This window comes from Nuphar pumila, chromosome 13 (genome assembly GCF_984573655.1).
Source record: "Nuphar pumila chromosome 13, dmNupPumi1.hap1.1, whole genome shotgun sequence".
Taxonomy (NCBI): Eukaryota; Viridiplantae; Streptophyta; class Magnoliopsida; order Nymphaeales; family Nymphaeaceae; genus Nuphar; species Nuphar pumila.
The window spans coordinates 43,430,840-43,502,928 of record NC_143261.1 but is presented as its reverse complement, the minus strand read 5'-3'; positions in this window follow the sequence as shown (position 1 = coordinate 43,502,928).

The following is a 72,089-nucleotide window of genomic DNA, read 5'->3' as shown; positions in this document are numbered from 1 at the left end:
ATGTCCAGACCTCCCTACACCAGAAAAAGTAGAAACCCTCCCCCCTGAGGTGGCGCATTTTGCTTCTTCCCTTCATGTTCTCCTGCCACATGGCATCGTAGGAGCCACTCTGAGGAAATGCCACATGTCAGCCCCTCCTTTCTTGCAGAAAAGCAAAATTTCAAACATTTGAACTCCCCAGAGGTGGCGCCACATGGCATGCCCCTACTGTTCCAACTTTACACCTCAGAACACCTTTTGAGGTGGCACCATTCCAGGACTCCACTTGGCTCCATTTTTGTTTTTATTTTATTTTTAATAAAGGTAGCCCACCATGAGGTGGCGCCACCTGAGGACTCCCTACAAAAGGTGAGTTTGAATTTCAAATTCCAAGAGAGCACCCTCTGAGGTGGCGCCTTCTGGGAGTTCCCTGCAGAGAGAATCAAGCAAACTTTTGAAAAATTCCAAATTCCCCCTGCTGAGGTGTCTGACCCACAAAATTTCCATTTTTTATTTTTCTCAAAAAATCAAAATAGCCTTTTGAGGTGGCGCCACCTGAGGGCTCCCTGCAAAAAGCCAAATTCGAATTTCAAACCCCCAGATGGCACCCCCTGAGATGGCGCCACATGGAGGGCTCAGATTGAACCTGTTTGAATTTCAAAATTTTTCAGAAAAGTTATAAAAACAAGGGTTCACGCCCAGCCTAGGGAGGATTTTTTTTAGCTCTTGTGAATCTGAAAAATCCGACCTAGCCTTCCGAAAATCCGATTTTGAACCTTGGAAATCGTGCCCCCCTTTGGCTCATTGAAGAAAGGTGGAGTAGAGCTCGTGCTGTGGCGAATTCGATTCCAACAGAGGTCGATTTTTGTGAACCATCCGAAGCTTGGAGCGAAGGACGAAGGAAGCTCGTGATAGCTGCCCATTTCAAGAGCTCCTACGCTGCGTAACGAAACAAGGTGCACTTCTTTTCCCCTTGATGTGATTCTATAATCCGAATCGGGAGTCGTTTGAAGAAAAAGCTCATCCGAGGGATGGATTGAGCTATTCTCATAAAACAACATATATAAAAATGTTTCATTATGCTTCCTTGATGATTTTAACATTCATATAGTTAGCTAGGTTTAATTTGCATTTTATTTCATTCATTTAGCATATTTCATGAATTAATTAGGATTAATTTAGCATTTATTTCAATTCTGCTTATTTTCAGTAGGTCTCTGTTTTTTCAGTCAGTCCACACGTCATTTCATGCATTTGTTTTTTATTAAAAATCCCAAAAAAATCACGGAATGCGCCCTTTGGTGTCCCTAAAATTTTGCCAAAAATTCGGAGGCATTTGAATTTGTTTACTGCGGTAAACATTCAAAATGGCAAGTCGGGTTTTTTTACCCGGGATACGTTTTGAAAATCATTTTCCGACTTGTAAAATCTAGATATCCCTCATGGGAGATCCGATTTTCAATCCAAAAAATTCCCTGAACTCGGGAAAGTGTCTAGTTTTGTAATATGATTTTATCAGATTTTTCGGATTTTTTTTAATGTCTGACAAAAATCCAAGATGTCGGTACACGTGTCAGAGCCTAATTTGGGCCTCTGAGATCTTGGATCGACTTAGGGCTATGGTTTCTCTTTGTGTGTTGCTCCAAATCCGAAACTGTAAAAAGTGAAAGTGGTGTCCGAGATGTCCTCTGTTTGAATCTGAAAGCCTGTAATTTTTAGAACAGTGTTGACCCCTGCTTCGGATTTTTTTGTCAGCCCCTTGTTTTGCTACATTTGTCTGTTCTGTTAGTTTAGGCAGAAATAGTTATATTTTTAGTTGTGTTTCCGTTGATCAAATGCCGAAGTCATAAACATGAAAGTTATTCATGTAGGTGTCGTGCATAACTCTGATTAATTTCATAAATTTTCATGGCCGTTTTGTATTTTTTTAGCATTTTACATCAGATTAGGGTGATTTTTACCTCTATCAGCACTAAATCTCTGTTATTGAACTCACCATGGCTCAAATCCCGAGGCTGTAAAAACCAAAAATGTTCCATTTCGGGTCCTTTAGCAGTCTGCAAAATATCAGAAGTTTTCATGGTGTAAATCTTGCATTATCATATTAGGCATTGCATTTGGTTCGGATCCATAGGCAAAATTCATCATTTTAGGACTTTCCTTGAATTTTAGCATTTAAATCATATCATTTCGTGATTTTTAGCATTCTAGGTTGTTTATCAGAGTGTTTATATGATTCATACCGAATTTGGTGCAATTTGGAATCCATTTGAGGTTCGGATCATCCATAATACCAAAACAGGGTCCCGCAGGACCCAGATCCAAGCGAAAAACAAGCGAAATTCGTTATTTTGGCTAAATTTCAAAATGTCAAATTCTGATTTTACAGTCCTAATGTGTTTAGAATCATGTCATATTGCATTTCATCATCATTGAATTCAATTTGAATTTCGAAATCCCAATTTTACTAAGTTTTCCTTCAAAAAACCCTGATTTTAAAGGCGTAACTTTAATTTTAGGGGTATTTTGGTCATTTTGACCCCAATTCCGAATTTCAAACTGTTTTCCACTGAATTTCTTGCATTTACATCATTTCAAATATCAAGGAAGCATGAGAATAGGGTTTATATCCAATTAAATCCAATAATTTCATAATATTATTGGAAAATCTTGGAAAAACCCACATATTTGAGCTAACCCAATTTCAAGCTTGGCAGGGACATTCCAAAGAAGGAGCTGAAGTCTGCAAATTTCTTTTATTTCCTTTATTTAGTGATGTAATAATGCAAATTTTGGAATAAGAGATTTAATTTCCTGCTTAGACTAGGATGCATATCATATAGTTTGAATTTATGCAATATCATGTCTCTATGATTCATACATCTCATTTCAAAAGCACTATGGATGTTCACGAATGGCACGTGCACCAACTCTTAGGGAGTTGATGGACTCGGTGGGATCCATATTTACGGCCCTAGTCGGAATATGGACGAGACCCAGATCCATCATCTTTCTACTAGTCACATTGAGCCTACACTCTTAGGCTATCTTAAAATGCACATCATATTTCCAAAGTTTTCAAAATCATGTGCATCAAATCAACTAAATTCTGAACATATTCATGGCCACAGTCAGGATATGTGAAGGATTTATCTTGACTTAATGCATATTTTTCCAACAAATCCCTTAGAAAATCTTTTCAAAGTGCATTCATTCACTCATGACATTTACATCATGAAATCATTGATTTTCTCAAGATTTTCTCAAGAAAACTTCATTCTCAAGAAATCGATTTCTCAAGAAACTCTAAGGATTTTTTTTAAATCGGTTTTCCAAAGACAAGTTTTTTTCACAGTTTTCCCTGGAAAATGATGTTTTCTTAAGAGATTCAAAAGAGTTTTCCAATCTTTCTCCAAGATCCAAAATCGATTTTCAAGTATTTCAAAAGGTAAAATTCTCAGGATTTCGATTCCCCAAGTTTTGAATTTCCTTCTCCAATGAGTTTTCCTATAAATCTTCCATCATTTTCCTAAGAAAACTCTCAAAGTCCAAGTTTTCATAAGAAGTGTTTCCCTTTTCAAAAGGTTCATCTTTTCTCAAGAATCACTTCCATTTTCCCAGGATTTTCAACCATTCATAATTTTCCCAAGTCTTTATGAACTTTCCTGAGATTTCAAATCTTTTCCATCTGAGTTTCCTGAGAAATGGACTTTCAGCTTTTTCCTGAGAGAATCTTTTCAACTCCAAATATTTTCCAAGCATACATCATGTTTTCCCAAGCTGCATTTTCCAAAATCTCATAGCACATGCCTGAATTCTCTGTGCATTTAGGATAGAACATAACTTTGATAATTTAACTAAGTCAAGCACGATTTTGGTCCTTGGTTCGATTACCCCTGTTAAAGGCGGCAGGAACGGTCGAACCTCGTACCGACAGGTCGAGCCCCATCCCATGGATTTTCCCGCAATTTTCAAAAACGGAGGCGAGTATTTCAAAACAATTTCCAAAATCCGGTCAAAGTTTGAAGCGCGAAAGCGTTTCTCTCTTTTTCTCTTCCGCAAGGAAGGGAAGGCGGGGGAAAAATTTCGCGACGAAAACAGACTTCAGATCCAAAACCATCTTAGGATCCAGAATCCAATCTCACCTTGAATCTCAGACTTCAGATCCAAATCCATCTTAGGATCCAGAGTCCAACTTTACATTGGATCTCAGACTTCAGATCCACAATCTATCTTAGGATCCAGAACCCAACTCTACATTGGATCTCAGACTTCAGATCCAAATCCATCTTAGGATCCAGAGTCCAACTCTACATTGGATCTCAGACTTCAGATCCACAATCTATCTTAGGATCCAGAACCCAACTCTACATTGGATCTCAGACTTCAGATCCATAATCTATCTTAGGATCCAGAACCCAACTCTACATTTGGATCTCAGACTCCAAATCCACTCCACTTCAGGATCCAAAACCCAAAGTCCATCTTGGATTCCAAATCTCGGATCCCATTCTGTTTAGGATCCGGAATCCAATTCCAACTTCAGATTTCAATTTATTTTCAGATCTAATCTGAATCTCTTAAATCCATTTCTATTCTTAAATACCATTTGATTTTCTCAGTCCATTCCAAATTCAAACTTCAAAATCTAGATTCAATTCCATCTCAAGTATTCATTTCCTTTCCTAAATTCAAGTTCAAAATTCAAAGTCCATTTCCGACTTTGAAACTTCATTTTCCTTTCATTTTCAAAAGCTTCAAGTCATTCTTTCTCAAAATCAAGATTTATTCTTCCAAATTTACTTCAAAAAAACTTGGAACTTCTCTAATCTATCCCAAGTTCTAAGTTAGATTCAATCATTCCTTCACTTCCTTCCCAAGTTCATCTAAGAATACTTGGAAATTTCCAAATCAATTTTCAAAAGGAGCATACATTTTTGCATTGCACAAGCATCTTTCTTTGTGCATTTAGAGTTAGAATAAATCCTTAGATCATATTTAGGCAAAGCAAAAGGGCATAGATTTGATCCTTGGTTCGATTACCCCTGGTAAAGGCGCCAGGAACGGTCGAACCTCGTACCGATGAGCGAATCCCGTCTCTCCTTTTTTCCCGCAAATATTTTCAAAACGGAGGTGAGTTATTTTCTAAATATTTTCAAATCAAGGTCAAGTGAAAACCCGCAAAAGAGTTCTTCTTCTCTCTCTCTTTCTTTCTTTTCTCTTCTCTCTTTCTTTTCTGCCTTTTATTCTTCTCCTTTCAAAAAGGAGGAAAATAGAGGTTAGAAAAGGAAAAGAGAAGGAAGAGAGAGAAACAACAAGAGAATAAGAAAAATTTTGCGATGATCACATTTATCAAATTCATCTCAGAATAACTTAGAGATTTTCAAAATATCTTTCAAAAAGAGCATACATTATCGCATTGCACAAGCATGATCCTTTGTGCATTTAGATCTTTTAGGATAAATTCTTAGATTACATTTAGGCAAAGCAAAAGGCATAGATTTGATCCTTGGTTCGATTACCCCTGGTAAAGGCGCCAGGAACGGTCGAACCTTGTACCGACGAGCGAATCCCGTCTCTCCATTTTTCCCGCAATATTTTCAAAACGGAGGCGAGTTAGATTTAAAAAAAAAAAATCAAATCAAGGTCAAGTGAGACCACGCAAAAGTGTTCCTCTTCTCTTTTTCTTTTTATTTCTTTTTTCTTCTCTCTTTCTTTTCTTTCTTTTATTTCTCTCCCTTCAAAAAGGAGGAAAATAGAGGTTAGAAAAGGGAAAGAGAAGGAAGAGAGAGAAACCACAAGTGAGGAAATTTTTTGCGATGATCACAGTTTTGGCGACCGAGATGGGACCCGTCTCCGTCTGGTCGAATTATGCCTTTGCTTTGCTCTAATATTCTCTAAGTCTTTATTCTTCATATGTCAGCTTCATTGCCATGCAAACCTTAGGAGCCTAGACTCTGTCCTAAAGCTGACATCATTGCATATAGGATCTAAGTATGGTTTGGTAGGACCATATTGAGGAGATTATATCCATGTTCACATTAGACTTAGGTCTTAAATACAACTCTCCTCAATTTTAAGGATTGAATGCAAAACAATGTATGCAAGTGTGTGCTTCTCTTTATTTAAATCTATCTCTTTAGGACTTGCATTAGAGCTTTCTGATTTTATTGCATGTTGATCATATTTTTGAAAACATCCCTACCTATATTGTCCCGATCTTCACGTTGCTGGGCTGTCTCACTGAACCATAGTTCGGGAGAGAGCCTCACAACTGGGCCACTTATTTGGGTTCGCGCCCCCCTACCACGTACCTAAGGGCCATAGTTCGAGGTATATCGGTAGGTGCTCAAGGATGTTGGGAAGCCCTTACCTTAGAACCGGAGAGATATCTTATATGCCACGTACTTCGAGCTTCGGCTTGAGTATATTGGCGTACCTTGATTGGAATCAGATGATCTGAACCATAGAGTTAGGATTAAGGTCCTACAAGTTGTTTCAAATATTGCATATAGAGTCAGCCTTTAGGGAGTGCTGTGTGCGCATCCTTGTTTGTGCAGCTATGATTATGCGGGGTTTTTCTTGTGTTCTCCTATGTATATCAACCTCTTTTAAAACCCTGGGTGTACTATTCAAAAAATTTCCTCTATTTTCCAAAAAAACACGAGGTGTATACTTTTCCTTTTACCTACATTCTTTTCTCTTTTGTGTCAGAATTTTCCTTAAAAACCCTGGAAAGTCTTTTTTCTGAGCCCCTTGATCTTTCGAAAATTTCCAGGATTTGTGTCTATCCTTTTTCCATCATCAAAAGTCTATTCGTAAGTCCTGCATTCTATCTGACTCTTTTCCTTTTTGCTCCAGTATCACTCCAATGGCATCCGAATCTCCCGATGCTATCTTTCCTTGGGATCATGTCTTCTATCAAATAAGGGATGGAACCCCAGATCATCGGGTCATCCAGTCTCGTACCTTCTTCCCTCGATGGTACTATTCTTGGTTCACTGCCTTCTCGCGTATGTTCCCAGACCACTTGGATGATTGTGGTGGCATCGGCAGTAGGCAAGCGAACCATTAACGGCAGTCTGATTCAAGCTATGGCAGAGCGATGGAACCCGCGTACCTGCACGTTTTGGTTTCCATGGGGTGAGATGACTTTGCTAATGGACGAGTTCAATGATATCATGGGATTGCCAGAACCAGCTGGTCAGCCAGATGATCCGGTCGAGCAGCAATTCTTGATCAATGTCAAAGGGGTAGATGTTCGAGAAGCATTGGCCAGAGCTACAGGGAGCAGATCCTGGCCTCTCACAGAGATCAGCGGAAGTCAGTTCATCGATCTGTTCGAACTCTACAACAAATATGGGGCCTACGAAGAAATCGATACCTTATCTCGAGCAGCGAAAGAAAGAATCCAGCATGCCATGGTCCTATGCACAGTGGGGCTGGCATTCTTTCAGGATGGTCAGAATTTCATCGATATCAGAGTCGCCCAACTCTTTCGAAGATGGGGAAGCAAGCAGACCCGTCAGCTTTCAGTATCCATGGCAGCTCTAGCTTTTCTCTACAGAGGTTTGGCTCGATTTGCCCTCGGAGAGACCATTTTAGTAGAAGGGTGCACATATGCCTTGCAGTCGTGGTTCCTGCGACATGTGCCGTCAAAAGCCAGTTCTTTTAGATTCAGCAACAAGCAGCCGAAGTCAGCCATTCAGTGTCGAGCTTTGATCGAGAAACTGCATCAGGAGGAAATCATTTGGGACTTCTTCGACAGAAGAGAGACCGTTCCTCGCTACACCTATGCTCGTGACAAGCGCTACAAACTGCTCGGCCCTTTCTTCTGCGTAGACTATCAGCCAAAGAGATGTCTCAAACAGTTTTCGCAGCGGCAGGTTCGTGCCAACACTCGCTTCTCGACAGGCCGCATGCCAGAGTTCGATCTACGGTCGAATCAGTGGTCTGGAGCATACCACGTCGCCAAATACACTTGGGACTCCTTTATTCCTTTGTCTATATTTCCTGGTCCTAATGTATCATCAGAGTATCAAGAATGGTGGCAAACTGTCTGCCCACCTTCTCTTTGTATTTAAATTTTGTCATCAATGAAAATGCAAGCTTTTATTCTGATAAAAAGCTTTTATGGCCAAATCTTATTTTGTTTCATATAGTTACGGATTCATCCCCAGTGATGAGACCCATTTTGTCTATTCTTTTATCCCTCGTCATGACAAACGACCTCGCCTAGGTCATAAGGTGCATTTTGTCACCATAAAAGGATGACGCAATCATTGCGAAAATTTGTCAATTCCTTCCCTCATGTCTTTTCCTAAAAGAAATCACATTTCCAAAAATTTCCTCCGAACCCTAATCATTCTTTTCACCTTCACAGGAAATCACTGGCATTGGCGAAATGGTTGTAACAAGGGCAGGAAAAGAAACAGTTCCTCAACACAGCGACAGCGAGGCCGAAGGGATGGATTCTCCCAAATCGGTCAGAGGACAAAATCAAGCAGATGATATAGATCCAGCCATGTATAATCTATTCAAAAGAATGATGACCAGAATGATGGCTGAGCAGGCCGAGGCCAGTCAGAAAGAAGCTGTCCCAAAAAGCAAGCCAAAGAAGAAGGCTGTAAAGAAACCAGTCCGGATTGTTAGAAAGCAAGTACAGCCTGACACCACTTCTGAAGAAACAGAATCAGCTGAAGAATCGGAAGAGGAAGAGCAATATGTTTATCATCAGAATCCTCCACCGCAGTTGGTAAAAGCCGCTGCAGAGCCCGAATCAATCAATAATCCCGTTCCGACTAATGATCCGATGCAAGAGCAGATGAAAGAAATGAATAGGGCCATCAAGGATATTCAGGCTAAAAGCAAGGGCAAGCAGACCTACTCCGGTGAAGATTTTTACCATGGCCTAGATGGGGATGACAATCTGGAAAACCTCCCTCGCAAGTTCCTTAAATTTGACGGAACAAGCAATCCCAAGGCTCATTTGGCCACCTTTTATGTCGAATGTGGCCGTTTCAGGAAAGATAATCGGGCGTTATTCATCTGCTTTCCTCGCAGCCTAGAAGGGGTAGCGGCCAGGTGGTATGCAGACCACATTAATCCTATCGAACTAAGAGAGTTCGATAAAGTTGTGAATTTGTTCATAGAACGCTTCATGTTCAATGTTGAAGCCTCACCAACCCTCAATCATCTGTACAATTTAAAATAGATGGAGAATGAGAAAGCCAGTGAATTCATCCACAGGTGGAGAAGCACCTGTAACAGAATGAAGGTTCCCATCCCGGAGGAGCACGCCCTGCAGATTATTCTGAATAATTTTGCCCAGCCTCTGAGGAACCTCATTTCTACATCGCCTGCTAAGTCATTCATCAAATTGATTGAGAGAGCCGAGTGGCTCGAGACCGGCCTGGATAATGGCCTGTATGAGGGTTACCCTTTCGTCTGAGGAAATCCTGAGCAGAAGAAAAAGGCTCATGTTGCTTATTCTACGGATTTTCCTGACAACAGCGGTAGCTCTAGCAAAAAGAAAAGCAAGAAGAATCGTAACAAGAACTCAGGGCATCCCAGGGCCGAAAGGACAAACTCAGCAGCCCAAAAGGGAAAATTTATTAAGCCACAGCCTGTTCAGTCAGCGCCCTTGTCAGAAGTAAAGCAGCCGAAAAAGCCGAAGCACGAAGGTTGGAGTTATGATCAGGAATTTTCAGCCTTAGAGCAGTCCCGCGAAGACATCTTAGAATATATGATGTCGAAAGGAATGATCAAGCTCCCCAAAGTGGCGGACCCTCCCGTCGCTATGGGTAAATGGACTGACAAGTTCTGCAAGTTTCACCGAACTGTGGGACACGACACCAAGCACTGTTTTGTCCTAAAAAACATCATTCAAGATTGTATTGACAAAAACATGCTAATTGAGGACGAGGATGAGCAGCAGCCAGAAATCTTGTCCAAACCATTCCCTAAACATTTAGCTTCGGTCATCACAGAGCAGGCATTCTCTCTGCAAGGCAGTATCCAACCATGTTCTAGGCAAGACATTCAGGATCAACATCAGGTCTTAGTCCTTCGCCAAGCACAGTCCTCCGCCAAGAGGGCGGATGTCACCGCATTTTCCAGTAAAACAACAAAGGCAACAACAGAAATTACCAAAGTGGTCCCCAGGATCCCGAAGCGCTTTATCAAGGCAGCTTCGAAGAAAGAAGAGGCTTCAGGGTCAGTTCAAAAGCTGATTACTGCATTATCCAACATCTGTATCTTGGACCTGACTCACGCTTCATCTGAGCACCAGCAAGTGCTAGAAGATCTTCTCAGAAAGATCAAAGTCAAGCCTAGCACGACTTCGCAAGACATGGCTCAGATCGTCAATCAGGCCATGACAAATGCACCGATCACCTTTTCTGACGAGGATTTGCCAAAGCCTCATTCGTTTCATAACAACGCCCTATACATAGTAGTGCGGACCAGGGGCATGACAGTCCCTCATGTGCTCGTCGATGGAGGCAGCAGCCTAAATATCTGTCCAGAAATGACAGCCAAGGCGTTGGATTTAAAAGAAGAGGAATACACCCCAGATCCGATCACGATCTATGGTTTTGATAACCATGGGCAGACAGCCAAGGGGAAGATATTTCTCGAGATCTTTATCAACTATTCGGTGCATACTGTACTCTTCCATGTGGTTAATATACCGCCAACATACAATTTGTTGCTGGGGCGCACCTGGATCCACAATGCCAATGCGGTCCCATCAACCCTGCACCAGTGTATCAAATGGTCGAAGGGGGGCATGATCACTACGGTCCTAGGAGAGGATCCGGAAGAACGACTCCCGCAGCCGATGATTCCCCGTCCCACTTTCACTGCCGACATCCCGAGCATCCGGGAAGTCGAAGAGATTGATCTGAGTAAAAGTCTGGATATGCTAAATTTGAAAGAAATCCAGCCAACAGAAAATGTCACCGCAATTGTTCAGTGGCAGGGACCTCGCTTCTTCAAGCTAGGAGGACGCCTCGATTGCACCTCATTTAAAGATCAACCTTTGTTTCCTCGATTCTCAAAATCAAGGAAAGGATTTGATCTCCTAATAAAGCACGGGTATCAGCCCTTCAGGGGTCTGCGCAAAGATGAAGACGACATCCTGGAGCCGATCATCCCTGCTCAGCATGTCACCGGCACAGGCTTGGGTTTCACAGGTCAGTCATCCGGCAAAAAAATCATCTTCATCAAGGGAGCTCAGTAATGAAGACAATGCCAGTTTTTCTGTTCTCTTTCCTTTCTGTCATTCTGTAAGGGCAAGATCCGCCCTAATTTCTTTCTTTTTCTCAAACAATCGCTTGTAAATATCAAAGTTTACTTAATCAATGAAAAGTTTGTTTGCTCTGTTCATCTCGGTGTACACAAACTCTTTGCTTATATCCTTATCTATGTTGTCATTCTCTGTCTCTGCACAAAAGGCTATTTTTCGAACATTTTACCCTTTTCTCAAAGGCTTTCTTTTTCACAATCAAGATTGCCAGGATCATGGCTTCTAAATCATTCAAAAAGCTCGTCATCAATACCAACCTTTTTCAAAATAAACCAGCCAGAGCATGCAAAGCGAAGGCAGGGGCAGAAGTCAGCAAAATGACAGAGCAGATTGAAGAGTTGGCAGAATTCGACTCGACAATTCAAGGTTTGCCAGCATTCAGAAGCAGGATGAATCATCGCCGTTAGTTCAAGATCCAATGGAGGATATCAATATTGGTTCGGAAGACGATCCAAGAATCCTCAAAATTGGTTCCAGTCTAAGTTCAGATGAGAAGAAAAGGCTCATCTACTTCCTCAAACAGCATCAGGAAGTCTTCGCTTGGACTTATGAAGATATGCCAGGTTTAGACTCCAAGTTAGTCGAGCATCGCCTTGTGTTGAAACCAGACTGCAAGCCAATCAAACAAAAACTCAGAAAAATGGATCCTCGAGTGGCACCGCAAGTTAAAGAAGGGCTTGAAGAATTATTAAAAGCAGGGTTCATTCGGACCATCGAATACCCAGATTGGTTGGCGAACATTGTGGCAGTCCCCAAAAAGAATGGCAAAGTTCGAATTTGCATCGATTTCAGAGATCTGAACAAAGCAACCCCGAAAGATGATTATCCACTCCCCAACATCAATCTTCTGATCGATAGCACGGCAGACCATGCCATGTTCTCCTTCATGGATGGATACTCGGGCTACAATCAAATCAAATTGGCCGCTCGTGACCAATCAAAAACTTCTTTTACCACGCCTTGGGGTACCTTTTGCTATACAGTCATGCCATTTGGACTCAAGAACGCTGGGGCAACCTATCAGAGAGCGATGGCAGTTATCTTCCATGACCAAATGCACAAGAACATGGATGCCTACGTGGATGACATCCTGGTCAAATCTAAAGAAGGCGAGGATCATCTTGATGCTCTCAACCAAGTCTTTGAAAGAATTATCCTCTACAAGTTGAGACTCAATCCGCAGAAATGTGTCTTCGGGGTAGAGTCAGGCAAGCTGCTTGGCTACATGATCAGCAAGAAAGGCATAGAGGTGAATCCTGCCAAGGCAAAGGCGATCATTGGCATGCCGCCTCCCACCAATCTCAAAGAATTAAGGAGCCTTCAGGGGCGCATTCAGTCTATTCGACGTTTCATCTCGAATTTGGCCATGAGATGCGAGCCCTTCAATCACTTATTAAGAAAAGAAGTGAAATTTGAATGGGGATCAGAATGCCAGCTCTCATTTGAGCGCATCAAGCAGTATCTTCTCAATCCACCAGTTCTGAAGCCACCAGAACTCGGAAAGCCGCTGCTCTTGTATATTTCTGTCAACCACAATGCTTGTGGCGGATTTCTTGCGCAGTACGAGGAAGGCAGCCGGATTGAGCATGCCATCTACTACATCAGCAAGACTTTCATCGATTATGAGAAGAAATATTCTCAGATGGAGAAGACATGTCTAGCCTTAGTATGGATGTGTCAGAAGCTGAGACATTATCTCCTGGCATCAGAAATCAAAATTTTGTCAAGGCTCAATCCTCTCAAGTACATCCTTGAGCAGCCTTTTCTTACTGGGCGGATTGCGAAATGGCAAGTCCTCCTGATGCAGTATGACTTGGAATATGTTTCTCAGAAGTCAGTCAAGGGTCAGTCCATCGCAGATCAGTTGGCAGATTTCCCGTTAACAGAAGAAATCAAAGCGGAAGATGATTTTTCTGACGATCGAATTTGCAGTATTTAGGAATCTCCAGTTTGGACTCTATTCTTTGATGGAGCCAGAAATATGTCTGGTATAGGGATTGGGATCTTGTTGATCACTCCCGAAAAGGAGATGCTCCCTTATTCCCTCAAACTCAATTTCCAATGTACTCACAACATGGCTGAGTATGAAGCTCTAATACAAGGCCTCAAGATTTTGCAAGACTTTGATGTCAAGAGAGTACACGCCTTTGGAGATTCCTTGCTTGTTGTTAACCAAGTTAATGTAGAATGGCAAGTAAAAGACTCAAAGTTGATTCCCTATCAAAAGATCGCCTTGGCTCTCATAGGCAACCTTGAAGAATTTCAGCTCAATCATGTCAAGATGGAATACAATCATATAGCCGATGGCTTAGCCTGCTTAGGCTCTATTTTGTCTTTCAAAGACAGTGAATCCTGTCGTTCCTTCGAGATTGGCAGACTTGATCAACCTGCCTACACTCCAATTGAGCAAGTGAACCAGGCCGCTCAGAAGGAAAAGCCTTGGTACCAAGACATCAAAAGCTTTATCGAAACTGGTGAATTCCCACCAAACATGCCAAGAAGGGAGCAACACGTGATTTAACGCATGTCAGTCCGCTATTTTATCCTTGCCAATACTCTCTACCGTCGTGGGTTCAGTTCTGAGTATGCTAGATGCTTAGACAAAGACGAAGCCATGGAAGTTGTCCAAGAGGCGCACGAAGGAATTTGTGGTGGCCACGTCGGCTACCAAACACTCGTCAAGCAGATTATCCGCGCAGGATATTACTGGAAAACCATGCAGCAAGATTGCCATCGATTTGTAAGGAAGTGCGTCAAATGTCAGATGCACGCGCCTTCCATTCATGCGCCAGCAACATACTTGCAATCCGTGGTCTCTCCCTGGCCCTTTTCGATGTGGGCCTTCGACGTGGTGGGTCCAATCACTCCTTCTGCATCTAGTGGCCACAAATACTTCCTCGCGGCTACAGAATACTTCACCAAATGGGTCGAGGTTGTAACTCTGCGAACAGTAGAAGGCCGACACGTGGTTTCGTTTATTCATAAGAATCTTCTTTGCCGCTTCGGCGTCCCACACGATATTGTGTCAGATAATGGCAGCCATTTCAAGAATGAGAAGATGAAGACCTTCTGCTCGAAGTTCGGGATTCATCACCACTTCTCAGCTCCTTACTATCCCCAAGGGAATGGCCAGGCTGAGGCCACCAACAAGATTTTGATCCGCATTCTGGAAAGAACAGTTGAAACAGGCCGTGATTGGCACGAGAAGATGCACGATGCACTTTGGGCGTACCGAACCACCATTCGAACCCCAACCAATGCTATGCCTTCAGAGCCTGTTTATGTGAAGGAGGTGGTGTTACCTCTACACGTTTAGAAGCCCGCACTCAAGTTTGCGTCGCTCATTAAACTTCCGCTTGATCAGTATTAGCAGCAGAGATTGGTACAACTTGATCTATTAGACGAGAAAAGACTCAAGGCAGCAGAGCACGCTCAGGCCTATCGTCAGAGGATAGCTAGGCACTACGCCAAATCAGTTATTGAGAGAAAGTTTCGAGTTAATGATCTTGTGCTCAGATCGGCGGCTCATCTCAAGCATCGGTCGAAGGGCAAGTGGTCACCCAATTGGGAAGGCCCTTATGTGGTTAAAGAAGCATTGCCTCGCAATTCCTATCGTCTGATCAACGCAGATGGGGCGGAACTGCCAGATCCTATTAATGCCTTACATTTGAAGAGATTTTACACTTAAATTCCTAGCCTTTTGTACTCTTCAAAAATCTCTCTCAATAAAGCGACGATTTTTCTATTAAATTCTCACATCTTCTCCCTGATACTGGGGCATTTTTATTTTGATCTATACATGTTTTCCTTCGTCATATGCAGGCAGGATTAGACGAACTCTTTTTCTGAAAAACTTATCAATTTTTCAGTTGATCTATTTTTTTTTAATTGCATTTATTTCATTTTCCGATTTAATTGAATTTTCATCAATTTGTTATCCATTTTTATCATTTTGTCAAGTTTTTATCAAGTTTTATCAAACTTTTAAATTTTATCGATCTTTTATTTTACATCCCTTTCAGGTTAAGGGATAAAACCTGAACTACTTCCCATAAACTCTTCAATTCATATCAACCTTTATTCATTCCTCTTCAGGATAAGGGAAAATCCTGAAGTAATCAAAGTTCGGACCATCTTGGGTCAAGAATCTTAAATAAATCTTTGTAATCGTCGGAATCTATCCATGCATTTTGTCAATCCGACTCTTGGGTAAGAATTATCTCCTTCTCATCTGGGTTCCGACTCGGATTTTCCTTTTTGTATATTCTTATTTTTGAAGTCTCGAGTTCCGACTTGAACTTCCTTTTTGAATCCAATGCTCGTGTTGGACAATTCATTGTTTTGAGAACTCGAGTTTTCAAACCCGATTCTCACCTTCTTTCTTGTATTTAAAACCGGGTTCCGACTCGGATTTTCCTTTTTGTATATTCTTATTTTTGAAGTCTCGAGTTCCGACTTGAACTTCCTTTTGAATCCAATGCTCGTGTTGGACAATTCATTGTTCTGAGAATTCGAGTTTTCAAACCTGATTCTCACCTTCTTTCTTGTATTTAAAAAAACCGGGTTCTGACTTGGATTTTCCTTTTGTATATTCTTATTTTTGAAGTCTCAAGTTCCGACTTGAACTTTCCTTTTGAATCCAATGCTCGTGTTGGACAAATTGTGGTGTTGAGAATGCGAGTTTTCAAACTCAATTCTCATTCATTTTCTCATATTTAAAAACCGGGTTCCGACTCGGATTTTCCTTTTTTGTATATTCTCATTTTTGAAGTTTCAAGTTCCGACTTGAACTTCCTTTTGAATCCAACGCTCATGTTGGACAAATTGTGGTGTTGAGAATGCGAGTTTTCAAACTCAATTCTCATTCATTTTCTCATATTTAAAAACCGAGTTCCGACTCGGATTTTCCTTTTTTGTATATTCTCATTTTTGAAGTTTCAAGTTCCGACTTGAACTTCCTTTTGAATCCAATGCTCGTGTTGGACAAATTGTGGTGTTGAGAATGCGAGTTTCCAAACTCAATTCTCATTCATTTTCTCATATTTAAAAAACCAGGTTCCGACTCGGATTTTCCTTTTTGTATATTCTTATTTTTGAAGTCTCAAGTTCTGACTTGAACTTCCTTTTGAATCCAATGCTCGTGTTGGACAAATCATTGTTATGAGGATTTGAGTTTTCCCAAACTCGATTCTCACTCACTTAAAAACCGGGTTCCGACTCGGATTTTCCTTTTGTATATTCTTATTTCTGAAGTCTCAAGTTCTGACTTGAACTTCCTTCTTACAATGCTCGTATTGGACAAGTTATTGTGAATTCGAGTTTTCACATTCACTCATTTCTTCCCCTTCAGGATAAGGGATAATCCTGAAACACCGGCAATCATTCTCGCTTAATTCTCAAGTATCTTTGAATGTCGGTCTCATTTTCAAATTCTCCTATTGAACCATCCAGTGCTCGTGCTGGTGTACATTTCGAAAACCCGGTGCTCGTACTGGTGTGCATTTCGAAAACCCAGTACTCGTGCTGGTGTGTATTTTGAAAATCTAGTGCTCGTACTGGTGTGCATTTTTCAAAAAAAACAGCGCTCATACTGAGGCATTTTTCGAAATCCAGTGCTCGTGCTAGTATTTGGCTGACTAATCAGTTAGCCCAACAGGTTCAGTCTTTGTGCTAACCAAGCATCATCATTTCAAGTTCTAAATTCTCAATTTCGACCTCCAGGTCATCATTTTATCAAAAAAAAAATCATCAATCTTTTTCTCTTGTGAAGGATCCTCTTCAGGGAGAGTTCGAGGGAGCTCGTTCCTTTCGCATGCAACCATATTCCGTTCGCAAGAACCCTCCTCCAGGGAGAGTTTGAAGGGACTCGTTTTCTTCGCGAACAGTTTGCAAAACAACAACCAACTTTACACAAAAGAACCCTTTTTCTAGGGAGGGCTTCGACGGAAGCTCGTTTCTTTTGTGACCCCTGTTTTATCATCTTTGGCCAACCCCTTCACAGAGGACCCTCTTCTAGGGAGAGTGTGATGGACTCGTTCCTCTGTGATACTTTCTCAACTTTGTTTTTCTCGGCCACCTTTCTATAAGAGAAGCCTAGAGATAGGGAGTTTTGACGAAAACTTAATTTCTCTTCGAAAGTTCCGTTTTGCAAACACCTCCTCTTTTAGGGAAGAGAGGAGTATTTCCAACTTCCCATTCAGGTAAAGGTTTAAGCCTGAGTCTCTCTTTTGGGGAAAAAGAGAGGAGAATTTTGTCACGGACGTGTCGACTCGATATCAAGCGACTTTCGTCAAGGATTTTCTAGAATATGTTGCCAATTTGCTATCAAAAGTCAGTGCTGATCTCGAAAGTTTTCATCATATAAAGAATTATCTCAAACTACCTTCAGTATCATTTTCAAAAGAGCAAGACTCTTGCGAAATAAGAACTAAATTCAAGCTGTTCTGTTGGTCGACCAAGAGGATGAAGAAAAATCCTCGATATGACCGGCAAAGGAAAATTCAATGATGTTGAAAAGCCATAAGTGAACTGATATTAATCATAGCAGTGGCACATTCTTAAAGATTATTCTTTTGGCGGTAAGACAGTGGAAATATCCTGGGCAGTAAAAGAAACCTACCCAATCCATATATCTTCAGTCATCCAAGCTAAGCTGCAATCAAATATCCGCAAAAGGGGTCTCTCAATTGTCGTCAAGATGAAGGCAAATTAAGCGAGTGGACCCCCGGGGCCAAAGAAGATTTGAAACATCTCCAAGATGACGGAGTTTGTGACGGATCCTTCCAAGGAAAGTTCGGATCACCGTCGAGATGAAGGCGGATGCGATGAACCTACCGACAAACCCTAAAAGATATTTGATTTCTGCTATCATTTAGAGATTTCAACCCAAGAACCAATGTCATAATTCTCGAGAAAGAAAAAGAAGGATCGGAGCATCTCCAAGATGAAGGAGTTTGTGACGTACCCTTCCTCGAAAAAGAGAGAAAAGTCAGGACATCTCCAAAATGAAGGAGGAAGTAAAAGAACCCAGAAAAGATCCATGGTTCAAAAGAGTGCAAACAGATCATCATGGGAAATGCCCAGGATATCAAACTGCCCGAAACTGTCAAGAATCATCTTTATCTATGTGAAATTCTTTATCAATGTCTTTTCACTTAATTGCTTTTATGAAGTTAAGAATGTTTTCCTCTCTTTTCATGTCAAGGAAATTGATATCTTCCTTAAAGAAACTCAACAACAACAAATTTGAATTTTAGATCTCAAATTCTATAGAGTTAGCCCAATTAAAGCTAATACTCTAGGTAGAAAGAGGTGATATCTTCACACATGAGCACAATTCAATCATTCTGAATCAACTACAATTTTTGGCATCTTATTGGCAATATTTTCTAATAATCCCAACATGAAGTGTGAACTTGAGGTTGTTTTGACGTATCCTGACGTCATCCCTCCTTAGGACTGAAAAGTTCTTTCCTTCCGTCTGATCTGAGCGCTCTCAGATTCGCACACTTCCTTGTGCTCCCCATTGTCCCGCCATAGACAGTTCCCGCTCAGGATAAGGGATTAAACCTGAACTTTTTGCAAAAGATTTGTTATTGTCAAAAGCTTTTTCCAGTCTCAGCAATGAGGCGCCCAAGAACAACCCCTTTTCAAGCCTTAGGGACCACCATTTTTTCCTTTTGCGAAAACCCCTCTTGGACTTATTGTGCAAAGTCTAGAGGCCCATCACAGTTGTCCCCGCTCCTCGAGGATCCTGTATCCATTCAGGCTAAGGATTAAACATGTTACCTCGCTCCTCGAGGTGTCACCCAAACCTTCTGCGAGAGGTCGTCTGTTTTAGAAAGCTGATTTTAGTCTCAGCAATGAGGCACCCAAGATCATCCTTTTTCCAAGCTTTAGGGAAACCCTTGATTTTCTCTTCTCGCAAATCTCTTCTGGATTTGTTCGTCTAAATTCCGAAGGCCCCATAACGGTTTCTTCATTCGAAGATTCCGCATCATCTCCCACTCAGGTCAAGGGTTAAACCTGAATCTCGCTTCAGCGATGCATCTGTTGTCCCATCACGGCTTCCTCGTTCGAGGATCCCGTATGGTCGTCCCTTTCAGGATAGGGATAAAGCCTGAACCTCGCTCCGCGAGGTACCTTCCTTTCAGGTTTGGGTTAAACCTGAGCCTCGTTTAGACGAGGTAATCCTTGCCATCCCATCATAGTTTTCCCCATAAAGGAATCCGTGCTCTTTGTACATCCATCCAGGAGAGGATCATCCTTGAGTTTCATCTCATGAGGCGTTTCTCTCAAAATGCCCCATTGAGGTCCGTTTATGCTTCCTTTTCCCATCCAAATTATCTCGATCTATTTTCGTCCCATCCAGGTTAAGGGCTAAACCTGAGTCATTCCAAAGGGCTGATCTTGTCTCACCCACGAGACTTGATCAAAATCCTTATCTTTCACCATCCCTGGGATTTTCACCCAAAGTCCCATCACGATTTCCTCACTTCTATCATTCAGTCGTATCATTGTCGAGGATTTCATCCCCCCAGGACCATTCGGGATAAGGTCTTAAGCCTGAAAAGTCATGTTTTAAAAATAAATTCTTCCACACTCAGTTCAGATCTGCTGACTGGGGCATTTTTCAAAATTTGGAGTGTTTCTTTGCCACTAAGCTCGGCTTTCAACCGGCTTAGTAGCAAAGAGGGGCATCAGTGAACACCCCAAATTTTTCAAAATGTTGTAAATATCCCCTTTTTGCTTTTTCCCCCATCTTTTGGGTAATTGAGTCGGTCTTAAATCTAAATTCCATTTTTGTTTCTCAAATTTTGTTGAAATTAAACTCATTTTACATACCTGACTCAATTTCGGATCCAGATCTACATCAAAATCCAAATCTGAGCTTCATTATCCGATTTTAAATCAAACCCATTTCCTCTGAAGAAATTTCCCCAAAATGGTCTGAAATTCTCAGAAAAATACTCTTGTAAATATTTTCAGAAAAATACAAAAAAAATTAGTGTTTAATCCTTGTTTTCGTGTAAAAAACTTAGATTCTGTGCCGAAAATACAAAAAAAATGAAAAAATCATGCAAAAAACCAAAGAAATTAGGAAAAACTACGCGGTTTTTGAAGATTTTTGCTGAAAAACTCACCTTTAACCATCTTTTTAGAAAAAACTGAAAAGGAGGCCTTTTTTTGGAAAAACCTGAAAAGGAGGCCTTTTTTTGGAAAAACTAAGTTTCGAGGTTTAAGGGTCGAGTTAGGGTTTTGAAAACCCTAACTCGCCTTCCTCCCTCAGCCACCGCAGGCTACCCTCCAGAAGCTTCCAGCTTCCACGACCTCCATGAACCCTCCGATCGCCTCCTCCTCCTTCGTCCATCTCCAACGAACTCGCATGCCTCCTCCTCCTTCACGAAGCTTCCACCGAACACCCCCATGTGCGATCTTCCTCCAAAACCCTCGCACGCCTCACCCTTCTGGGGCCTTGGCTAGCTTTCCTATAAGAGCACGCACCGGAGGGGAAGAAGGGGAGGAGATTTTTCTTGAGCTACATCCATCACGCCACGATCCCTCATCCACAAGACCATCCAACAATCTATCTTGGTGTTATTGCTCCCTATCATCTATTAGCACTGATCATGCATATATTTTAGGGATTTTTCATATAAAAATATGCATGATTTCATGAGAATATGAATTAAAAACCCAATTTTATGTTAGTTTCGAGTAAATGTGCTAAAATGATTTAAAAATAGAAAATGCATGAAAAATAGTTTTATTTTACATTTTAATGCCTATTTTAGTGTTTGACATAATTGTAGTAGTTTAGTTTTTGAAAATCATAAAAAAATTAGAGTTAAAATAGACTTAGTTTTGTATTTTCTAAAACATAGTCATTTTGAGTTGTTTTGTAAATAACTTTTTGAATAGAGGTTTTTGAAATGCAATTTTACAAAGAAGAGGGACTTATGGAGAAAAGTTCAAAATTATAAATATCATACGTAGGGGGAAGAGAGGCTTGTCTTCTCTCTTTTGCCTAAGCCCTCTCTTCTTCCCCTTCCTCTCCACCTCTTCTTACCTCTTCTTCTTCTTCTCCCTATTTTCTCCTCTTTTTCTCATCCTCTTTCCGGTGGAGAATTCCGGCAATGGCTGAAGCAAGATAGAGGATTCCAACCTCTCTTCTAATCATTCCAATTCGGTAAGTTCTTCTTCTTTCTCTTCTTCTTCTTCTTCTTCTTCTTCCTATTCTTCTCCTTTTCTTCTTTGAATTGTTGTTTTCATGTTTAGAACTCAAATTCCATTAGAAAAAAAAAAAGAACATGTTGTTTTAGATTTAGAAATTTCTAGTTTGTAAACATTTTCAAAATCTGTGAATCGTTGAAGTGTTTTTACTGTATTTGAATTGTTTTTCTTTTTAGTTTACTGTATTAGGAATCGTGTCTTCTTTGCTATATTAGCATCAAATCATCAGAAAATCAAAAATATGATCAATTAAATTCATGCTTTGCTCTTTGATCTGTTAGAATTTTATTAGATTAAGCATTTAAAATTTAGATCGATCTGCATTTCTTACAGCAATTATGTTTTTTTTAAGATCATTTGAGGAAAATTGCTGGCATCGATCGGATAATCATTGAATCCGATCAATGATTCTGATAAAGGCTTTGATTCTACCAGCAATCTGACTGCTGAACATATTAATTGATTCCATGGATTTCAAATGCTGATCATCAGCTGTTAAAAAATTTTTCTAGCCACCGGAAATTTCTATCGTGAAATTTTGTCAAGTTGCCGGAATTTTCTTATTCAGATCGTGAAATCTTGTCACGATTGGCATCTGAAAGAGGGATAATGCTGCGTATGCTGATAATAGTGAAACATTTACTGGAATCCAGAAATCTGAAGTAATGATGTTACTGTTCTGGTAAAAATTTGAGAATCCGATGATTTCAATTTGAAACTCCGGTGGATTTAAATGTGAGAATCCGGCGATCATTTGATTATCGGATTAGTACTTGTTTGTGTGAAAAATCAGCACGATCATTTGATCTGCTGAGATCTGGTGTTGTTCGATGTGCTGGATTGAGTTTTTTCCATTAACATTCAGAGTTATCACCGTAACTGAGAATCCGGCGGTGATAGTTTCCCAAACCAACTGAATTTGATCATCGGCTAATTCAAACTGCTCTGTTTCTGGTTAGAATCCTTTATTTTAAGCAAAATATCACTTCACATTTATCGTGAAGATGTAAACAAGTGTTTTTCTTCTGGAGTCACCGTGAAATTTATTTCACAACTGAGTTTAAATCCGGTAGGCTGTTGAAGAATTCCAGTATGCTGTTGAAGAATTCCGGTGGAGGCTGTTGAGAGTTCCGGTAGGCTGTTGTGATTTTCGGTGGGCTGTTGTGATTTTTCGGTGGAAGATATTGAGAGTTCTGGTGGAGGATTCGCCGGAAGTTCTGGTAGTTCAGCTCCCTGAAATGGTGGGAACCGAACTCACCTGTGTGAGGTCGTGTATTGGGATTCAATCGTCAATTTTTGATATTGTATTTTTTCTCATTTTCACGGCAAAGAATTATTTTGAAAAAATGTTTTCAGCAAGTGTAGTTGTTCCTAATCTTTGGTGATTATTGTTTGAAGGTTGATTGATGGATTTTTGGCATTAATCAGATGTCTGTTTTAGATCAAACTAGTGATTTCTGAATGTATAAGATCTAAAAATCTTAGTTTGAGTGTATTAAAGAGCATTTGATTGAATGAATAAATTGCTACTTGAACATTGATTTTTGAGCATTGTAGAACTACTGGTTTCTTGATTAATCTGATTATCGGTCATCTTTCCAATTTCTAAGCAATATCTGGCCTACATATTTGATGAATGATCAGTAGTGTTAATTTTTGAACATATGTTACTAGTTGATTAGTAATTACTTTTACTTAGTTGTTTTGAATTTAGGTTTAATTAGTTGATTTGAAATAATTAGCAATGGTAACTGCTTTGTAATTAGAATATTTAGCTAATTAGTAATTAGTTTACTTAGTAAAGAAATATGATGTTAGTTAGTTTTTGATACTATTTTTTTAGTCTTAGAATTAATTAGTTAATTGTCATTAGTTTAATATAGTCTTAATTGTCATTAGCTTCCTTTCATGATATCTTTCAGAATTTTTTTTAGTATACTTTGTTTAGTATAATTTTACTTGTATCTCGTGTACTGCTCGTGTTTTTTTTTTTATTAGTGCAGAATTGCACGGGACTGGAGCGGAAGTGATTGCATGACACGGGGAAGCACAAGAGTAGAAGATGTTTTTCTTTTATTTTAGCATTTAGAATTTTAATTGGGTTTGTAAATATTGCACTTTACGCCCTCTGCGAAGGGTATTCATTTGTTGTAATAGTTAGTTGTCTTTACTTTTCTTGAATATTTTACATTTCAAATAATTTGGCAATAAAGATTAGTTTAGATTTGTGTACTTGAATACGATATATTCCCATTCCCTGAGTTCGACCCGGTCTCATCCACTAGTGAGAACCGGTTTTTATTATTTGATGTCTGGTTTTCACATGTTTTACATCTAAAAAATCTTTTCAAAATTACAACGATTAAAAGAAGACATCAAATTTTTGGCGCCGTTGCCGGGGAACAGCGTAATATTAGTATTCGCTTTATTGCCTAGTGTTTGTGTGTGCATTTAGGTTTAGAACCACGTATGTGCATATCTTAGAGACGAGCTTACTTTTCTGCACAGCCCACCTATTAGGACCCCTTAGAGGTGACTGTGTACGATTGGTACCGTACACATAGATTTCATATTTCTTTGCATAATCTCTATTATGTGTAACTGCGTGGTGTTTGTTTAGTTCTTGTTGTTTTTAGTTTACTCGCTTTGTGGTTTGCGTGGTTTGGCCGCTTAGTGCATTAGTTAGGTAGAAAACCCAAAGTTAGGACGTGTGCTACACCGGTCTACTCCAAGGTGTACGCAATGGTTGACGATCATCAATTGATCCGTCCTTTGAGGGAGTACTTCATGCCAAATACATATACTCCCACCTCCTGCATCACGAGACCTGATGTAGGAGCGATCCATTTTGAGATTAAGGCCAGCGTGATTCAAATGTTACCTTCGTTTTATGGCCTTAGCAATGAAGACCCATATCGTCATCTCGACGAATTCCTTGAGATTTGCTCGACTGTGCGAATCAATAATTTTGGAGAAGATGCTATGAGGTTAACTTTGTTTCCGTTCTCTCTCAAAGATAAAGCCAAGCACTGGTTAAAATCTCTTGAGACGGTTCGTATTACTACTTGGGAAGGAATGCAAAAAGAATTTTTAAAAAAATATTTCCCAATTAGTAAAACGAATCAGTTTCGTAAAGCTATAACCAGTTTTTCTCAAATTGAGGGAGAACAATTTCACGAGTCTTGGGAGAGATTGAAAGATCTTCTCCGTAAGTGTCCCCATCACCAGGTGCCTCGTTGGCAGTTGGTGCAGTATTTTTATGACGGACTTACTGAAAAGCATCGTCAAATGGTTGATTCGTCTTGTGGGGGCACTTTTATGCTCAAGAGTGAGGATGAGGCATGGTCTTTATTCGAGACCTTGAGTGAAAACACGATGCATCATACCTTGTCTTCACGGCTCGATAGGACTACATCTCTGTCTAGTGGTCCTAGGAAAGTTGGGATTTCCGAAGTTGGGTCCGAATTAGAATTGCACGGGACTGGAGCGGAAGTGATTGCATGACACGGGGAAGCACAAGAGTAGAAGATGTTTTTCTTTTATTTTAGCATTTAGAATTTTAATTGGGTTTGTAAATATTGCACTTTACGCCCTCTGCGAAGGGTATTCATTTGTTGTAATAGTTAGTTGTCTTTACTTTTCTTGAATATTTTACATTTCAAATAATTTGGCAATAAAGATTAGTTTAGATTTGTGTACTTGAATATGATATATTCCCGTTCCCTGAGTTCGACCCGGTCTCATCCACTAGTGAGAACCGGTTTTTATTATTTGATGTCTGGTTTTCACATGTTTTACATCTAAAAAATCTTTTCAAAATTACAACGATTAAAAGAAGACATCAAGCACCCACCCTTTGGCTCGTGATCTCCATCGCTCCCTCTTCCAAGATTCCAGCCAACGAGAGGAAATTGAGAGGCCTCTCTTCTGTTTCGTTAAGGCAGGCAACCCCTCCCTCCTTCAGGACTCTAGTAGCCGGGAAGAGTTAGTAGTTTCTAGCATTCAGCCCCCAGAAGTTCCAGGTAATTTTCTTTTTCTTACTTTGGATATTCCATGACTTCATTCATATGCTAGTTAGCTTCACCTATTCATGTCCCAGTTTCTGTTTAAAGATGTGTGCCTTTTTCCGAGCATGATATTTTCATACATTAACGATTTGCAAGTGAGGTACTGTATTAGAGACTTCAGATGTTTGAGGTCTCGTACTGATAGACATGGTAGCTATTACATGTTCCTATTTATCTCATGTATTGTAAAGTAGATTTTTTTTTTTTTTTTTAGGGTCTTCCTATGATTTCATCTTCTCATATCACCCTACCATCTGCTGCCCTGCATAGTGGCTCATGGATCATTATACTTCTCATTTTGTACCCATCTATTTCCTGTTATATACCCCACATACAATTCTGATGGTGTTCTTACTCAATAATTCACTATCCGTCCATTGAATTGGTTTTGTTTCGGTGGCTATTTGCTGAAACCTGGGAGGATTCTGATCTGTCAGAATGCTGTTGATCTTGCTAAATAGATGAATATCCGAATGTCTGAACACAAGTGTCAAAGTGTCCAAATGACACTCGGGTTCTAGTTGATTGCCATCATTTTGGCTAACGGTCGGCCTTGTTGATAATTATGTTATCAGATCAGTTTAGTGCCCAATCATTGAGTTCAGTTTGAATAGTTGGATATCAAGTTCAGAATCGATGCTATCCTTTAATACCCAAATAATTATAGTCAATGGCTTTGTTAGGTATTAAATTAGATAGTTTACATTATTTGTTTAGATAGTTGGTGAATTAGTATCATAGGTTTCAGCAGGTTAGCGGTGAACCTGAAGATGTTAATAGTGGGAAGTCCATCATAGAGGTTGGTAGTTAACCTGAAATCAGTAGGTGTTAGCCTATAATAAACAATATGTATTAATGTGTTAGCAATCCCCGTTAGCCTTACATGTTTATAGTAAAGGTCATGAATGTTAGCATGTTCGCAGAATAAGTGAATAAAAATAATATCAGCAGGGTGTGGGGTAAGATTGGCATAAATTGGGTAGGTCAAAACCGTGAGTAGTTGCTTGGCTGAAGTTTGGTCAGATCTTCCTATTCGTGGAGGTTTGAATCAATTACCTCTCCAAATGCACCTATCCATTACATATACTTTTCTCCCAAGCATGCATTCTTAATCATACATATCACTTGAAAATTCTCATTTAGCTTAGATGCAGTACTTAGATACTACATACACATCTGTCATCTAGCTTAGCTATCACCTCTCAGCTGAAAGCTCATGTACTCTCGTGTAGGCCTTTTTGACATAATATCTTTCACTCACCTTGTACTAGCTTATATTTTTGCAGGAAATACATGAAAAGTGTTATTTTTCTTCTTAGATTAGGATTTTAATTTCCAATCTACAATATAATAGCTAGATATTAATGAGAAATTTAAATTTCAAACATTAGATTAGAATGTATGAACATGTACATACCTTAGAAATTACTTATTTCATCTCATTTTACCTTTTATCTTCTAAAATCTCACAAATGGTGAAACACGAATGGCACGTGCACCATTTCGTAAGAGGTAATTAATCCTAAGTTGATGATTTACATCAATGGCCATAGTCAGGATGTAAACAAGACTTAGGATTTTTATCTTTTATGAAATAACACCGGATCCACACTGGGTCCATTTTCAAAAATTCATCATATTTTCCTTAAAATCAACTAAAAAATACATACCAATGGCCATAGTCAGGGTATGTTGAGAGTTAATTTCATTTTAAATTTTATAAAAGCACCAAATGTGTTTTATTCTTCACCTGAATTTAAATATAGATTATTATATAATACATTCAATGACCATAGTCAGGGATGTATTATATCTTCAATCTTATTTTAATTCAGTTCAAGAATAAGATAGCTTTTCAAAATCTAAATTCAAAATTCTTTAAATTCATTCATCATATAGAACAGAATTGCATCATATTTTCAAAATTCCTTTTTCAAAAACTCCAAGTAATATTAATATCTTCTTCAATCAATCTTCAAATCTCTGTAAAATCCAATTCATCCTTTCAATTTTTCAAATCCTATTTCATTTTTCAATCTCAAAGTTCAATTTAAACTTTGAGATTTCAAATTCATTTTATATTCAAAATCAAATCAAATTTTAAGGTTCAATTTGACTTTGAAACTCCAACTCCCTCGAATCCAACTCAAAGTTCAATTTAACTTTGAGGTCCTTGATTCACCTTCTAAAATTCGAATTCAAGTCCCAAATCCAAAGAACAAATTGACTTGGAAATTCATTTGTATATTCAAATTCTAAACTTCATTTTTCAAGGTCAATTCAAAATTTGGAAATTCTTCATTCATCTTCTGAGTTAACTCCAAATCCACTTTTAGGATCCAGGATTCAACACTCATATGGGATCTCAGACTTCAGATCCAACTCCTCTTTAGGATCCAAGATTCAAACTCTCATATTGGATCTCGGACTTCAGATCCAATTCCTCTTTAGGATCCAGAGTCCAATTCTACTTTTGGATCTCAGACTTCAGATCCAATTCTCCTTTAGGATCCAGACTTCAATTTCACTTTGGATCTTAGACTTCAGATCCAAATCTATTTTAGGATCCAAAACTCAACTTCCATCTTGGATCTCAGATTTCCGATCCAAATCCGTTTTAGGATCCGGAATCCATTCTCAACTTTTGGGTCTCAGACTTCAGATCCAAACCCATTTTAGGATCCAGAATTCAAAACCATCTTGGATCTCAGATCCAAAATCCATCTCAAATCTCGGATCCCATTCAAACTTTGAATTCAAATTCCATCTTGAAATCCATGTTTCAAATCAGGTTCTATTTTTTAAAATTCAAAGCCAATTATATTCCAGATCTCAAAGATAGATCCATTTACAGATCATGGTTAGATTTTCTTAAATTCATTTCTATATCATTGGTATTTCCCAGATTCATTCCAAATTCCAGATCTTAAAATCAATTCCATTTTTCAAATCTTATCTTTTCTTCTAAAATCCATGATTAACATCAAAGTTCACTTCTGACTTTAAAACTTCATCTTCTTTCATTTTCAAAGCTTTAAATCATTCTTTCTCTAAGTCAAAGATTTACTCTTTCAACTCTGATTTACTTCAAAGACTTAGAAATTCCCTGATCTATCTCAAGTTCTAAGTTAGAATCAATCATTTCTTCACTTCCTTATCAAATTCATCTCAGAATAACTTGGAGATTTTCAAAATATCTTTCAAAAAGAGCATACATTATCGCATTGCACAAGCATGATCCTTTGTGCATTTAGATCTTTTAGGATAAATTCTTAGATTACATTTAGGCAAAGCAAAAGGCATAGATTCGATCCTTGGTTCCATTACCCCTGGTAAAGGCGCCAGGAACGGTCGAACCTCGTACCGATGAGCGAATCCCGTCTCTCCATTTTTCCCGCAATATTTTCAAAACGGAGGCGAGTTAGATTTAAAAAAAAAAATTCAAATCAAGGTCAAGTGAGACCACGCAAAAGTGTTCTTCTTCTCTTTTTCTTTTCTTTTCTTTTTTCTTCTCTCTTTCTTTTCTTTCTTTTATTTCTCTCCCTTCAAAAAGGAGGAAAATAGAGGTTAGAAAAGGAAGAGAGAGAAACCACAAGTGAGGAAAATTTTTGCGATGATCACTGAGATCTTGCATGAGAAATGCAAAATTAAGAGAAAAAGAAAGCTTTGAATGAATGTATTTCTAAATGCATGAAGAAATGATGAATGGAAATGCAAACCAATCAATATGTGATGTATGAGCTTTAAATGTGCTAACTTTTAATGTTTTGCAGCATATTGATAGGGGGAGTAAAATCTCCATCCATGCATCTAAATGCTTCATCTTTGAATAAGTTTGTCATCATCAAAAAGGGGGAGATTGTTACGACAATGAAGCCATACATGATACTTCAAGTACAAGGTTTTGATGATGAGCAAGTGGAATCAACTGCATTTCAGCTAAGGCTATGAACAAATTGAAGAATTCGATGAAGAATCTTTGAAGACTAGTGTGCAAATGTTTAATTCATTAAAAGTCTTAGATTCTTGTAAGAGCCTTACTTAGAGTGCATATTTAGGTTGCATTTCACCTTAAAAGTCTTTAGAAAAACTTTTCTAAAAGAAACACTTTTGAAAATCTTTTTAGAAAACTCTCTTCTTAAATTTTCATGTTTATTAGTCGACCAATAGACTTACCAGTCGACTAATCCTTTCGCGCCATATTTTCTAAAAAGTCATTCTTGTCAAAATAGTCGACCGAAGATTTTATCAGTCGACTGGACAGAATGTCTGTTTTCTGGAAAATTAGCAGCAGTCGACTAATGGTTTTATCAGTCGACTGAATAGAACATGTGTTTTCTGAAAATTTAGCAGCAGTCGACTAATGCTTTTTATCAGTCGACCGAACAGAATGTTTGTTTTTCAGAAGTTTTTAGTAGCAGTCGACTAAAAGGTTTTTCAGTCAAGTGATGATATTATCAGTCGACTAACTTTTCTCAAGTCGACTAAGTTTCAAAAGTTCAGATTTTCAAACGGCTCGATTAACAGATCAGTCGACCGACGATAACTGTCAGTCTACTAATAACTAACTATTAGTCGACTAACTGATGTTTCAGTCGACTAATTTTGCCGTTTTCCTGAAACTTCAAAAAGGCGTGTCTTTTCATTTTTCAAACGTTTTGATCATTCGAAATGGACTGTTTTGACACCCTTTCATACTCTCAACGTATGGAATCTTTTAACTATAAATATGAGTGCATTTTACACTAAAAAACACAGAGAAACAATCAAATTCAATAGAATTATATTGAATTACTTTTTGCTTTTCACTCCTATTCATTCAAGTATTTGTTTTCTCACTCACGTGATATTTTCACTTCAGTTTTTCACTAAAATAACTTTGAGAGATAGTGAATTCGTGAGTAGAGTGTTTTAACAACCTCAAAAGCCAATTGCATCTCATTTGCATTCAAAAGGAAGGCTCATAGGTTGTATTCTAAGTTGTTATTTCTTTTCTGTAAAAAAAAGGACTCCTTGGTGTAAAGGAGTTGTTTGCTTTCAGTAGGATTGTTACTGAAAGTGGGACCGATTATGGTCTGTGTGATCTTGTAGTTAACAAGGTTGATAGTGGATAATCTCAAGCGGGTTTTGCTTGGGGACTGGATGTAGGTCGGGATAGACCGAACCAGGATAAAATCTTGTGTTCTTTGTGTGTTTGCTTTGAGATTTGCAAAATCATTCAATATTCCGCAGAAATTTTTAAAAGCACTATTCACCCCCCCTCTAGTGCTCGTTGCCTCGATCCTAGTGCACTTTCAAAACCTATATTCACTTACTAATCTTACTAACTAGAAAATAAAAACAACTAATTAACTAACTAGCTAACACATATTAATAAATTAAAATCTAAGAAATAAAAGAATAGATTTGCCGTTCCCCGGCAACGACGCCAAAATTTGGTTGGTTTTTTTGTAAATGCTCTTTTTAGAAGATAGTTTTTCAATAAAATCTTTGGAAAATCGTCAACCAAAAGTAAATAACCAATTTTCCACAAAAGTGGCAAGCACGAGTCGAATCCACAAGGAACGAGAATTACTTAATTATTTCTAGAAAATTCAATTTATTAATTCAGAAATCTAAGTCAACAATTACAAGGCTAATAACAATTACAAATTAGAACTAAAACTAAATAGAAAAGCACTTCAAATCTTCTGTTGCATGCCAAGGGCACTTTTGTCCTTTCACCACTTTTCGATTTTTCACACTTGGACAATAATCTCCTGGAATTTTTAATATGCTTTTCAACCTAATAACACAGGAAAATGCAAAGTTAGTAAATACTCCAATGAAATTAAACTAAAATTTAAACTAAACCTAATTTTGAAGAAATTAACAAAAGCAAACCTAATTAACACTAACAGATCAAATCAAATAACAAAATAATTCTAAAACTACTCAATCTAGGTCTAACTACGCTAATGGAAGCTGCTAAACTGATTGTAATGCAGAAAACACTGAAAATCAACTGAAAATGGATAAAATGATGAAATGACTATATTACCCCTAAATAGTGCAAAAATGACTTCTGACAGCTTTTAATAAACAGACTGTTTGACAAGGCAAACGAAGTCCAAAATTCCCGAAATTTCTTCTATTTTGTAACTAACAGATTCAAGAATCTTACAGTTTTTACAGAATTAAAAAATAATATCCGGAACTCCAGATATAAGCGTTTCAAAACCAGGGAAAATTTGGATATCGCAGGTCCCGAAATTTGAAAACCCGAAAAGGTTGTTTTCACAAAACGCTTAAAAATCAGACCAAACCAACTCGGAATGAGCTGAAATTTGCTCTGCAGACAGTGAACACGTCAATAAAGAGAATAGAAAAAGAAGTTTTATAAAACTCAAAAATTTGGCACATAAAATGACGAGTGTGCGACAGGGCAAAAATCGGTTTTCAAGTTCAATACACTATTCACTTTGGAAATCTATCTTTAGCACTAAAAATGCAATTACAGTCCTAAATGCTGCTGAATGACAGTCACTATGCAAACAATGAATGCAGTTATGCAAAATGCATGAAAAAGCAACTAACACACTCACTTCACGATTAAAGCTAATCTATCAAATGTGAATTAACCTAATTAAATTAGCAATACTAACTAGAATATCTAAATGCTTACACTAAATACTTCTAACACAATAACCTAACTAAAATACTACAATAAAACATGAACTAACTAGTAAAAGCTAAATAAATATGAGCTTATCTAATGTTAAAAACAAATAAAGTCAATTAAGCAACTAATAACCAATGGGTTGCGGTTTAAGGTTTGACTTAGACTAGGTTCACGCCCCACCTAAATGGATCAACTAGGTTGACTCACTTAGACAATGACTAAATTAGAAACCTAACAATTAAAATCTAATTAATTAAAAATGACAAGGACAATTAAAACTAATGACTCTATATATCTTACACGCCTAATTGAAATAAATTAAATCCTAATTAAGACCAACCTAACTAAGGACTCAATCATTAACCTAAAGTTAATTTGAACTTAACTAAAATACTAAGGCTAAAGTTAATCTAGGTTAATATAGAAGTGAGTAAATAGGCTTAGCAATGTTAAAAATGAATTTGATAATGTAGCTATTCTAATAAATGCTTGTTTAAATCAAATGGAAAGTCTCAAAATGTAAAACCGTCCAGCAAGAATGGGGTCCCACACATTTTCCACTTAGCTTTAAAAACACTAGACAATGTTTGAAAATATTTCCCAAAGCCTTGTACACGTTTTTAGAAAGAACTTTAAAACTTAAAATTAATTTCCAAAAGTGTAAAGGAGGGAAAGCTTGCTATATTTGCTGGACAAGAGGAGTTACACTTTTTGTTCAATGGGAATCCACGAAATTGAATGAGCCTTTCAAGTTACTAAATTCGTTTTACAACCAAACTAACCTAAGTACCCTCCTTCTAAAAATTAATTTTCTTAACTAAGTAACCTACTTTATTACTAAGTTATTATATGAACTAAGTCAATAGGTAAAACTTAAATATAGAACACGAATTTCAAAAAGACTAATTTAGCTAATAATCAAATCCACACTTACCAAAACACAACCCTAAAAATGCTTCATAATCTAAAATCAATGAACCTAGACACTATAATGAACCTTCTATATTCGAAAGGAACCTACCAATTGAAACCTAGAGCTCTAATGGCTGATACCCCTACTTGGGGAAGATGATTCTACACGCCTAAATGAAATTTTGCCTAAACTAATATCACCACTACAATAACGAATCTAAGGCTAACACAAAATTATAACTAATTATTTAAACTAATGGACATACCAACTAACTAGCTAATATGCTGGAAATTCAAATAACACATAAAATGTTAAACAAGAATCTATCCACACGCATAACCTAAAACACAAAACATCCAAAATCAATAATGCATAAATCTACTTCAGAATTGAATCTATCTAAACTTAGACCTTAATCAACAAATTATAACTAATTTAATAAACTAAAAATCTATGGAAAACACTATAGCCGGCTGGACGACACCAAAAAATTAGAAAACAAAACTCGACTTTTCATTTTCACAAATCTAAAAACGCCACAACAATGACACGAAATCTACATGGTTCCTAAGAGCATGAATTCGACTAACACCAGATCTATTAGACTGGGAAACACTAAAAAATTTGCAGACACACAACTGAAACTTTAAATCACACTCACTTACCCAACAATACACTCTCACCCATCGATTTTTTTCCTAACAAATCACATGACACCTTTAAACCTAACATAACCTAAAATGGTAAACAAAGCACACTGGGAACAGATGAAACGAGATCAGATTACACAGTGTAACTACAGAAAAAAATTCAGAACCTACACTCCCTAAAACGCCAAGATCGGCTAGAAATATTCTAGCCAATTTGTGGTTTTTTTAATTAAAACACAAATCTACATTAGACTCAACAACCAAACTGGATCAAAAATAAATTTTAAAACACATTTTTCTGTTGAAACCTTATAGAAAACCAAAGATAACAAAAGACTAAAATCGGCTAGAACAAGATCTAGCCAATTTTCACGTTTTGGGGCTAAAACAAGAGAAATTAAGATTCGAACACCTCAAAATGCAAAGCAAACTAAATCTAATGTGTTGGTCTTTGCACGAAATCTAAACTAAGGTTTTTATTCAGCACACAAACAGAAAATGACTAAAAAGATATCACACGCAATTGGGGTTCGATCTAAAAGAAGAGAAAGAAGAAGACCTACCTCCAGGGCGATCCGACGATTGTGGGGAAGGAGAGAGCGGAAGATGCCTTTGGATGTGTACCCCATCTTGTTCAAGTGTAAGAACCACGATATTTCTGAGATATTTTGTATTGGCATGTGCTTCATTAATTGTTACTCTTGCTTTGTCGCAAGAATTTTTCGTGATTGTGCTAATATAGCAATACGAAGTCTTAATCGCGTAAGATTCGATTTACGAAGCAATTAAGGACGACCTTGGCGAACTAAGGTCCGATATCCCTAGACTAGATTTATAACTCATCTAAGTAGGTTCATCCCGAATTGGAAACCGAAACTAGGAAATATTTCTGGTAGTAGGGCGAAACGGGTATATCGGTAAATACGAGTCACGACGAGAGTGAATTTGTCAGAATGGAAAGCCTATGTAAATAAGCTTAAAACTTAAGTTTTAATTCAAAAGGGTAAGGTTTGAAATGAAATTTCTTAAAAGTTTGAAACCTAGCTTTTAAATGAAAAATTTACTAAGGTTTTATGAGATATTAAAATTTGATTTTTTGTAAAGTTAGAAGAGACTTTTTTCAAAAATCTCCAAGACCTAATTTGGAATTTGGAAAAGGTAGTTAGCATGGGGCCCACGTGAGCATGAGCCCAGCCCATGCTACTTTTAAAAAATAATAATAATAATAAAACAATAATAATAAAAAAATGGTATTTAAATAGCATTTTTGAAAAGCATGAATTTTCAAAAGTTGGGGTTGGGTTTTGGCCTTACCACAAGTGGTAGCCCAAAACCCAACGGCTATTGGGCTGGAGGGGGCGCCCCTTAGGGGGGGGTAGCTCCAGCCCATCATGTCAAAAAAAAACAAACAAAAAAAAAGGGGTTGATTTGATTTTAAAAAGGGATTTGACCTTAGGGTCAAAAGGTGGTCTATGGGGAGACCTACTCTCCCTAATTTAGGGAGAGTAGTTGTGGGCTAGGCTCAAGGGTTGTACACCCTTGAGCTAGGCCCATCATGAAGGGGGTCAAATCCCCTTGGGCTAGCCTTATAGCACCTAAAGGAAGGGGGGTGTGTGTGGGAGGAGAGCCCTCCATCTCCTCCCCTCTAATCCCAGCCCTCCATCTCTTGGAGTGGCTATTTAAGGGAGGGAGGAGAGAGAAATTCATTTCTCTCTTCCTCCTCCTCAACCCTCTCCCTCCATCCTTCCATTTTCTCCTCCTCTCTCAAGTGTGAGAGTGTAGAGAGTGAGGTGAGTGTGGCTGAGAGAGTGCAAGTGAGGGCACCAGCACCACCACGCCGGAACCATCTCCGTCCCTACGCCGGAAAACCCCGAAGGTGAAGAGCTTCCACTTTGCATTCCACTTCTTTTGAAAAAATGCATGTAAAAATTGTTATGGTTGGTTTGGGGTTTTCTTTCTTTTTCTATACCATGAAACTTGTATGAGTGTGGGTGTGTTTTAGAGGGATCGACACATCGTTGTGGTAAACACGCACACACCGGACGTTCCACGCAATGGAACTATCCTTAGGCGATTTCGGAGTTCTGGAGCTCCGGAGTCTCCTCTGCTCAAAAGACCGTATCTCACTCGATACTGGTCCGAATGGAGCGATCTTGGACTTTTCGGAAAGGGGAAACAATGTTATTCAACTTACATGTTTACAGTTTTCACTGTTTCGGTTTGCAACTATCGCTAAAAAGCCTCGTTTTTAGCAGACGTTCAGAACTTCTGTCAGTGTACAGGAAGTCCTGAACATCGTCCGGTAATCCGGTGGTATTGCTCAAACCGTTTGTCGGAATTTTTCATGTTATAACTTTTCGGAAAGGTAAAATGATGATCTACGACTTAGATGTTGGAAATTTTCCCTGATTCATCTTGTAAACCCTTCAAAAAGTCAGGTTTTAGCAGACTGACAGGGTTTTGACAGTGGTCCAGAAAGTTCCAGACACTGTCTGGTAACACAGCGCCTTTTTCCAAACCGATGGTCGGATCAAAGTGATCTTGGTGTCTGTGCGAAGCTGAGACGCGGATCTACGAGTTCCGTGTTTGAAGTTTTTGCTATTTTGGTGCGGACGGACCCCAAATCGGGTCATCTTTCAGGCTATTTTTGGGCCATGTAAATAACTATATAACTATATATATATATGTATAAAAAAAAAAAAGAAGAGAGAGATCGATCGGGACTCGCCGTGTCCCGCTGCAACCTCTGCAGCGTTCGGTATGGCAGGGTGGTCTGACCCACTTCGGGGTTCGGACCCACCTATTGGGACTTCCCCAATCATATGGGGAAGGGGCGCCACACGGGACGCCCATGGTTTTGGGTAACCGGGTGTGCTTTACACCCGGAGCACCCTTTTCGTTGGGACACGCCCCAGCAGCCAGCAGGCCGCAGCCTTGCTGCTGGCTGTCCCTTGGCCAAGGAGGTTCCCTCCTAGACCCGGCAGGGTCTGGTCCAACGTGGACCAGACCAGCTGGTCGTTGGCCGTCGCCTTCCAACCGCACCCTAGCTGCACCCCATGGTGCAGGCTGCTCGCGGCCCATTGCAGGCTGCTGCCTTAGCAGCCTAGGGTCTGACACATAGGTCATACCAAGGTAGGTCCGGGTCTGGTCCAGCAGACCAGGCTGCCCAAATGACCCCGGTGGGAGCCTTATGGTGGCGGCGGGTGCTAAGTGCGCCCGCAAAGCTTAGCCAACCACTAGGTGGTTGCGTGACCTGCTGCACCCACCCAGTAGCCTCGTGTAGAGCTTAGTGAAGCTCGTGTTGATGGCTGTCACAGCCCTATGAGTTTGGGACGACAGGCCTAGACTACCTATATATGCGATTTCCACTTGCCGCCATTTCAAAAAGCACGAAAATGCACGCATGAAGGCGAAACCGATAGAGAGTCACTAATAGACTCCTTGTAGCACGTGTATGATGTCCAAGCAGCCGTTTTGTACACTTGGCACCAACGGTGCATGGTTCGGAACTGCCTATAGGGCCTGGTGGGCTACGATTAGCCTTTTGGCATTTCGGCACACATTGTGCCATCGTACCCTTGCCGTCACGTCAGTGGTCCAGAATGACCACCTTAGCCTTCGCTGCCACATCGTGGTGAGTTTGGAAAGGGGTATAGTGTTGCGAGCGGTACGCTGCCCATGTACCTTATTACGTTTCCCAAGTATTGGGTCTTTCGACTTTTTCAGCAGAAAACCGTCATTTTGACCTTTTTGAGTTTTGCTAGTGCGGTGGCACATCACGGATGTATTGACGTAATCCCCGTACACATGGGGTTACTTTAAGAACCTTTCTCGACACTCATCAGTGTCTACACTACGGTCTTCCCTAAGCGAATGGTTTCGCTAAGTGTTGGAGCCGACGTAGGGCGGCAAAAATATGTGTATTTGGGAGATCCGTGCTTAAAGCTTTGGACACTGGTTGTCGTACGGACATGTTGATATATATATATTTGGAGCCTGTTATCGCTCAGATTTGTGCCTTTATGAACATGTGTTCCAAATCGTGATAATGTGTGGTTTATGCACGTGGCACATCATGACACGTATGTCACCCGTTAAGGTCCGTCGAGTACTTCTTGTTTTGGCTCACATTCGTATATCAATGGATATACGACGCACCAGAGGTGTGTTTTGTACTCGATGTGACATACTCCTGGAAAGAACTGAAAGCACTGTAGGGTATGACACTTTTGACCTGTTGAGGTTTGGGACTCGGTTGGAGTCTTCGGGCAGTGGCCCGGGTTTGTGAGAGTGTACTCACACCTTGTGTCACCCTAGGCATAAAAATGAAAATGTTATAATATCGTCTTCACAGGCGATGTGCTCGTGGTGGCCGTGAGAGGCTGAGCACGTGGATGGGCAGGCCAAGTCCTCGTTTGCGTACCCCGCGGGGACCACGAGGCACGACTACCTCGAAGGGAGGTACGACTTGAAGAATAAGCCTAAACAAGATAATCCTGCCGCGCCCCATTCACAAATTTGGTCACCCAGGGAGAGGGTGAATGGTACAGCCCCGAGTGACGTGTCGTTACTACGACCTGTTCTTTTGAGGAGCCGATGTGCCCTCTGACCTCCAGTCACTCGGAGTTAGGGAGGTCAAGGTTGCCCTCCACAGGGACCTTTGCTACTGCAGTAGTACGGATTGCAATCCTTTGCCCCTGCGAAAGGTTTCTCCTGGCTGCGTGTCGCCCGCAGGTGGTTTTGCTCGTTCTGTAGCATCCCCGGTTACCACACTAGAAATTTAATAACAGACGCCGGGTGCATGTCTCACAGAACTCGAGGGTTTTTCCTTCGCGTACCCGAAGGAGGTTAAAAAGAAGAACATAAAGACTAACCAAACAGACTGACGTATAGTAGTTGGTTACTTGCTTACTTTAGCACTGCTTGCACTTCTATTAGACTGTTGTACCTTATTGGTTAGTTGCTGCTCTGTTTCAGTTGTTGCACTGCTACTTACTTGTAGTTTTACAGTCTTCTAGCACGAGCACTTACCTGACACTTGCACATATATCTGTCATTTTACCTGTTGCATGATATGTGCCTTTTCTTGATAAAATGGATATACAATGTTGTTGTTCTTCACCAACTCGCAAGAGTTCTGACCCCGTTTTATGGGGATACAGGTGATGAGTAGGCGCAGTGGCGATGCGACGATGTACGGTTGGAGACTTGAGACCCACACTTAGCTGCAGATCTTGGTCCGTGTCTTGTTTTGGGGTTTGAGGGGAGTTTTCCCCTCATTTTGGGAGAGACTTGTTGTATGGATGTTTTCAGTCTCATTTTGTAAAACTCTGATATTATATGTAATGGGAATGGATATGTGGTTTGTATCTTTTACAGTGGCCCGCTCAGACTTGCGGCCTTTGCTTACCCCTTTGTACTTTCGCTATTCGTTTTAAATCCTTTCAAAAAAAATTTTTGCTCAAAAACCAAAGGTTTTTACAAGGTCGGGGTTTTGGGGCGTCACAGAGATTGGTATCAGAGCAGCTTTAAGTGTGGTCCAAGACTTCTGCGTGCATCGTTCATCGCACTGTAAGTATGTTTGGCTCGGTTAATTATGTTGATTATCGTTGTTTCTTGTGCTACTTAGTTTATACATATGCATGCTTCGAATGTGGTTTGATAGATGTCGTCAGACCCAAGGTACGAAATGATCCTAGAAGCAGTACGTGACCTAAGTCAGGGCGTAAGATCCCTAGATCATGCTGTGAAGCATTTGGCACGAGGTGTTCAGATGATGGCACCTCCGTGTGAGAGATGTAAAGTCTGCCATGAGGGGCAGATTTGCCCACGGGAATGGTGTCACTGCTTTCGTTGTGGCCTTAAAGGGCATATTGAGGCTGAGTGCCAGCGTAAATTGGAAGACCTGGTAGCTGACCCAGTGGAAGGGGTGCATACTCCATCAGGTTTACCCAAGTGCACACCTTCTTCAACTCCTTGTCCGAAGCGAAGACGGTGCGGAAACCGGAACAACTACCGCGACCTCTACACTAGTAGGAAGTGAGAGCGGTCGCACGGATATAAATGTTTTGTTAGGACACTGAGTCAGTGTCTGCGGTTGTTACAAAGGAGTATATCCTGTAACCTTGTTATAGAGGGTAATTTTGGCTTGTACTACATATATGTATGCATCTTTGATCGTATAATGAAATTTTGTTTTGGTATCTACTCTTTGCTTATACGAGTCTCATTGTTGTCAAGATGGCTTGGCGTGAACGTTGCAACAACATCATGGACACCTTGGACAACCTGGCTGAGGTTGTAGGCAGGCAGGCTGAGGCCATGCGTGCCATGGGGGAGAACATGCAAGCCTCTCAGGGACGAGAGACTCCTGTTCCTACTCCTTCACCGGTGTCAGTAGCGACAGCCGTACCCTACAAGCAGTTCATGGCTATGAACCCTCCGTCATTCGATGGGAAGTCTTCTCCTGAGGCAGCCGAGGACTGGATACGAGAGATCGAGAGAATCTTTCGTGTGCTGCAGGTCAGTGATGACCGAAAGGTGGATTTTGGCACGTATCGGCTCCGGAAGGATGCCGAAAGGTGGTGGGCGACCACCTGGGATGTTAGGTTTGCGGGCGGAGCCGTTTCGTGGGAGCAGTTCGTGGAGGTTTTCTACGCGGCCTACTTCCCGACCCACGAGCGCAGTCGGAAGATGCAGGAGTTCCTCGACCTTCAGCAGGGGAACTCTACTTTGGCGGACTACATCACGAAGTTCAGAAGCCTAGAGCGCTTATGTCCGCATGTATACGTGACCGAGAAGGAACGAGCGATGAAGTTCACTCGCGGTTTGAAGTTAGCACTGCATCTGAGAGTGATCACACGCGCTCCCTCGACTCTTGAGGAAGCCCTGGAGACGGCTACACTCCTGGAGCAGGAATGGATAGAATCCCAGAAGACTCCACAGTCCAGAGGGAAACCGCAGCAGATAGGCCAAAAGAGTTGGCCTAAGAAGAGATCCTATCAGCAGAACTCGGGTGGAAAGAAGTCTACCCCGCCAGCAAAGAGGAACCATCAGAACCGCAACAACCGTCAGCAACAGAATCGTCAGCCTCAGCAGCAGAATCAGGTAGTGGCGACATCGGGATGCCCGAAGTGTCGTATGGATCACCCAGGCCGACCTTGTCCTCGTGACGTCGGAGGATGTATCTATTGTGGCAAGATGGGCCACTACATTAGGGATTGTCGGAAGAAGCAGTCCGATGATCTAAGGAGGAACACACCAGGAATGTCGCAGTCAGCACCTCAGCGACCTCCTCAGCAGCTGCAGCAATCGTACCCGCCGCAGCAATCTTCTCAGCAGAAGACGGGTAATCAGAAGACAGTGGCAGGGCGTGCCTACGCAGCCACTATCGAGCAAGTGACCAAAGGAGAGTTGGTCCAAGGTACTATTCCAGTCGCTGGTCATGCAGCTTTTACTCTGTTCGACTGTGGTGCCTCACATTCGTTTATAGCTTCTAGATTTGCTAGTTCCTTGCCTATGACTGCTGTGTTGCTGAAATGCCCATTAGAAGTGCGTACACCGACTGGTAATCAGTCCTTGTGTACTTTGTACATTCCGAGCATAGAGGTGTCAGTGGCAAGTCAGAGCTTGCCAGCTGACTTAATCCTGCTAGACATGACGGAGTTTGATGTCATTCTAGGCATGGATTGGTTATTTGAGTATCATGCTCAAGTTTTGTGCAGAGAGAGCAAGGTGGTTCTGTACCCTCCTGATCGTCCAGTTTTGGACATCAGCCTTGCTCGACCTATTCGAGACAGTCGTATGATTTCGTCATTTAAAGTTCAGAAGTATTTGCGGAATGGGGGTACTGCTTTCTTGGTCAGTATTGCCCCAGTTGACTCGGTGTTAACCCCTATTGAGGATCTTGACGTAGTTCGGGAGTTCCCCGATGTGTTTCCTGAGGAACTGCCTGGATTACCTCCGAAGCGTGAGATCGAATTTTGTATCGAGTTGTTGCCTGGAACAACTCCGATCTCAAAGGCACCGTATCGTATGGCTCCAGCAGAACTCGAAGAACTGAAGCGTCAGTTGGGAGAGTTGATGGAGCAAGGATTTATCAGAAACAGTGCATCGCCGTGGGGTGCACCTGTGTTGTTCGTGAAGAAGAAAGACGGATCCCTGAGGTTGTGCATTGATTACAGAATGCTCAACCAAGCAACGATTAAGAATAAGTATCCGTTGCCAAGAATAGAAGATCTCTTTGACCAGTTGCAGAGGGCGAAGATATTCTCGAAGATCGACCTCAGATCGGGTTATCATCAACTCCGGATCAGAGAAGAAGATGTCTCAAAGATAGCTTTTCGAACTAGGTACGGGTTGTACGAGTTCGTTGTGATGCCTTTTGGGCTCACGAATGCACCAGCAACATTCATGGATCTGATGAATCGTATTTTCCGTCCATTCGTGGACACGTTCGTGATCGTATTCATCGATGACATCTTGATCTACTCAGAGACCCCTGAGCAGCACCGAGAGCATCTGTGTATCGTGTTGGGAGTACTTCGGGAGCACAGATTGTTCGCCAAGTTCTCCAAGTGCGAGTTTTGGCTTCGACGAGTTATGTTTTTGGGTCATGTGATATCCAGTGATGGTGTGTCAGTTGATCCAGCAAAGGTCAAAGCGGTGTTGGACTGGAAGCAGCCGCAGTCTGTTACCGATATCCGTAGTTTTCTCAGGTTAGCTGGTTACTACCGACGTTTCATTCAGGACTTCTCCAGGATCGCGCTTCCTTTGACAAAGCTTTTGCGCAAAGGAATCAAGTTCGAGTGGACCGACTCTTGTGAAGAGAGTTTCCAGATCCTGAAGACGAAGCTGACTACCTCTCCGGTGTTAGCTTTACCTTCTGGTAGAGGCGGTTTTGTGGTGTACACAGACGCTTCAGGTACAGGCCTGGGATGCGTGCTCATGCAGCATGGTCGTGTTATTGCATATGCTTCGCGACAGCTGAAGATTCACGAAAGGAACTATCCGACTCATGACTTGGAGTTAGCAACAGTGGTGTTCGCCTTGAAGTCATGGCGACATTATCTGTACGGAGATACGTTTGAGGTCTTTTCTGACCATAAGAGTCTCAAGTATTTATTTTCCCAGAAGGAGCTAAATATGAGACAACGTCGTTGGCTCGAGTTTATCAAGGATTATGAGTTTACATTGTCTTACCACCCTGGTAAGGCGAACGTCGTGGCAGATGCGCTTAGCCGCAAATCGAGCAGTGTTCTAGCTAGCCTTGTGTGGAGCCAGAAGTTGATCGAAGATTTTGTGGCTTGGAAGCCATTTGCAGTCGAAAGCGGAACGATTAGATTGTCGGGGTTGGCCATTCGGTCAGAGTTCTTGCCTAAAGTTATCGAGGCGCAGAAGCAGAACGCTCAGTATCAGAAGTTTGTTGACCGAGCTCGTGAAGACGGCTCAGTCTTTCGTATTGATGACAGCGGTTGTATCCGCATGAAGGATCGACTTTGGGTGCCAAATGCCCCTGAGTTGAGGAAGGAGATTCTTGATGAGGCACATCTGTCGAAGTACACCATCCATCCTGGTGGTACTAAGATGTTTAAGGATCTTCAACGACGGTATTGGTGGAACGGGATGAAGCGTGAAGTCGCAGCGTATGTTTCGAGGTGTTTGACTTGTCAGCAAATCAAGATCGAGCACCAACGTCCCGGTGGTTCCATGCAGAGGATTGAGATTCCTCAGTGGAAATTGGAGGATATCACGATGGATTTCGTGGTAGGTTTACCGCGAACCAGGAGAAAGCACGATGCGATATGGGTGATTATGGACAGACTCACCAAGTCTGCTCACTTCTTACCTATCCGGATTAGTCAGCCGCTTGAGAGCTTAGCAGACTTGTATATCCAGGAGATTGTACGGTTACATGGCGTACCTACATCTATCATTTTGGATCGTGATCCCAGATTCACGTCGCGACTGTGGGAACAGTTGCAGTCAGCTTTGGGAACGAAGTTAAAGTTCAGTATAGCCTTTCACCCTCAGACTGATGGCCAGTCAAAGAGGACGATTCAGACACTAGAAGATATGTTGCGGGCGTGTATGCTCGACTGGAAGGGTGAATGGGATTCACACTTGTGTTTGGTCGAGTTTGCCTACAACAATAGTTATCATGCTAGTATCGGTATGGCTCCGTACGAGGCTTTGTATGGGAGACCTTGCCGATCACCGTCATATTGGGACGATATCAGCGATCGATCCAGTGAATCACCGATTGTTCTTCAGCACTACACTCAGCAAGTGCAGAAGATCCGAGAACGTCTGAAGGCAGCTCAGGACAGACAGAAGAGCTACGCCGATAAGAGGCGGCGAGAGCTTCAGTTTGATGTGGACTACATAGTTTTCGTGAAAGTATCACCGACGAAGAGCGTCTTTCGTTTCGGAAAGAAGGGAAAGTTGAGTCCTAGATATGTTGGGCCGTTCAGGATCCTCGAGAGGATCGGTGGAGCAGCCTATCGTATTGAGCTACCGCAGCGGTATGCTCAAATTCATAATGTTTTTCACGTGTCGATGTTGAGGAAGTACATTCCGGACCCATCGCACGTCATCCGATACGAAGATGTCGAGGTGCAAGAGGACTTAACTGTGGCCGAGAGGCCTGTTGAGATCATCGATCATCGTGATCAGGTTCTGCGTACCAAGACCATTCCGTTGGTTAAGGTACGGTGGCAACACCATGGCATTGAAGAATGCACATGGGAGCCGGAGGCCAGCATGAGGGAGAAATACCCTTATCTTTTTGTGGCCTAGCGTTCGTGATTTCGCGGACGAAATCCCTTTTTAGGAGGGGAGGATGTAAGAACCACGATATTTCTGAGATATTTTGTATTGGCATGTGCTTCATTAATTGTTACTCTTGCTTTGTCGCAAGAATTTTTCGTGATTGTGCTAATATAGCAATACGAAGTCTTAATCGCGTAAGATTCAATTTACGAAGCAATTAAGGACGACCTTGGCGAACTAAGGTCCGATATCCCTAGACTAGATTTATAACTCATCTAAGTAGGTTCATCCCGAATAGGAAACCTAAACTAGGAAATATTTCTGGTAGTAGGGCGAAACGGGTATATCGGTAAATACGAGTCACGACGAGAGTGAATTTGTCAGAATGGAAAGCCTAAGTAAATAAGCTTAAAACTTAAGTTTTAATTCAAAAGGGTAAGGTTTGAAATGAAATTTCTTAAAAGTTTGAAACCTAGCTTTTAAATGAAAAATTTACTAAGGTTTTATGAGATATTAAAATTTGATTTTTTGTAAAGTTAGAAGAGACTTTTTTCAAAAATCTCCAAGACCTAATTTGGAATTTGGAAAAGGTAGTTAGCATGGGGCCCACGTGAGCATGAGCCCAGCCCATGCTACTTTTAAAAAATAATAATAATAATAAAACAATAATAATAAAAAAATGGTATTTAAATAGCATTTTTGAAAAGCATGAATTTTCAAAAGTTGGGGTTGGGTTTTGGCATTACCACAAGTGGTAGCCCAAAACCCAACGGCTATTGGGCTGGAGGGGGCGCCCCTTAGGGGGGGGTAGCTCCAGCCCATCATGTCAAAAAAAAACAAACAAAAAAAAAGGGGTTGATTTGATTTTAAAAAGGGGTTTGACCTTAGGGTCAAAAGGTGGTCTATGGGGAGACCTACTCTCCCTAATTTAGGGAGAGTAGTTGTGGGCTAGGCTCAAGGGTTGTACACCCTTGAGCTAGGCCCATCATGAAGGGGGTCAAATCCCCTTGGGCTAGCCTTATAGCACCTAAAGGAAGGGGGGGGCGTGTGGGAGGAGAGCCCTCCATCTCCTCCCCTCTAATCCCAGCCCTCCATCTCTTGGAGTGGCTATTTAAGGGAGGGAGGAGAGAGAAATTCATTTCTCTCTTCCTCCTCCTCAACCCTCTCCCTCCATCCTTCCATTTTCTCCTCCTCTCTCAAGTGTGAGAGTGTAGAGAGTGAGGTGAGTGTGGCTGAGAGAGTGCAAGTGAGGGCACCAGCACCACCACGCCGGAACCATCTCCGTCCCTACGCCGGAAAACCCCGAAGGTGAAGAGCTTCCACTTTGCATTCCACTTCTTTTGAAAAAATGCATGTAAAAATTGTTATGGTTGGTTTGGGGTTTTCTTTCTTTTTCTATACCATGAAACTTGTATGAGTGTGGGTGTGTTTTAGAGGGATCGACACATCGTTGTGGTAAACACGCACACACCGGACGTTCCACGCAATGGAACTATCCTTAGGCGATTTCGGAGTTCTGGAGCTCCGGAGTCTCCTCTGCTCAAAAGACCGTATCTCACTCGATACTGGTCCGAATGGAGCGATCTTGGACTTTTCGGAAAGGGGAAACAATGTTCTTCAACTTACATGTTTACAGTTTTCACTGTTTCGGTTTGCAACTATCGCTAAAAAGCCTCGTTTTTAGCAGACGTTCAGAACTTCTGTCAGTGTACAGGAAGTCCTGAACATTGTCCGGTAATCCGGTGGTATTTCTCAAATCGTTTGTCGGAATTTTTCATGTTATAACTTTTCGGAAAGGTAAAATGATGATCTACGACTTAGATGTTGGAAATTTTCCCTGATTCGTCTTGTAAACCCTTCAAAAAGTCAGGTTTTAGCAGACTGACAGGGTTTTGACAGTGGTCCAGAAAGTTCCAGACACTGTCTGGTAACACAGCGCCCTTTTCCAGACCGATGCTCGGATCAAAGTGATCTTGGTGTCTGTGCGAAGCTGAGACGCGGATCTACGAGTTCCGTGTTTGAAGTTTTTGCTATTTTGGTGCGAACGGACCCCAAATCGGGTCATCTTTCAGGCTATTTTTGGGCCATGTAAATAACTATATAACTATATATATATGTATAAAAAAAAAAAAGAAGAGAGAGATCGATCGGGACTCGCCGTGTCCCGCTGCAACCTCTGCAGTGTTCGGTATGGCAGGGTGGTCTGACCCACTTCGGGGTTCGGACCCACCTATTGGGACTTCCCCAATCATATGGGGAAGGGGCGCCACACGGGACGCCCATGGTTTTGGGTAACCGGGTGTGCTTTACACCCGGAGCACCCTTTTCGTTGGGACACGCCCCAGCAGCCAGCAGGCCGCAGCCTTGCTGCTGGCTGTCCCTTGGCCAAGGAGGTTCCCTCCTAGACCCGGCAGGGTCTGGTCCAACGTGGACCAGACCAGCTGGTCGCTGGCCGTCGCCTTCCAACCGCACCCTAGCTGCACCACATGGTGCAGGCTGCTCGCGGCCCATTGCAGGCTGCTGCCTTAGCAGCCTAGGGTCTGACACATAGGTCATACCAAGGTAGGTCCGGGTCTGGTCCAGCAGACCAGGCTGCCCAAATGACCCCGGTGGGAGCCTTATGGTGGCGGCGGGTGCTAAGTGCGCCCGCAAAGCTTAGCCAACCACTAGGTGGTTGCGTGACCTGCTGCACCCACCCAGTAGCCTCGTGTAGAGCTTAGTGAAGCTCGTGTTGATGGCTGTCACAGCCCTATGAGTTTGGGACGACAGGCCTAGACTACCTATATATGCGATTTCCACTTGCCGCCATTTCAAAAAGCACGAAAATGCACGCATGAAGGCGAAACCGATAGAGAGTCACTAATAGACTCCTTGTAGCACGTGTATGATGTCCAAGCAGCCGTTTTGTACACTTGGCACCAACGGTGCATGGTTCGGAACTGCCTATAGGGCCTGGTGGGCAACGATTAGCCTTTTGGCATTTCGGCACACATTGTGCCATCGTACCCTTGCCGTCACGTCAGTGGTCCAGAATGACCACCTTAGCCTTCGCTGCCACATCGTGGTGAGTTTGGAAAGGGGTATAGTGTGGCGAGCGGTACGCTGCCCATGTACCTTATTACGTTTCCCAAGTATTGGGTCTTTCGACGTTTTCAGCAGAAAACCGTCGTTTTGACCTTTTTGAGTTTTGCTAGTGCGGTGGCACATCACGGATGTATTGACGTAATCCCCGTACACATGGGGTTACTTTAAGAACCTTTCTCGACACTCATCAGTGTCTACACTACGGTCTTCCCTAAAAGAATGGTTTCGCTAAGTGTTGGAGCCGACGTAGGGCGGCGAAAATATGTGTATTTGGGAGATCTGTGCTTAAAGCTTTGGACACTGGTTGTCGTACGGACATGTTGATATATATATATTTGGAGCCTGTTATCGCTCAGATTTGTGCCTTTATGAACATGTGTTCCAAATCGTGATAATGTGTGGTTTATGCACGTGGCACATCATGACATTTATGTCACCCGTTAAGGTCCGTCGAGTACTTCTTGTTTTGGCTCACATTCGTATATCAATGGATATACGACGCACCAGAGGTGTGTTTTGTACTCGATGTGACATACTCCTGGAAAGAACTGAAAGCACTGTAGGGTATGACACTTTTGACCTGTTGAGGTTTGGGACTCGGTTGGAGTCTTCGGGCAGTGGCCCGGGTTTGTGAGAGTGTACTCACACCTTGTGTCACCCTAGGCATAAAAATGAAAATGTTATAATATCGTCTTCACAGGCGATGTGCTCGTGGTGGCCGTGAGAGGCTGAGCACGTGGATGGGCAGGCCAAGTCCTCGTTTGCGTACCCCGCGGGGACCACGAGGCACGACTACCTCGAAGGGAGGTACGACTTGAAGAATAAGCCTAAACAAGATAATCCTGCCGCGCCCCATTCACAAATTTGGTCACCCAGGGAGAGGGTGAATGGTACAGCCCCGAGTGACGTGTCGTTACTACGACCTGTTCTTTTGAGGAGCCGATGTGCCCTCTGACCTCCAGTCACTCGGAGTTAGGGAGGTCAAGGTTGCCCTCCACAGGGACCTTTGCTACTGCAGTAGTACGGATTGCAATCCTTTGCCCCTGCGAAAGGTTTCTCCTGGCTGCGTGTCGCCCGCAGGTGGTTTTGCTCGTTCTGTAGCATCCCCGGTTACCACACTAGAAATTTAATAACAGACGTCGGGTGCATGTCTCACAGAACTCGAGGGTTTTTCCTTCGCGTACCCGAAGGAGGTTAAAAAGAAGAACATAAAGACTAACCAAACAGACTGACGTATAGTAGTTGGTTACTTGCTTACTTTAGCACTGCTTGCACTTCTATTAGACTGTTGTACCTTATTGGTTAGTTGCTGCTCTGTTTCAGTTGTTGCACTGCTACTTACTTGTAGTTTTACAGTCTTCTAGCACGAGCACTTACCTGACACTTGCACATATATCTGTCATTTTACCTGTTGCATGATATGTGCCTTTTCTTGATAAAATGGATATACAATGTTGTTGTTCTTCACCAACTCGCAAGAGTTCTGACCCCGTTTTATGGGGATACAAGTGATGAGTAGGCGCAGTGGCGATGCGACGATGTACGGTTGGAGACTTGAGACCCACACTTAGCTGCAGATCTTGGTCCGTGTCTTGTTTTGGGGTTTGAGGGGAGTTTTCCCCTCATTTTGGGAGAGACTTGTTGTATGGATGTTTTCAGTCTCATTTTGTAAAAATCTGATATTATATGTAATGGGAATGGATATGTGGTTTGTATCTTTTACTGTGGCCCGCTCAGACTTGCGGCCTTTGCTTACCCCTTTGTACTTCCGCTATTCGTTTTAAATCCTTTCAAAAAAAAAATTTGCTCAAAAACCAAAGGTTTTTACAAGGTCGGGGTTTTGGGGCGTCACATCAAGGATGCTGGAACATCACCATTGAAGTGTGTTTTTCAGCTGCACCACGTTGGAAGTCCACCGAAGATGAGAAAGGAGCCGATTCACGATCGGAGGGCTTGGAAAACCGGATGAAGGTAGAGTCGGTTCTTCTTGTTGGAGTGTCTCACACTTCCACGCAAGAAAAGTGCCTTCCACCTCTGCTACACCTGCAAAAACACAACAATTCAATGTTAATACTAGCAAGGAAAAGGAAGAAATGAAAGGAATGTGAAAGGGAGATAAAGAAATGTTTGGAATTCAAGCAAAATCTTGATCTTCAATGGCAAATGGCATGAGATGGGAGGTTGGAAGAGGGCTGGAACAAGAATCACAAGAGGGGCACAATTTCCAAAGCCAAAAATGTGTAGGGTTTGCTGAAAAGTGCTATTTATACTTTTGGCGTTTTTCAGAAACAGGTTTAAACTGAAAAATATTGCCCTGTGCCACTTTTTGAGGGTTTTTTTTGAAAATCTTCCCTAAATGGGTATGGATATGCGTGTGGGTTGGATTTGGGTTTTCTAAAGATTGATCCAAGGTCAAAAACAGCCTAATTGGGTCGGATATGGATCCAATCCACCTCGAAATCCGTGCCTGAACACTAGAATAGCCATAACTCTCTCATTTTAACTCTGATTTTTCTGAAATTCGAACCACAACCCCTTGATATCAAAATACATCTAAACATGGGTTTTAAACCTTAAACTCACCACAAAATGCATGAATAACTAGCTAACATGATGTGCATTTCATGCATCATAAAAAAGCCAGGTTCTCAAAGGGCGTCACTTCCTATTTAAACGCTGGACCTCTTTTTGGTATTTTTCCAAAACAAAGATTAAAAACAAAATAATGTTTGGGCACCTCATTTAGCAGGGGGTTTTTAGAAAAGTAATTATAAAACGTGAATGGCTGGAGCTGGGATGGATCTTGTTTCATTTTGGTCCAGATCCAAGGTCCAAATGGATGATTTGGATCCTGAATACTCGATTCAACTCCGAGGTTTGACCCACAACACTAGAAATGCAATAACTTCCTCATTTTAAGTCTGATTTTGATGAAATTCGAACCATAGCTTCCTAACATCAATATGCATCTAAGTGTATGCCCTAAACCTATAGATGATGCATTTATGGTGTGAAAATGTGTTAAGAAAACATAATATTTATGCATCATCACCCATTCAGGATAAGGGATAATCCTGAGACCCCTCATGGGAGCAGCAATGCTACCTGTGAGAATTCTCATAAAATTCCTTTAAGTTTTCTCCATTTTTACAAATTTTATTCCTTTTTCCCCCTTCAGGTTAAGGGTTAAACCTGAACCTCCTTCTCCGAGGTGTCGTCCTCTACAGGATAAGGGATAAACCTGAATTATTTCCCATAAATTCATCAAATCACATCAAATTTTACTCTATTCTCCTTCAGGATAAGGGAAAATCCTGAAACCATCGTAAATAAAATTCAAATCTTAGGCCATCTAGGGTCATGGATGTTGAATCAGTTTCTTGTCTTCTTCATAATCATCAAAATCTATTCGTGCCTTTTGTCAATCCTTCCAGAATCTGACTCCCGGGTTGGAATTATTTCCTTCCCATCTGAGTTCTGACTCAGGTTTTTGTCTTCTTTTATTTTTCTTTTAAGAAGGTCCGGGTTTCGACTCGGGTCTCATATATTCTTATTTTTGGAGTTTCGAGTTCCGACTCTGGCTTCCTTTTGGATCCGATGTTCGCATTGAAACAATTGTTACGTCGAAAATTCGAGTTCTCAAACTCGGTTTTCTATTTTATCTTTTAATTTGAAAAACCGGGTTCTGACTCTGGTTTTCCCATTTTATATATTCTATTTTTGGAGTTTCGAGTTTCGACTCGGGCCTCCTTTTGGATCCGATGTTCGCATTGGACCAATTATTACGTCGAGAATTCAAGTTCTCAAACTCAATTTTCTCATTCATTTTTTTTATTTTGAAAAACCGGGTTCCGACTCGGGTTTTCCCTTTTGTATATATTCTTATTTCCGGAGTTGCGAGTTCCGACTCGGGCTTCCTTTTGGATCCGATGTTCGCAATGGACCAATTGTTACGTCGAGAATTCAAGTTCTCAAACTCGATTTTCTTATTCATTCTTTTATTTTAAAAAATCGGGTTTCGACTCGTGTTTTCCCTTTTGTATATATTCTTATTTCCGGAGTTGCGAGTTTCGACTCAGGCTTCCTTTTAGATTTGATGTTCGCATTGGACCAATTTTTACATCGAGAATTCGAGTTTGAGAACTCAATTTTCTCATTCATTTTTTTATTTTGAAAAACCGGGTTCCGACTCGGGTTTTCCCTTTTGTATATATTCTTATTTCCGGAGTTGCAAGTTCCAACTCGGGCTTCCTTTTGGATCCTATGTTCGCATTGGACCAATTGTTATGTCGAGAATTTGAGTTCTCAAACTCGATTTTTTCATTCATTATTTTATTTTGAAAAACTTGGTTCCGACTCGAGTTTTCTCCTTTTTGTATATATTCTTATTTACAGAGCTGCGAGTTCCGACTTGGGCTTCCTTTTGGATCCGATGTTTGCATTGGACCAACACTTACGTCAAAAATTTGAGTTCTCAAACTCAATTTTCTATTTTATCTTTTATTTTGGAAAACCGGGTTCCGACTCGGGTTTTCCCTTTTTGTATTCTATATCCGGAGTTTCGAGTTCCGACTCGGGCTTCCTTTTGGATGCGATGTTCGCATTAGACCAATTGTTACGTCGAGAATTTGAGTTCTCAAACTCGATTTTCTCATTCATTCCTTTATTTTGAAAAATCAGGTTCCGACTCGGGTTTTCCCTTTTGTATATATTCTTATTTTCGGAGTTGCGAGTTCCAACTCGGTCTTCCTTTTGGATCCGATGTTCGCATTGGACCAACTGTTACGTTGAGAATTCGAGTTCTCAAACTTGATTTTCTATTTTATCTTTTATTTCAGAAAACCGGGTTCCGACTCGGGTTTTCCCTTTTTGTATTCCATTTCCGAAATTTCGAGTTGCGACTCGGGCTTCATTTGGATCCGATGTTCGCATTGGACCAATTGTTACGTCAAGAATTTGAGTTGTCAAACTAAATTTTCTCATTCATTCTTTTATTTTGAAAAATTGGGTTCTGACTGGGGTTTTTCCTTTTGTATATATTATTTCCAGAGTTGCGAGTTCCGACTTGGGCTTCCTTTTGGATACGAAGTTCGCATTGGACCAACTGTTATGTCAAAAATTCGAGTTCTCAAACTTGATTTTCTATTTTATTTTTTAATTTGGAAAACGGGTTCCGTCTCGGGTTTTCCCTTTTTGCATTCTATTTTTCGAGTTTCGAGTTCCGACTCGGGCTTCCTTTTGGATCCGATGTTTGCATTGGACCAATTGTTACGGCGAGAATTCGAGTTCTCAAACTCGATTTTCTTATTCATTCTTTTATTTTGAAAAACCGGGTCCGACTCGGGTTTTCCCTTTTGTATATATTCTTATTTCCGGAGTTGCGAGTTTCGACTCGGGCTTCCTTTTGGATCCGATGTTCACATTGGACTAATTGTTACGTCGAAAATTCGAGTTCTCAAACTCGATTTTCTATTTTATCTTTTATTTTGAAAAACCGGGTTCCGACTCGGGTTTTTCCTTTTTATATATTCTATTTTTGGAATTTCGAGTTCCGACTCGGGCTTCCGTTTGGATCCGATGTTCGCATTGGACCAATTGTTACGTCGAGAATTCGAGTTCTCAAACTCGATTTTCTCATTCATTTTTTTTATTTTGAAAAACCTGGTTCTGACTCGTGTTTTCCCTTTTGTATATATTCTTATTTCCGGAGTTGCGAGTTCAGACTCAGGCTTCCTTTTGGATCCGATGTTCGCATTGGACCAACTGTTACATCGAAAATTTGAGTTCTCAAACTCGATTTTCTATTTTAACTTTTATTTTAGAAAACCGGGTTCTGACTCGGGTTTTTCCTTTTTGTATTCTATTTCCGGAGTTTCAAGTTCCGACTCGGGCTTCCTTTTGGATCCGATGTTCTAATTGAACCATTTGTTACATCGAGAATTTGAGTTCTCAAACTCGATTTTCTCAATTATTCTTTTATTTTGAAAAATCGGGTTCCGACTCGGGGTTTTCCCTTTTGTATATATTCTTATTTCCGAAGTTGCGAGTTCCGACTCGGGCTTCTTTTTGGATCCGATGTTCGCATTGGACTAACTGTTACGTTGAAAATTCGAGTTCTCAAACTTGATTTTCTATTTTATCTTTTATTTTGGAAAACCAGGTTCCGACTCGGGTTTTCCCTTTTTGTATTGCATTTCTGGAATTTCGAGTTGCGATTCGGGCTTCCTTTTGGATCTGATGTTCGCATTGGACCAATTGTTTCGTCATGAATTTAAGTTCTCAAACTGGATTTTCTCATTCATTCTTTTATTTTGAAAAATCGGGTTCTGACTGGGGTTTTCCCTTTTGTATATATTATTTCTGGAGTTGCGAGTTTCGACTTGGGCTTCCTTTTGGATCCGATGTTCGCATTGGACCAACTGTTATGTCAAAAATTCGAGTTCTCAAACTTGATTTTCTATTTTATCTTTAAATTTGGAAAACCGGGTTCCGTCTCGGGTTTTCCCTATTTGCATTCTATTTTCGGAGTTTCGAGTTCCGACTCGGGCTTCCTTTTAGATCCAATGTTTGCATTGGACCAATTGTTACGTCGAGAATTCGAGTTCTCAAACTCGATTTTCTTATTGATTCTTTTATTTTGAAAAACCATGTTCCGACTCGGGCTTTCCCTTTTGTGTATATTCTTATTTCCGAAGTTGCGAGTTCCGACTCAGGCTTCTTTTTGGATCCGATGTTCACATTGGACTAATTGTTATGTCGAAAATTCGAGTTCTCAAACTTGATTTTCTATTTTATCTTTTATTTTGAAAAACCGGGTTTTGACTCAGGTTTTCCCTTTTTATATATTCTATTTTCGGAGTTTCGAGTTCCGACTCGAGCTTCCGTTTGGATCCGATGTTCGCATTGGACCAATTGTTACGTCGAGAATTCGAGTTTTCAAACTCGATTTTCTCATTCATTTTTTTTATTTTGAAAAACCTGGTTCTGACTCGTGTTTTCCCTTTTGTATATATTCTTATTTCCAAAGTTGCGAGTTCTGACTCAGGCTTACTTTTAGATCCGATGTTCGCATTGGACCAACTATTACATCGAAAATTTGAGTTCTCAAACTCGATTTTCTATTTTATCTTTTATTTTAGAAAACCGGGTTCTGACTCGGGTTTTTCCTTTTTGTATTCTATTTCCGGAGTTTCGAGTTCCGACTCGGGCTTCCTTTTGGATCCGATGTTCGCATTGAACCATTTGTTACATCGAGAATTCGAGTTCTCAAACTCGATTTTCTCAATTATTCTTTTATTTTGAAAAATCGGGTTCCGACTCGGGTTTTTCCTTTTGTATATATTCTTATTTCCGGAGTTGCGAGTTCCGACTCGGGCTTCCTTTTGGATCCGATGTTCGCATTGGACTAACTGTTACGTTGAAAATTTGAGTTCTCAAACTTGATTTTCTATTTTATCTTTTATTTTGGAAAACCAGGTTCCGACTCGGGTTTTCCCTTTTTGTATTCCATTTCTGGAATTTCGAGTTGCGATTCGGGCTTCCTTTTGGATCCGATGTTCGCATTGGACCAATTGTTACGTTAAGAATTTAAGTTCTCAAACTGGATTTTCTCATTTATTCTTTTATTTTGAAAAATCGGGTTCTGACAGGGGTTTTCCCTTTTGTATATATTATTTCTGGAGTTGCGAGTTCCGACTTGGGCTTCCTTTTGGATCCGATGTTCGCATTGGACCAACTGTTATGTCAAAAATTGGAGTTCTCAAACTTGATTTTCTATTTTATATTTAAATTTGGAAAACCGAGTTTCGTCTCGGGTTTTCCCTATTTGCATTCTATTTTCGGAGCTTCGAGTTCCGACTCGGGCTTCCTTTTGGATCCGATGTTTGCATTGGACCAATTGTTATGTCGAGAATTCGAGTTCTCAAAATCGATTTTCTTATTGATTCTTTTATTTTGAAAAACCAGGTTCCGACTCGGGCTTTCCCTTTTGTGTATATTCTTATTTCCGGAGTTGCGAGTTCCGACTCGGGCTTCCTTTTGGATCCGATGTTCACATTGGACTAATTGTTACGTCGAAAATTCGAGTTCTCAAACTCGATTTCCTATTTTATCTTTTATTTTGAAAAACCGGGTTCCGACTCGGGTTTTCCCTTTTTATATATTCTATTTTCGGAGTTTCGAGTTCCGACTCGAGCTTCCATTTGGATCCGCTGTTTGCATTGGACCAATTGTTACGTCGAGAATTCGAGTTCTCAAACTCGATTTTCTCATTCATTTTTTTTATTTTGAAAAACCTGGTTCCGACTCGTGTTTTCCCTTTTGTATATATTCTTATTTCTGGAGTTGCGAGTTCCGACTCGGGCTTCCTTTTGGATCCGATGTTCGCATTGGACCAACTGTTACGTCGAAAATTTGAGTTCTCAAACTCGACTTTCTATTTTATCTTTTATTTTAGAAAAACGGGTTCTGACTCGGGTTTTTCCTTTTTGTATTCTATTTCCGAAGTTTCGAGTTCCGACTCGGACTTCCTTTTGGATCCGATGTTCGCATTGGACCAATTGTTACATCGAGAATTCGAGTTCTCAAACTCGCTTTTCTCATTCATTCTTTTATTTTGAAAAATCAGGTTCCGACTCAGGTTTTCCCTTTTGTATATATTCTTATTTCGGAGGTGCGACTTCCGACTCGGGCTTCCTTTTGGATCCGATGTTCGCATTGGACCAACTGTTACGTCGAAAATTCGAGTTCTCAAACTTGATTTTCTATTTTATCTTTTATTTTGAAAAACCGGGTTTTGACTCAGGTTTTCCCTTTTTGTATTCTATTACCAGAGTTTCGAGTTCTGACTTGGGCCTTCTTTTGGATCCAATGTTTGCATTGGACCAATTGTTACATCGAGAATTCGAGTTCTCAAACTGGATTTTCTCATTCATTCTTTTATTTTGAAAAACCAGGTTCCGACTCGGGTTTTCCCTTTTGTATATAATCTTATTGCCAGATTTGCGAGTTCCGACTCTGGCTTCCTTTTGGATCCGATGTTTGCATTGGATCAATTGTTACGTCGAGAATTCGAGTTCTCAAACTCGATTTTCTCATTCATTCTTTTATTATAAAAAACCGAGTTCTGACTAGAGTTTTCTCCTTTTTGTATATATTCTTATTTCCGGAGTTGCGAGTTCTGACTCGGGCTTCCTTTTGTATCCAATGTTTGCATTGGACCAACTATTACGTCAAAAATTCGAGTTCTCAAACTCGATTTTCTATTTTATCTTTTATTTTGGAAAACGGGGTTCTGACTCCGGTTTTTCCTTTTTGTATTCTATTTCCGGAGTTTTGAGTTTCGACTCGGGCTTCCTTTTGGATCCGATGTTCGCATTGGACCAATTGTTACATCGAGAATTTGAGTTCTAAAACTTGATTTTCTTATTAATTTTTTTATTTTGAAAAACTGGGTTCCGACTCAGGTTTTTCCTTTTGTATATATTCTTATTTTCAGAGTTGCTAGTTCCGACTCGGGCTTCCTTTTAGATCCGATTTTTGCATTGTACCAATTGTTACACCGAAAATTCGAGTTCTCAAACTCGATTTTGTATTTTATCTTTTATTTTGAAAAACTGGGTCCCGACTCAGGTTTTCCCTTTTAGTATTCTATTTCCAGAGTTTCGAGTTCCTACTCGGGCTTCCTTTTGGATCTGATGTTCGTATTGGACCACTTGTTACGTCAAGAATTCGAGTTCTCAAACTCGATTTTCTCATTCATTCTTTTATTTTGAAAAAACAGGTTCCGACTCGGGTTTTCCCTTTTGTATATATTCTTATTTCCGGAGTTGCGAGTTTCGACTTGGGCTTCCTTTTGGATCCAATGTTTGCATTGGACCAACTGTTACATCGAAAATTCGAGTTCTCAAACTCGATTTTCTATTTTATCTTTTATTTTGAAAAACTGTTATCGTCGCAAAATTTTTTCCGTCTTTCCTTCCTTTCGGAAGAGAGAGGAAAACGATTTCTGCGAGTCAAACTTGACCGGATTTTGAAAATTATTTTGAAATACTCGCCTCTATTTTTGAAAATAGCGGGAAAATCCATGGGATGGGGCTCGACCTGTCGGTACGATGGTCGACCGTTCTTGCCTCCTTTAACAGGGGTAATCGAACCAAGGACCAAAATGTGCTTGACTTAGTTAAATCATCAAAATCGTGTTTTATCCTAAATGCACAGAGAATTCTGGCATGTGCTATGACATCTTGTAAAATGCAAGTTGGAAAATATGATGTATGCTTAGAAAATGCTTTGGAGTTGGAAAATATTTTTAAGGCAAAAGATGGAAATCAATCTCTCAGGAAAACTCAGATAAAAGGGTTTTAAAATCATAAGAAAGTTTCTAAGGATGTGAGAAAATCTTGGGAAACTGGAGAGAATTCTTGAGAAAAGATAAACATTGAAAGAGGAAAATATTTGTCAGGAAAACTCTGACTTTGAAAATTGTCTTTGGAAAACGATTGAAATTCATTGGAAAACTCTTTGGAGAAGGAAAATCAAAACTTAGGAAATTGAAATCCTGAGAATATTGTCCTTGAAATATCTGAAAATCAATTTTGATTTTCAGAAAGATGAGAAATTCCTTTTGAAAATGAATCTTAAGAAAATAACATTTTTTGGGGGAAAATCATGGGAACACTTGACTTGGGAAAAATCCAATTTTGAAAATTTTAGAGTTTCTTGAGGAATCGATTTCCATGGAGTGAAATGTTCTTGAGAAAATCATGAGAAAAGCAGATGATGCCATGATGCAGATGATTTGAATGAATGAATGCACTTTGGAAAAGATATCCGGAAAGATTTTCTAAGAAATTTGTTGGAAAATTGTGTATTAAGTCAAAATAAATCCTTCACATATTCTGACTGTGGCCACAAACATGTTCAGAGTTTAATTGATTTAATTCACAATATTTTGAAAAATTGGAAATACGATGTGCATTTTGAAGATAGCCTAAGAGTGTAGGCTCAATGTGATTGGTAGAAAGATGATGAATCTGGGTCTCGTCCTTATTCCGACTAGGGCCGTAAATATGGACTCCACCGAGTTCATCAACTCTCTAAGAGTTGGTGCACGTGCCATTCGTGTTCATCCACAGTGATTTTGAAATAAAATTCATGATTCATAGAATCAGGATATTGCAGAAACTCAAACTATATGAGATGCATCTTAATCTAAGCAGTAAAAGTAAATATTATTCCAAGTTTGAGTATTACATCTCTGACGTAAATCAAAATAAATGAAATAAAAAACTACAGAGTGTGAAAGAATCAGCATCCTCCAGATTTTCCTATAAAATGAGAATTAGTATCAGGAATGGATATACAAGATACCCAAGGAAATGGGTAGATATAGAACATGTACAACAAAATATATAGGTATAGATATCTAAATGCTCAAATATGTGCTAAGTGACACGTGATGACATGACCATGCTCATATTCAGCAAATTGAGGAAAACATCAGATATTCTGCAGCATACAATCCAAAGGCTGATTTCAGGATGCAGTGTCTTAACATAGCCTACTTAGCCATGAAGCGCTCACAGCAGGATAACGTAAAAATCAAAACGGCTTTTAATTCATCGATAAATTGGAAAATGGAATGCACATGGATTAAACTGATGACCTATATATACCAAATGGCCTGCCATAAAAAATAAACTCCTACAGCACCGACCTACAAGTCAGTCTTACCTGAACTAGATTATATCATGCACTATTGAAATTTACTAAATTTATCAACAAACTGTTATAAAGGGTTCTGCAAAACACCATATATGGCTGAGGCAAGAATCATGAGATAAAAAAAAAAAGAACCACTGAATCTGCAGTTATAAGACAGTGATACACATAGTGTACAGATACAATGTGCAGGGATTGTGCATCAATTTACTATAATGATGCTACACACAACGACATAGATACAGACAATAGTGATGTGCTTAATGTAAAGTGCCTAGATATAATTGAAGGCAATAGCAGAGTGTATAGGGGAAAAGCACTACATTGTTAGCATCTAAGTGCCAACCGTGAAGGTGTAAGAGGAAGAAACGGGTTGCTGCCATTTTGTGAAAGTTGATTTTTATTAAGTTTCAAAACCTGGATAAATGCATAAAATGGAAACTTTATACATAGACATGAACGGTCCTAATAAAAGGAGAATGGGACTAATATAAATATGATGATGGACTATCTTACTACTGCAGTTTCAATACCAGCAAGCAAGTCATCCTAACTATACCAGCATAGTGATATCAAAGTAAGATCTATCAGACAGGTTCATAAAAAAAACAGATAATTATACAGAAATTAAGGTGCAGGAGTCTAAAAGGCTGAAATATAAAGGATAAAAAAAAGTATAATACAAAGGTGAGGAAGCAATGAGACACAGCCAATGCTGGAATACATATGCTTCACCAATCTGAATCCACGTCCGATAGGCGAACTGAACAAGTATTTTTCCTTGATGTCGATTGCCATGATGCTGTGAGGTTGTGAAAGGGTTCAACTTACAGAGGACTGTCTTGGTCCTTTGTACTCAGGACCAGGTGTTATATCCATGGGAACACAGTAATGTGTTGTAAAACCAAATCTCCCATGATAAAATACAAGCCCATATGAGAGATTTTTATCGACTTTGGCAAGCATTGAGAAAAAAAAAACGCAGCCAATCATCAGAAATGGCATCTCATAGTGGTGAAAACATAAATCACCCCTCTTATAACCAAGGTTTTTCGCAAAGACCCAGCAGAAATCCAGATCTGGATTTTACAGATGATAACCATGAATCAAATGTTTAAACAAGTGGTTATACTTCTTGAACTGCGGTGTCTTTTATAAGAGGAAAAGAGGTAAGAAGTAAAGAAGCAGACAGGAAATTTTCTAGTGTTGAGCCTGCTGAGGAGAATTTGTAGACTAACATATCAATTAGATCAAGGGTTTTGTTGATCATCAAGACAGTACTCTGGATATGAGTTTACCGAAAATAGAGAAACTTAAAGCACAGATAACAACAACAACTGTTGCAATATGTAAATGAAACATTATAACAAGTTGAGATGAGGACTTATGTCAAATTCCGATGTTGCACCTGGGTCCAGGGCGCTATTTTTTGTACGATAGCTCCACAAGGGTATCGCTTGAGGTCATGACATGCATATGCTTTCCTAAAAGAAAAAAAAATGGTATGGATGGGAAAAAATGAGATACAGGAGAGTTATAGTAAATATCACTATGTGAGAAAACATGGGGAATAACAGGGTTGCCAAAAGGATGGTGAGAATGATACCAGCTGGTATCACCTTCACTGAATTTGCGAAAATTGGAACGTTAACAAACTAGAAATCAGTTTCAAAATGACCCTCAATAGCATGAATGGAGTTATATAATATGGTATGATGCGAATATGATTCTGAAAATTCATCGAATAAAACCAAATATCATCCTATGTCAAGATAAACAAAAAAGAAGAAAGGAATTGCAGACTTTAGAAAATATGATCTTCAGGGGGGAGCTGATGATGCCATTTGTGAGGCATCATCGCTCATCAATGCATGAGACCATCATGTATGCATGCCACTTCAACCGATGAACCGAATTTATGACCCCCACTAAATGAATACAATTCATATTTACCCAGTTTCGCAGTCATAGGTAATGAGGCAACCCTATGCTGCTGTAAAACCTTAAGGTTTAACAAAATGCTTAAGTAAACCGGGTTGGGCGCATGTCTGCCTCAATGAAAACGATGGGATATAACTCCTCAGGAGGCCTGCCAATAAAGAAAGGAGATGATTCCCTACCTGATTATGCGTTGCACACCTCTCGGATGCTGACTCCTGGAAACTGGAGTGTTGAGATGGATCCCAGTATGCAGAATTGGCAACCAAAAGGGGGCTCTTCTTCCTTATGCTTGACAGGTTCTTTGGAACTTCCTTGAAGGAGGGTGGAAGCCGACGGTTTCCTGTTAGCCGAGATGGGAGGAGGTCCTCTGCTAGAAGAAGGGAATCGACCGTGGTGTCAAGAAGAGGGGGTGATAGGTTAAGGAAGAAGGAAGAGGGGTTTTGAGAGATGGGAGAAGCCGAAAATCGCCGATGCCTTCTTCTCCAATGGGGTTTGCTTTTAAAGAATTTTTGGCTCTTTTTATAGAAAAATCGGGTGTTTTGAAATCATCCGAACTGAATTTCGAAAATATTTGAAATCTTCAAAAAAACTTTCAAAAAATTTTGAAGTTCGCCAATCGTTGAGAAGAGGATGGCATTATTTTCTAAAGGGAAAGAAAAAAAAAATTTGGGTTCAAAGCTTAGGTAAAGACAAGGGTTTTCTCGATGGCTTCTTTTTTGGGGGCTGAAAAGTAATAAATAAAACAAAAAACAAAAAAATGATAAAACGAATTTTGTTTTTTTCCTTTTTTTTTCTTTTTTCCTTTTTTTTTAAGGTGGTGCCACCTCAACGGGATTTGAAAACTTTTTGAGGTAAAAAAAAAATTGTTTTTCTTGGCAAGGGGCTTTAGTGAGGCGCCACCTACGTGGGCCCACTAATTATTTTATTAAAAATTAAATTAAATGAAAGAGTTTTATAAATCGGTGTCACCTCCGAATGGGCACTATTTTGAAAATAAGAGAAATATTTAAGAATTTGAGTGTGACACCACTTCAAGGTAGGTCCCACGTCATTTATTTGAAATAAAAGCTAAAATAAATTCTTTTTGGGATTTTCATAATTGTAGGCTAGTTTAGAAAACACAAAGCAGAATTTGGCTTAATTTCAAAACTTAGAAGAAAATGGTCCTTCAAGGCAAAATTTAGAAAGATGTGGAGAAATCCAGAGCCCTTTTTGTAAAAGTTTGAAATAAAGTCTTCTAAATTTAAAATTGTGTCCCCCTCTTTCCAACTGACAAAATTTTGAAAATCAATATCAGATACTATCTAGATCGTTTTCTCGAGAAAACTTTTGTAATTCGGAGTCCTGGGGGTAAAATGGGAAGAATTGGCAATTTTAAAAACCCAGGGGTTTGAAATCAATGTTGAAATATTTAAAACTCGAATCTGGATTGATATTTTTAAAAATCAGGAGTTCTGGACCTCGAAATGACATGTTGTGCAGTGAAATGATATGAAATGCTCATGCGATGATATGCGAAGACATGTCTCATGAAATTGCCACTCTGAATTTGAAATTGGAAATTCTGACTTCTTGTTAAGCATGAGATTTTGAAAATTTGAAGTTTGAAGAGGTTTCTGAACCTAAATATAGAAATTTTGAGGCTCCAGACTAGAATTTAGGACTTTCTGCAAGGTTCAATCTCAAAAAATGACCATTTTGCCCTTCAGTGATCTCGGAGAATCGAAATGTGGTGATTGATGGAGATGTCAGGATGGTGAGTGAAAATTTGGGGTGTTTACAGATGCCCCTCTTTGCTACTAAGCCGGCTCATGGCCGAGCTTAGTGGCAAAGAAAACACACCAAATTTGGGCTAAAAAAAATGCCCCAGTTAGAAGGATCTGACTGGGTATGAGGAAATTAGCCCGATGAAGATGATAGATATGAAATGGAGAATGAAGAGAAAGATTCGCTCTATGGCGGCGAAGTTCAGGTTTTTGCTCTTATCCTGGATGGGACAGATATGCCTCGCATGGAACGAAGCTCAAGTTTGAACCATTGACCGGATTGGGGAATGGAACACCTTATTGAAATGAGGTTCAAGTTTGTACCCTTATCCTGATCGGGCAGAAAATGGAATACCTCATCAAAGGAGGCTCAGATTTGTACCCTTATCCTGATCGGGCGGAAAATGGAATACCTCATCAAAGGAGGCTCAGATTTGTACCCTTATCCTGATCGGGCAGAAAATGGAATACCTCATCAAAGGAGGCTCAGGTTTGTACCCGTATCCTGATTGGGCAGAAAAATGGAATACCTCATCAAAGGAGGCTCAGTTTTGTACCCATATCCTAATCGGGCAGAAAATGGAATACCTCATCAAAGGAGGCTCAGGTTTGTACCCTTATCCTGATCGGGCGGAAAATGGAATACCTCATCAAAGGAGGCTCAGGTTTGTACCCTTATCCTGATTGGGCGGAAAAATGGAATACCTCATTGAATGAGGCTCAGGTTTGTACCCTTATCCTGATTGGGCAGAAAAATGGAATACCTCATCAAATGAGGCTCAGGTTTGTACCCTTATCCTGATTGGGCGGAAAAATGAAATACCTCATCAAAGGAGGCTCAAGTTTGTACCCTTATCCTGATTGGGCGGAAAATGGAATACCTCGTCAAATGAGGCTCAGGTTTGTACCCTTATCCTGATTGGGTGGATGTGATCATCGCAAAATTTTTCCTCTCTTGTGGTTTATCTCTCTTCCTTCTCTTTTACTTTTCTGACCTCTATTTTCCTCCTTTTTGAAGGGAGAGAAAATAAAAGACAAAAAGAGAAAGAGAGAAGAGAAAAGAAAAGAAAGAAAAAGAGAAGAGGAACTCTTTTGCGGGATTTCACTTGACCTTGATTTGAAAATATTTAGAAAATTACTCGCCTCCATTTTGAAAAATATTGCAGGAAAAATGGAGAGACGGGATTCGCTCGTCGGTACGAGGTTCGACCGTTCCTGGCGCCTTTACCAGGGGTAATCGAACCAAGGATTGAATCTATGCCTTTTGCTTTGCCTAAGTATTATTTAAGAATTTATTCTAAGTAAAAAAATGCACAAAGATTCATGCCTGTGCAATGCAAGGATGTATGCTTTTTTTGAAAAGATGTTTTGAAAATTTTGAAGTATTCTGAGATGAACTTGATAAGGGAGTGAAGAAATGATTGAATCTAACTTAGAACTCGAGATAGATCAGAGAAGTTCTAAGTCTTTGAAGTGATTTTAGAGTTGGAAGAATAAATTTTGATTTTTTAAAAAAAGAATGATTTAAAGCTGAGATAAAAGGGAAAGGAAAGAAATTTTCAAAGTTTAGAAGATGGACTTTGAACTTAGATTTAGGAGAAGAGATAAAATTGACAATCGAATTTAAGATTTGAAATCACGGTGGATTTGAGAAATCCAAATGGTAAGAGATAGAAATGGATTTTGGAAGTTCAGATGAGGTCTGAAAGTTGATTTTGTATTTGAAATCTGGAAATGAAATGGGATTGGATTTGAAAGGTGTAGTTGAAAATAGAATTTGATTTGAAATCTGGAATTCAAATCTAAAGTCTAGATCTTAAGATGAATTTGGATCTAAAATCCGAGATCCAAAGTGGAATTGGATTTTGGATCCTAAAATAGAATTGGATCTGAAGTCTAAGATCCAATGTAGAATTGGGTTCTGGATCCTACAATGGATTTGGATCTGATGTCTGAGATCCAAAATAGAGTTGGGTTCTGGATCCTAAAATGGAATTGGATCTGAAGTCTGAGATCCAAAGTGAAATCGAATTCTGGATCCAAAAAAAATGGAATTGGATCTGAAGTCTGAGATCCAAAGTAGAATTGGGTTTTGGATCCTAAAATGGAATTGGATCTGAAGTCTGAGATCCAAAGTGAAATTAGATTCTGGATCCTAAAGTGGAATTGGATCTAAAGTCTGAGATCCGATATAAATGTTGAATCCTCGATCCTAAAATATATTTGGAGTTTTTTAAATTCAGAAGATAAATCAAGAACTTCCAAGTTTGAATTGAACTTGAAAAATGAGATTTAGAATTTGAATCTTGAATACAAATGAATTTCAAAGTCAAATTGGACTTGAATTTGGAGCTTGAATTCAGAATTTAGAAAATGAATCAAGAATCTCAAAATTAAATTGAACTTTGAGTTTGATTGGAGTTTTGAATATTAAATGAATTTGGAATTTCAAAGTCAAATTTGAACTTTGAAATCTGATTTGAATTTGAATAAAAAATGAATTTAAAATCTCAAAGTTAAATTGAACTTTGAGATTGTAAATGAAATAGAATTTGAAAGGATGAATTAGATTTGATAAGAATTGAAGATAGATTGAGGAAGATATTTATATTACTTGGAGTTTTTGAAAAAGGAATTTTGAAAATATGATGCAGTTATATCATAAATGATGAATAAATTTAAAGAATTTAAAATTTGGGTTTTTGAAAAGCTATTCCATTCTTTAAATGAATTAAAATAAGATTGAAGATATAATACATCCCTGACTATGGTCATTGGATGTATTATATAATAATTTGTATTTAAATTCATATAAAGAATAAAACACATTTTGGTGCTTTTATAGAGTTTAAAATGAAATTAACCCTCAATATATCTTGACTATGGCCATTGATATATATTTTGAGTTAATTTTAAACTAAACTCTGATAAAAGAGGAAAATATTTAGAGAAAAATATGATGAATTTTGAAAGGGATCCAGTGTTATTTCATAAAAGATAAAAATCCTAAGTCTTGTTTACATCCTAACTATGGCCATTGATGTAAATCATTAACATAGGATTAGTTACCTCTTACGAAATGGTGCACATTCCATTCGTGTTGCCATTTGTGAGATTTTGGAAAATAAAGGTAAGAAGCGTGAAAACAAGTAATTTATAGTATTTACAATACTCATTCATTCTATCTAAAACCTGAAATGTAAATTCTCATTTAAGATCTAACTATTACAATACATGAAATGGAATTTACAACTCCAAATAATGACCTTTTCTACATATTCCCTGCAAAACAACTGGGTTAATATGAAAAAAATGGAAGAAAAAGTGCACATATTATATAGATGTCAATGGAAAAAATGCTCACATGTCAAAGTATTTAAGGTTCAAATTTGTGGAAAAATTGATATGTATTTATATACATATGAACATCCATATATATATATATATATATATATATATATATATATATATATATATATATATATATATATATATATATATATGTATGTTCACATACATATAGGTATATATATATAGGTGAAATGGTGAATGTGAGGATCGGTTGTAACATGTGACAGATATAGGCCAATCATCTTCAGTGCAACTGCTACTGATTGAACCAACCACCACCGAATCCTATAATGAAATGGTTACTGGAAAACTAAAAGAAAACAAAGGCCAAAATTGCTCATCATGGAGATAGTCCAAGCTAGCTAGGCAATACTTGTGTTCATTCTGCAGTATTTCCAATCCATGCATGAGCTTGAGACCTGTGAGCACTGAGATTATTTGCGATTAGAAAAGGCAGATGTGATTCCCCAGTGGATGGAACCACAGATGATTTTGGCTGAGCTTGTTGGGCATGTTGCTGAGTTCAAATACTGGCTTTGAACATGTTGCTGGGTCAGATATTGGCTTATAACAATAGGATTGACCCGACCACCAGCCAAATTCATGTTGCTTATGTCTATGCTTCCTCTCATTCGTTTAGCAGGCCTCCAATTCTGTTCAGAAGTCATACCAACTGAAGTTTCAGACCGAGGTATTGGTGCAACAAGGTTGTTCCACCTCTGATCAGTAGCCATGCCTTGCATTTTCAGCACTTCTAGGAATTGACAATCCTGAGGATAGTGATGGCCTGGTCAGATGAGATGAAGGCACCACATTTTGTGTCAAAAGACTTTGTTGGTTTGCAGTAGGAACCATTGCCGAAGGTGGAGCAGCAGTTGTGCTGAGGACTACACTAGGCTGTAGAGGTAGCTGAATAGGGAATGGTAGAAATGAGCTGGGTGGGGGCAATATTCTGTGAAAAGGATGGCAGCAATGCTGCTGTAGATAATGAAAGGTGACCCTGGGAATGGTTGGTGAATGCTTAGTAAGGATATATCTGTTTAAAAGAATCTACAAAAAAAAAAATGTTGTAGTGAACCCCTTGGTAGGGGACGAACTGAGAGGCAGTGTGACAGGTGATGATGTTGTGTCAATGAGATGAAAGGATGCAGTGGTGTTGAAAACAATAGGGCACGCTTGTGTGAATTGTAACGAATGATGCTATGCAGAGATTGACAATGCTGGAGGCATGTGTTGTGGTAATACAATGATAGCACATGGATGTAGGATACAAACCATAGATTAAATTTTTACAGGAAAACATGAAGGATGGGATGAATGTTTGAGAGGCGCACTTAGGCACAGTATACTAAAATAGGAGAAATCTAAACGACAATCTTTAAATAAGAATAATGCTAAAACTAATTGCTACTTAACTAATTACCAAGCAACTGATGATGCTAATTACTTTACTAATCCACCAACAATTTACTTAACAGACAGCCAATGATACATGAACGCCTAATAATTGATGAACTAACCACTTTGCTTAACTAATCTGCTTAATAAATCTGTTTTAATTTAAACAACCAATGGATTAATAAATTAACACTAAAACCCTTATTCCATCGAAGCTCTTAATAGAAATCAACGTTTAGAACATCTAAAGGAAGCCAAGTGAAATTCAAATAAAAGGAGCTTTTGCAATGAAATTCAGTCAAACAGTGAATTTCGGCAGCGAGGAATAACAAAAAAAAAAAAAAATTGAGTTCAAGGCCTACCTTTTTGCTTCTTTAACCGAAAGATTAACACCATAATCGGGTTGTTAGCAAATGACAAAGTCGTACCAGGATTTAGACTTGTATGCGTATCGGTCTTATGTAACTGACACCTTTGTGCTCAGTACTTCAATAAACTTTCGACTATACAGATCTTTTTGGCAATGAGCTTGCTCTTAGGTGCCAATGTACCATACACCTTACAAATCTTTGAAATAATCTAAAGGAACAAACTCTAAACAAATCACCGCGAGGTTGGAAGAGGGTGGAAACAGGATCTAAAGGGGCTCAGCAGAGGGAAGTGAATTGCAGATGCCTTGGATGAAGGTGTTCCTCGATTCCGCAGAGTCTTCTTCGCTTTGATCGAGGGTGAGAAGAGAGAAGAAACTTCTCAAAGGGGAATCAGACACAATCGGGAGACGAGGAACGAATCAATCGATTCTAAGGAATACTAGCGTCAAGATGGTTTGTCTTCCCCCCCTCTCTCTTTCGGTTGCTTTGTTTATATAGAGAGGGAGGAAGGGTCTGAAAGGTGAAAATGGGGATTAAGGGTGGAGAAGGAGGTTGTTGGCAATGGAAGACTATGGATTGGGAGGAAACGCATGTTGTTGGCGATCGAGGGTCGAGGGTGGCCATGGATGATAGGAGGGCGGATTGATTGATTGATCATGGGGGAAGCGTGATGGAAGCTTCGTGAAGGAGGAGGAGCTCGGGAGATGGCTGCATGCGAGTTCTTTGGTGATGAACGAAGGAGGAGGAGCTCGAGCGATCGGAGGGTTCATGGAGGCCATGGAGAAGGTTTCGGTGAAAGAGAGGGTTTTCGTAACCCTAAAATTCAATTTTCGTTAAGAAGGTCTTTTATAAAAATTTCCAAAAAAAACGGTCCCCTCTTAAAGATTTTTGCAAAAACTGGTTTTGGTTAAAAATTTATTTATTTATTTTACTTTATATATATTTTTTTGATATTTTTGAAACAACACTCTAAAACTAAGAAATTTAAACTAATTTTACAAAATTTCAAAATATTTATAGAAGAAAGATTTTTTTTTTCTGAAAAATCAATGTTATTTTGAGAAAATTTCTTCAGAAAATGGGTTTTTGACCCAAGTTTTGAGAAAATGTTCGAGTTTTGAAACTCGAATAGAGAAATATAACATGATGGATCCAAACGGACACCGGACGAAGTGTCTGAGCTTTTCAAAAGTTATTTTGGAAATTTCAAGAATTTGATTTTAAACATTGGACAACGAAGCTCAGATTTGGATCTTTTATCTGGATCCGGATCCGGATCCGGATCCGAAATTGAGTCAGATCTATGAAATGAATTTAATTTCAGAAAACTTAAGAAATAAAATGGGCTTTAGATTTAAAAGTGACTCAACTACTTAGAAAATGAAGATAAAGGGCAAAAAAGGGAATATTTTTAAAATATTTTGAAAAATTTGGGGTGTTTACAGATGGACCTCTTTGCTACTAAGCCGGTTGAAAGCCGAGCTTAGTGGCAAAGATAACACTCCAAATTTTGAAAATGCCCCAGTCAGCAGATCTGAACTGGGTGTGGAAGAATTTATTTGAAAGACATGGTTTTTCAGGCTTAAGACTTTGCCCTGAATGGTTTTGAGGAGATGAAATCCTTGAGGATGATATGACTGAATATAAAATGAGGAAATCGTGATGGGATTTTGGATGATGATCCTGAAATGATGAAAGATAGGAGTTTTGATCAAGTCTCGCGGGTGAGACAATATCAACCTTTTGGAATGACTCAGGTTTAGCCCTTAACCTGGATGGGACGAAGATATATCAAGATGATTCGGATGGGGAAAGGAATATAAGCATACCTCGATGGGATATTTTGAGAGAAATGCCTCGTGAGATGAAATTTTAAGTATGATCCTTTCCTCGATGGATATACATAGAGCACAGATTCCTTTGTGGGGAAAACCATGATGGGATGGGAGGATTGCCTCGTCGAAACGAGGTTCAGGTTTAAACCAAACCTGAAAGGAAGATACCTCGTGGAACGAGGTTCAGGCTTAACCCTTATCCTGAAAGGGGACGACCATACAGAATCCTTGAATGAAGGAAACCGTGATGGGACAACAAAATGCGTCGCAAAAGCGAGATTCACGTTTAACCCTTGATCTGAGTGGGGGGAAAATCGCATGAGGTCTTCAAATGGAGAAACCGTGATGGGACTAGAAAGGATATGTAGTTGAAATGAGACTCAGGTTTAACCATAACCTGAATGAAAGGATACCTCGTAGAGCGAGGTTCAGGCTTAACCCTTAACATGAAAGGGGCGACCATACAGAATCTTCGAATGAAGAAACCATGATGGGACCTTCGGAATTTGGACGAACAAATCCGAATGGGGTTTGCGAGAAGAGAAAAAAACAAGGGATTCCCTAAAGCTTGAAAAAGGGATGATCTGGGCGCCTCATTGTTGAAACTAAAAATCAGCTTTCTAAAAACAGACGACCTCTCGCAGAAGGTTTTGGGTGATACCTCGAGGAGCGAGGTAACAGGTTTAATCCTTAGCCTGAATGGATACCGAATCCTCGAGGAGCGAGGAAAACTGTGATGGGACCTCTAGATTTGGCACAACAAGTCCAAGAGGGGTTTTGCAAAAGGATAAAAATGGGGGTCCCTAAAGCTTAAAAAGGGGTTGTTCTTGGGCGCCTCAATGCTGAGACTGAAAATAGCTTTTAACAATAATAGACCTTTTGCAAAAAGTTCAGGTTTAACCCTTATTCTGAGCGGGAACTGTCTATGGCGGGATAGTGGGAAACACAGGGAAGCGCATGAATCTGAGAGCGCTCAGATCAGACGGAAGGAGAGGACTTTTTCAGTCCTAAGGAGGGACGACGTCAGGATACGTCAAAACGAATATCAAGTTCACACTTCATTTTGGGATAATGAGAAAGTATTGCCAATAAGATGCCAAAAATTGTAGTTGATCTAAAATGATTGAATTGTGCATATGTGTGAGAATGTCACCTCTTTCTACCTAAAGTATTAACTCCAATTGGGCTAATTCTGCAAAATCAAGAATCAAATTCAAATTTGTTGCTGTTGAGTTTCTTCAAGGAAGATATCAGTTTCTTTGATATGGAAGGAAAGAAAATATTCTTAGCTTCATAAAATCAATTGAGTGAAAAGATATTGATAAAAGAATCACACAGATAAAGATGATTTCTGGCAACTTCGGGCAGTTTGATATCCTGGGCATTTCCCATGATGATCTTTTTGCACTCTTTTGAACCATGGAGCTTTCTTGGGCTTTTACATCATCCTTCATTTTGGAGATGTCCTGACTTTTCTCTCTTTTCCGAGGAAGGGTACGTCACAAACTCCTTCATCTTGGAGATGCTCTGATCCTTCTTTTTTTTATTCTCAAGAATTATGACATTGGTTCTTGGGTTGAATCTCTGGATGATAGCAGAAATCAAATATCTTTTAGGGTTTGTTGGTAGGTTCATTGCATCCGCCTTCATCTCGACGGTGATCCGAACTTTCCCTGGAAGGATCCGTTACAAATTCCGTCATCTTGGAGATATTTCAAATCTTCTTTGGCCCCGGGGGTCTACTCGCTTAATTCGACTTCATCTTGACAACAATTGAGAGATCCCTTTTGCGGATATTTGATTGCAGCTTAGCTTGGATGACTGAGGAGATATGGATTGGGTAAGTCCTTTTCTTACTGCCCAGGATATTTCCACTGTCTTACTGCCAAAAGAACAATCTTTAAGAATGTGCCATAGTTATGATCAATATCAGTTTACTTATGGCTTTTCAACATCATTGAATTTTTCCTTTGCTGGTCATATCGAAGATCTTTCTTCATCCTCTTGGTTGACCAGCAGAAAAAGCTTGAATTCAGTTCTT